Source organism: Pyrus communis, chromosome 3, assembly GCF_041283825.1.
Source record: "Pyrus communis isolate YQ-2024b chromosome 3, ASM4128382v1, whole genome shotgun sequence".
Taxonomy (NCBI): Eukaryota; Viridiplantae; Streptophyta; class Magnoliopsida; order Rosales; family Rosaceae; genus Pyrus; species Pyrus communis.
Window position 1 is genome coordinate 23,105,011 of NC_142567.1, and position 72,089 is coordinate 23,177,099.

At 36.6% G+C, this 72,089-nt stretch overlaps 2 long non-coding RNA genes and 1 pseudogene across 3 annotated transcripts; all 3 read left to right on the top strand.

The window, feature by feature from the left end:
• The first annotated feature begins 10,082 nt into the window (after positions 1-10,082).
• On the top strand, positions 10,083-58,207 carry LOC148698155 (uncharacterized). Its single transcript, XR_015960898.1, has 2 exons — positions 10,083-10,129; positions 57,879-58,207. It is a non-coding gene; the product is annotated as an uncharacterized LOC148698155 (long non-coding RNA).
• Positions 51,581-57,693, top strand: LOC137715843 (mitogen-activated protein kinase homolog NTF6-like; annotated as a pseudogene). The gene is made up of 14 exons (XR_015960897.1): positions 51,581-51,971; positions 52,373-52,502; positions 52,608-52,745; positions 53,296-53,533; positions 53,655-53,732; positions 53,915-54,009; positions 54,283-54,381; positions 54,538-54,609; positions 54,731-54,852; positions 54,959-55,037; positions 55,217-55,331; positions 55,634-55,854; positions 56,420-56,579; positions 57,487-57,693. The product of XR_015960897.1 is annotated as a mitogen-activated protein kinase homolog NTF6-like (transcript).
• Positions 58,208-65,711: 7,504 nt separating the features above from the next.
• LOC148698156 (uncharacterized) lies at positions 65,712-68,409 on the top strand. Its single transcript, XR_015960344.1, has 3 exons — positions 65,712-66,204; positions 66,891-66,949; positions 68,254-68,409. It is a non-coding gene; the product is annotated as an uncharacterized LOC148698156 (long non-coding RNA).
• The last annotated feature ends 3,680 nt before the right edge of the window (positions 68,410-72,089 follow it).

A 72,089-nucleotide genomic window follows, 5' to 3' on the forward strand; every position in this document is an offset into this window, starting at 1 on the left:
GGAAATAGAAGGAATTTGAATGAAGCATAACATGTTTGCATGATTATTTGGTGGTGGATAGCAATTCCCCTAACTCGTTTTTCTTAATTTGTGAACTACTTAAAATCTGTTTCTGTTCTGTTTTTGTTCGATTTAATTTAAATAGCAAATCAACTCCAAAAATCTCAAACATTTGTGTGAGTGTAGCTCTGTGTGTCTAGCGTCTTCATATAAAATTTCATAGACTTTAGATAAGTGTAAGTCTGTCTAATAATTATTTTTCGGTGACTGGTCAGTAGGGACAACAACACAGTTTTTGTGACATTTTAAGTAATTAGATAAAACAATCTTCTGCGGGAAAGACCCTTATTTTCATATGCTACAATTGAAAAATCTTAGTGTTAATAAGGAAAATCAATATGACATTTGTGTGCTACTTTGTAATGTGCTTTTAATCCTATCAAGTAGCATCCCATTGCCACCATCTCATTAATAAGGTTTTTACAATTTGGATTTCTCTTTTTGTTTAGAGTGTGGACCATGTCAAATAAGCCCAGTGGGCTTTTTTTGGGTCTGGATATTTTAGGCCCAATGTAAAAGTCATAATGCTTATTTATTTATTTATTTATTTATCAAACGATATATTTTGTTAGATTAGCCACCAACGAGATTCGAATCCACGCCGTTATGTAAGAGCTCAACACTTTTCTGTCACTGTGGTAAAGAGCCACTTGCAAAAAAATTGCTTTAGGTAAGATAAGTTTTTCTACGTTGTGGTTTTTAAAAATGCAAAATTCCATCGTTATACGGTAAATATATTCTTGATATTATTATTATTATTATTATTATTATTATTTTAATAAACGATAGTATCTACACTAAGAAGGAAGGCTGAAAAGTGGGCTAAACCCTACAATGGGCTTACCATAATAATGTGGTCTAACTTCGCCTTTGGCGAGAATCGAACCTAAGACCTTTTACTTATAAATGAAGAGAAATACTATTAGACCGTAGTACTAAGTGGCATTCTTGGTATTATTAATTAATATAATAAAAAAAGTTAATTTTGTGAATATAACTGTAAACATGTGGTTGATAAGATTGTTGATATTATTATTATGTCTGCAATGCAATTAAAAAAGTTTCAAGTGCAAAAGAGTGGACACAAATGTTAGCGTTAGAATAAATGTATAATACATGTCGTAAGGCAGTTTCCCAAATTTAGTAATCCTAGCCGCTGAAGTCGTTCAATTGTTGGGTGGAACTCTTTCATAACTACAAACCCTAAGTGCAATATTTGGTTTTTAAGAAACCAATGTCTATGAGTAAATGAAAATTCCACCATCAATTCTCTCATTCGTGAAGTTTTTTCATTCCTCTGTGAGAATGCTTATCTCATCTGTGAGAGTCTTCCTCTCCTCTGTGAAAGTCATTTCCTCCTCTGTGAGAGTATTCCATTAAATGCGACGATGGTCTTTTGCCAACCTACCTAGTCACCATAAACCCTCTTCCCTCTGGTTACCTTAAATCCCACACCTGTCTTCTTGGATTTTCTCTTAGCTCCTTAACTTCCCCCTAGGTTAGCCCTAATTTTTTGCTCTGGGTGTCCAGATTTCCGAGATCTTTGGCCTAACCGAGGTAACCCCTTTACCCAGCCATCTACTTCTCTGCCTAGGCCTTAATTACTGTTGTTGCTGGGGTCTGAATCCTTTCAGAATTAGGGGTCTCTCTTTAAATTAGGGGCTTCCGTCTTAGGGACCTGTGGATGCAACCTCCATTTCTTTGCTAATGGGAGCTATGATTGATTCCCACCCTTGGTTCCCTATGGCTATAGAGCAAAGAATTAAGCTTATAGCCACAATACTAGCGGATCAACAACTCAACAAGTGAGGTCTCAGAAACATCCTAAAAAGTGCTTGGAAGGAATATGGGGATATCCAGATAAACTGGGTCAAGGACAACTCTTACATTTTTGTGGTAAGGGATGAAAGTATTGCAACCCAGATCTTAGATTAAGGATCATAGGCTGTGATGAAGCAAAACCTCTCTGTTAAAAGGTAGAGTCAGGATCTAGCGATGGAAGAACTTCCGATGCAGATGGTCACAGTTTGGGTTCAAATGATAGGGATACCACCGTACCTTTGCTCTGAGGAAAATATCAATTGTCTCGTTGGCAAGATTGGAGAATTCATTAAATTGGAAGATTCAACCCGTGCTAGGAGATTTCTAAGGGTCAAGGCTAAGGTTGATACTATTAACCCCCTGACCACCGGATGTTGGTTAACCAAGCCATGCTAGTACTGAATGCTCATTGCAAGTCGATAGAGGTGATGCGGCGGAATATGGGGAATAGACTAGAACAAAAAAGATTCGGGATATCCTGGATGCTCCCAAGCCGATAACCACAAATTAGAGGTTGAGACGACAACCGGGCATGAGCAGGGAAAAGAAGACCCTGACTCAAACCAACCGGAGCATCAACACCACGCGAGGCAGGGATGGTGTAGTCGAATAGACTACTAGTCTGGGACCCACGATGAAACAGAGAGGAATGTACCTTGTTTGCAGTACGAAGAATGTTCCTTACACTCCAATGGAGGTATCAAGTACGTCCTCTATCCCTATTCACTTGACCATAATTGGGTTGTATAATGTGATGAGGGGAAATAATATTCTGAATGATTAGGGCTGGCATGTGTTTGGCCCAACTAGGATGAGAGTAAGAATTAAGGAAGTTGGGTTTGAGGACTCAATGTGTGACATTACAACTGACCCTGGCCCACAAAGGCCCAACTCATGGTTCACTTCATTAGATCACGGTAGCACTATCTAGTGTTTCGTGAGAGGTTAGCAAAGTCAATTGGCCATGACACCAGTCCAGAATATGCCAACTATACAATATGGTATTGCTACTTCACATCATGGGAACCTTGATGAGGGGCAAAACAAGGGTGATAGGTTGTTCCAAAAGTTGGAATTAAAGAAAAACGCTTTTGAGGGGGGGGAGTGACAAGGTCTAGCGATCAAACAAAAAATCCAAGAAGCAAACCGGGAACACTATTCGATCTAGGAGAGAGGGTCGCAGTAGGCAATCTTTTATGCCTAGTGGGTCCAATGGAAGTCTGGAGTATGATCGAAGCCTATTTACGGAGGATAATTTGCTGGATGTGCCGGTACGGGTGGAAAACATATGGCAGCCAAACGCAGGGCGCGAAAGACAAAGAAAAACTATAACGGTGAAGGCTGGCTCGAATCAGCCGAAAGCCAGCCATGATACACCTAGTGTGGAACTGTCGTGGTCTTTGGTCGAACACGATAGTAGTTCGAGCCTTACATGGGCTCATTAGGAGGTATAGATCCTTTGTGATTTTTCTATCCGAAACCAAAATGAAGAATCATAAAATATAAGGTATTCGAAGACGGATGTGTTATATAAGGGGTTTTGATGTCTATCATGTTGGTTCAGTAGAAGGATTGAGTTTGTGGTGGGAGGATTGGATGAAGGTTAAAGTGGTGTTCTCTACTAGAAATTTGATTAACTCGGATATGCGGATGATTGGGGATGATGCCTGGTTTCAAGCATCCTGGATATATGGCATACCTTACAGAGCTGAAAAACATTGATTTTTGGGGATGGCTGTCGGAGGTGCTTCTACCTTCTAATTCGTCATGGCTGTGCATTGGGGACCTAAACGAAATATTAACTGAGTCGGAAAAGTCGAGCATAATTCAGAGGCCGCGTTCTGGACCTCTATTTTTGCAATCATTTATGAACTGAATGGAATTCTTGGACCTTGGTTTCTCTGGACCTAATTTCACTTGGGGGGAACTCGGAATGGAGACCTAGTGCAGGAAAGGCTTGATCGTGGGATGTTAATGAGGAATGGCAGATTCGGTGGCCAAAGTTGGCCCCTGGATGCAAACCGACTTTCCGCTTTTAGGCGTTTTGGTGTAAGGAGGTCATTAAGGAAAGTTGGAAAATGAGATGTCTCGACAGGTGGATGGACAATTGGCTGCGAAAGCTGCATATCACGAAGATGAGCCTCAAAATGTGGAGCTCAGATAAATTCAAATCCGGGAAGAAAGAGATAGAAAAGCTTAATTCCCACTTAAGGGTCCTCCAAATGAATTGGGTGGAAAATAGTAGTGAAATCAATGCGGTGTTGGAAGCCATCAACCATCTTGAACAGCAGAAGGAATCCTACTAGACATTGCGATCGCGTGTCCGGTAGCTGCAGGCCAACGACTCTAACATTGCTTTTTTTTCCATCAATCTACAGTCCAAAGACGTCGACAAAACAAAATAACAAAAATTCAGGACAGTGATAGAGTTTGGAAGGAAAAGCCTAATGAGGTTAGACAGACGGTGGAAGACCATTTTGAGAACTTATTCACTTCTGATGGTTATCGCGATTGAGGTGACATTCTCACCTGCCTAGATCCGGTGTTACGGACATGAATGAGAACTTGTGTAGCCCAATTTCATATTTGGAAATAAAGGGGACGGTGTTTAATATGGGTGGGACTAAAGTGCCAAGACCAGACGAGTTCCAAGGGATATTCTTCCAATCTTTTTGGGGTATCATATATATGGAGGTGAATGGCTTAGCTGATTGCCTAATGAATGGCAGATGCCCATATACTCTCAACACTACCAGTATTATTTTAATTTTTAAAGTCCCCAACCCGGAAATGGTCAATAAAATATTTGGCCCATTAGCCTTTGCAACTACTCTTACAAAGTCCTATCTAAGATCTTAGCAAACCGAATGAAGCCATTACTCACTTCTATTATTTTGCCAAGCCAAAATGCTTTCATCCAGGGAAGACAGATACAAGACAACATTGCTTTGGCTCACCAAATTTCATTTCCTAAAACTCCGGAAAACCAAAACCAAGTTCAAGTTGGGAATTAAACTCGACATGAACAAAGCCTACGATCGTGTTGAGTGGGATTTCCTAGAGGCAGTCAGGGTGCAGCTTGGTTTTCAGCAGGTATGGGTAGACATGGTTATGTGAAGTGTTAAAACTGTTGAATTCTCTGTCCTTATCAATGGTCGATCGGGAAACCGATTTAAGCCCGCTAAGGGCCTTCAGCAAAGAGACCCCTTTTGCCTTTATATGTTCCTAATTATCAGTGAGGTCTTATTCATGGTTATTAAATGGGTTGTGGAACAAGGATATCTCGAAGGAATAAAAATCTCGGCATCAGGACCAGTGTTCTCCCACCTGCTTTTTGCCGATGACACTTTTGTTTTCCTCAATGCCACCAGGGAAAATTGCAACAATATAACCGGCCTTTTGCATGCCTATTGCCACGCTTCTGGTTAGCAAGTTAGTCTCCAGAAATCAGTTTTTTATTTTGGGCTTAATACCTTGACTCACATGGTCATGATATATTCAACATCTTAGAAATGACGAAGGTTGATGACCCGGGGAAATATCTGGTTATACTGGTAATCTAGGGAAGGTCGAAGTGTGATACCTTCGTATACGTCAATGATAGGGTCATGGTAAAGGTGGCAGGCTAGAAACATCGATTTTTCTCCTAGGCTGGGAATGAAATCTTCATCAAGGTTGTTGCTCAGGCTATACCAATGTATCCTATGAATGTCTTCTGTCTCCTGAACAAATTGTGTAATGAAATCGATGCGAAGTTGGCTCGATTCTTGTAGGTCGAATCGAACAAGCAGCGAGGGATCCACTGGATCAATTGGGCGGAGATAGGCCAGGCCAAGACGGATGAAGGTATGAGGTTTCGTAATCTCAAAGATTTCAACATAGCTTTATTAGCAAAGCATTGTTGGCGTTTGATTCATGACCCAAATTCTTTTTAGGCTTAAGTCTTGAAGGAGCATTATTTCCTAAATGTTTCGTTCTTGGAAGCTAAGAAATGTGGGAGGGCCTTATGGGCTTAGGCTAATCTGTTAAAAGGCAATGACGTTATTCTCATGGGTGTAAGATGGCAAATCATGAGTGGTAACGAGGTGCGGTTTTGGGTCGACAATTGGGTCCCGTGTATTCCTGCTGGGCACCTAACCTCACCTTTAAATAATGTTGTCAGCCAGGTGGTGCATGTAGTCGAGTTCATTGACCTTGTTTTGCAGAGGTGGAATCTTCATCGGGTTTCTGACCTTATACCGGTGGAGGAACGTAATGCCATTATTAACATTTATGTTGGTGCGCTTCAGAGATCGGACAAGCTTATGTGGCATTCGACGAAGAATGGTGACTAATCGGTTAAATCTGGGTATATTTGGCTGCACAACCTTCACCCTCCTCTTCGGTCTGGGCGTCCATCCTCATCACGGATCACTGACCCTCTGGTTTGGTATTGGATTTGGAGGTGCAAGGCCCCTTCCAAGATTCGCAATTTCCTTTGGCGTTATATTCATGGTGCAGTTGCATCCATCTCTAATCTCTTTAGACGGCGATGCACTTTATCCCATTTGTGCCCCATCTACTTCGATCATGAAGAATCTATTGAGCACATCTTCCTTCTATGCGTATGGTTACCCAGGTTTGGCACGGGGGCCCGCTTTGTCTCCGAATCAATAAGGATTCCATCACCACCATGGCTAACTGGATGTTCACCATCTCCAGCAATGCTCAAAGGAATAAGGCGGTCTGGGAGCACATCTTCTCGCAGAAGGGTTTCTCATGTTGGTTTGTTTGGCGAGCAAGGTGCGATGTCGTCTTTAATTCGATACACCCTTCCTCTTCCTTTTCCGGACTTCATGGGCCATTACTTCTGCGTTGGGCTTTTTCAAGATGGCCTCAATATCATCACGGATGCCACGTTTCTTCAGACCTAGTACCACCCTTGGCATTTCTAGGTGTACTCTGTGGTCCCCACTGTCAACTGGGTGAAGTTCAACGTGGATGCCTGTTAGAAGGTGGGTGATGAGCGTAGCTTGGTGGGGATTATTGCTCGAGATAGTGCCTCGATGTGCATTGCGGTGAGGAACATAGAGGTGTTGGCTTCCAATGCTGCTATATCCGAGGCGTTGGCTATCCTAGAGGGGTGCTTGGGAGGTGGTGATTGAGTTGGATGCGCTAGATATCATTCGGTATGTCAATTCAGCTTCTTTGAGCTATGCTTGGGAACTCTTTCCGATCCTTAGCCGCGTGCGGGAGGTTGGGATGACTTTCAAAGCCTGCTCCTGGTCTTGGGTTCCAAGATTAGCAAATCTGGCGGTGGATTTTGTCGTGAGGAACATTTCACCGGAGATGTGCGGCTTTGGTTGGGTCGAGAGGCCCTCATCTTCTCTTATGGGTATTTTGAACAAGGATGACCTCCCTAGTCCTCCGTCGTAGGGTCGTGGGGGTTTTTTTGGGCGGGCTGACGCTTGGGTCCTTGGTGACGGCGTCTTTGTGAACCTCTTTCTGTTTTGTTCCTTGTCTCCTTGTTAGCCGGTCGGCTCTCTGTTCTTGCTTTGGCCTTTGTGCCCTGGTTTTCAACGAAAAAAAAATAAACTCTTTCATAGGTGTTCCATCCAAATCAAGCTCTGGGAATTCTTCCATATTTTCTTCAACGTTTGGAAACACCTCAAAGTTTATCCCTAACTACTCCAAATAGTTTATTTTCAAGGTTAGACCTTCATAATATTAAGGGAATTTTAACAAAAAACTCTCGGTACTATTCATTGTAACGAAAAACTACATTTTTACATTAAAAAGTCAATTCTGGTACTATTCACTTTACCTTTTATTTTGTCATTATCGTTAAAACTCAAAGTTTTCAAATCCTTTTCATTAGTTTTCTTTAATATTAATGGAATAACATGTTATCCTCGCAAGAAATCAACAAATAAAAAATTGTAAGTCATTTGATTATTACTGTGATTTCATTGGTTACCAACTTTTTCGAAAATGACAAAATTAGTCAGTTCAGATATGTAGAGTACCCTTATATTATTTTACTAATTTATTAGCACTTGAGCGACCTTGTATGTATAACTTTTTAAGTGTTACCAACCAATATTCTTTATACAATATTAATCCCTACGGACCCTACCTAGACATTATGCCATACAATATACAATACTAGAAAAGAAACAAAAATTAGAAACGCATCTGATCATCTAAGATCAACCAAACCAAAAAACATGGAAAAAGTCCAACCATTTATTTTTCAAATTTTTAAATAACTTGGAATTTGGGTGAAATTGACTTATAAAAATCATATTTTTTCCTAAAAAGGTTTCCGTGCACCTCTTATGCTTCAACTTTCCTGAATTAAACATATTAAGAAGCAGATTACCAAAATGCATCGAAAAACATGTAAATGGAAACATTTGGAGCTACATGAGAAATATTATGGAAGAAAGAAGAGATTTTGATCACGTTTTCACTTTCCGCACATATCTGTTTTTTTAGATATTGGACTGAACAAATTAAATGAGATTAAGCGTTAAATTAAGAGTGAGTGTGCAGAAGATGAAAAAGGGTAAGAAAGAAAACTTCAGATGGAGTTAAGGGTTAAGGAGACTGATTTCATTGAGTGGTTTATTGTACACCATTTTTCGCACTTCTTTCCTTTAGTATGATTTTTAGATTCAATTAAAAGGAGAATCAAGGTAAACAATGAAGAAAGAAACGCAAACATCACAAGAAGAAAATTAGTGTACGGAAATCACTTTCTATGTTTAATCAAAGTACACCAAAAATAAAATACATAATCCAAATAATATTTAAACCACTTTATTATACAACAATTACGCATATAGCAAATACAAAGACAGAAAAATACCCTTTAAATGCACCAACTGCCTCTTCCAAATATGTCTCCTCTCTAAAACTCGCAGAAACAACTCTGGAAAGAGGCTTTTTTTTTTTCTCTTTTTCTTTTGCCTCCCACACGACTAAATTATAAAGAAATTGAAATACAAGATAAAAGCTTAGATGGGTTATGATCCTGAAGTACTCTCCAAAAATATGAGCTCTGCAGGAACATAATTCAACAAATGACCCATGTTTGATTTCTAAAAACCTAAAAGCCCAAAAACAGAAACGAAAAACTATATACTCAAACAACATAGCAGAAGCTTCATCGATCTGACTTGAAATAGCACAACTCCATAGCTTCATAGAGAAGTGGGAGTACGAAATGATTCGGAGCACGAACCGGAGAGGTTCAGAGATGAGTTGCATAACCCATCTTCCCATCTGGTCAGGTCTATCAGATGTCGGAATTGGCAGCAGAGTTGTAGGCGCTTGGTGGTGGGGTTGTGGAGGCAGAGCCTCCCCCACCTTCTCCTCTATTTTTCTCCTGAGCTCCAGGTTTGGAGGCCATGTTGGCCACAGCTTTGACCAAGTTTCCAAAAATCTGAAGCTTGATCTGGCCTCTCCTCGGAATCGCAGGAAAGGTTGTGGTTTTGTTCTTTTGGGTTGTCGAAGAAGTGGTTTCCATGGTTGCGCTACGCGTGTTAAGATGACAAGGAAAGCACAGAGAAGACAGAGTAAAGGGAAGTTAAGATGGAATTTGGATCACAGAGAGAGGAGATTTTATAGAAATTTAGAGAGAGAATGGAGGAGCAGAAGGAGAAATATTTTGACAAGAATTAGGAGAGAGAAATGAGATTAGAAAATCAGAAGAAGGATTTGTGAGTGGTGGAACTCAGAAGTCCTCTGTAGGGAAACAACGGAGAAGCAGAGGCTCTGCCTCTTGACAGAACTTGGGTCACAAAACCAAAGGCAAATTACAGGGAAAGAAATGGGGAAGGGAGAAGCGATATTTATAGTCCAAAACGCAAGGAAACGCTTCACTAAGTACCCCAATTTTCTAATCACGCCCCGTCAATTTTCTCCGTAAAACGCCAAGTTTACCCTTCAACAAGTGGATAATAACTGATCTCTTACTTGGTCTGCAAGTCATCCCATTCATAGCCTACTCACTGTTATTTTTCCTTTCCCAAAATTGGACAAATTTTTGTAAGGAAAATTAATGAAAATGATTTGAAAACTTTGAGTTTTAATGATACGGATAAAATAAAGAGTAAAGTGAATAGTACCATGATTGATTTTTTAGTGTAAAAATGTGATTTTTCGTTAAAATAAACAGTATCGTAGGCTTTCCGTTAAAACTTCCATTTTTGTAACATACTTGATGTGTACAAGCAAAGACTTGAGCAAGACTTGGATCACCCAGGTGCTTGGGTGGCTGCCTGCCCAATCCAAGTAGGTTAGCAGGGAGAAATATGCTTAGGGAATATGGTTTCTAAAGTCAACCAGTTCTCACTATACAAATGCATACCTGTAGATGTAGGGTAGGGGTCCTACATAATCGGTCCTCTGGGTCCTCAACCTTTCAATGCTACAACTACTCGTATGTTTGCAAGTCCCATTCCCGCCAAATGATAAACCTAGCGCGCCAAACTTTGTGTTAGTGTGGAACATGTCAAATAGGCCCGTGGGCTTTTCCGTGTCCGGATATTTTAGGCCCAATATAATAGTCATGATGCTTTAGGTAAGATAATTATTCTACGTTGTGGTCTTTGAAAATGCAGACATTTCCTCGATATGCTGTTATATATTACCGATATTGTTGATATTGCTAATAATATGTTTTGACCAAAAAAAAGTTAAGGTTATGAACATACATGTAAACATGTGGTTGATATGATTGTTGATATTATGTACGTAAGCTTGTGTTTAAAATTTCTTCGATACGATAGATATTTCCATGAAAATATCTAAAAAATTAGAGAAAGATATGGAAATAGGGGATGAAGTCTAAACTTCACCTTACATTGGATAAACTCTTAAGTTTATGCTAAAATCAACGAATATTCGATATTTTTAATAAGGTTCTAAAAAACGCTAGACGCTAGTTGAGCGGCGGACTAGCGCCTAGGCGACCTAGGCAGATTTAGGTAAATTTCTTATATATTTTATGAATTAATTAAATTTACTATATCAAATGTAAATAATTATTAACTAATATGCTATTTCTTATAGAAGAGCATACATATGTGAATGTTTTATGTACATATATGATATGCTTGCCTAGGAAAAAAAAAAACAAAATATTATCTAAATAATTTATAATTTATATAAGATTTACACACACACACAATAAATATCCCAAACTTAAAAAAAAAAAGGCCCACCCACTCAAACCGTCCACCTTACCTCTGCTCTTTCACATTACCCATCCACTTGGGTGGCTTTCATAATTAAAACCATCACCAGTCCATGGTTTTCATAATTAAAACCATTTGCTTTTGACCTTGGATTTGAAACCACCCTTACCTTTGCAGATGAGTGCAGATGGTTTCTTAATTAAAACCGTCTGAAATGTTTAAGTCTCTCCCTCTCTCTTTCTCTTCACGCTTTCTCTTATCTCATCTTCACATCCGAGCTGCAGTTCGGTGGCAGCTGCAGTTCGCTAGCAACAAGACGAGCTGCAAAAATTCACCGGCAGTCTCTCTCTCTCTCTCTTCTCACTCTCTTTTCCCTCATCTTCACAGAGACGAGCTACAAAAAATTTTTGGGGCTCTGCTGCTACATACAAGATCGGAAGTTGTAGATTCAAACCGCCTAGACTGCCTCTTAACCCGCCTATGTCCTCCCTGCCTAACTGAACGTTTTGGTCTAAATTGGGTCGGAGCTCCGCTGCCCAGCGCCTAGGCGGCCGCCTAGGCAGATTTTTAGCACATTCATTCCATAGCGGAGAAATTCTTATATTTGGTTCAAATCAATGTTTGACCATTCCTAAAGTTTCATTTTAAATTTTCATCAATTCCATCAAAAGCAACAGATATTGATATCGATATCGATATTTGATATATCCGTCGATATTTTCAAAAATTTGCATATCAATATTTTGACCGATACCAATATTTTAAACAGGTAAAGAAGTTTTGAATAAGATATGTATCATAGAGTGAACGCAAATATTGTGGTCACAATATATATAGATATATATATATATATATATAAAAACAAATGCTCACTCACTGATACGTAGTCGGGTCGTAACCTCCTAACCTTGCTTGACCTCGTATCTCCTCGGGATAGTTCTCTCCTATATATGAAACAACTATAGTAATTACCACCTCATGTTTAAGGTCTATTGCAACCTTATACAACATCTTCAAAAAATTTCACTTTTATACCTCACATACTATTTTATTTCAATATAATGCATCTGTTACATTTTACATCCATTGGTCCGTTAAGAGTTGACGTGGCTACCACATTTGTGCCACGTGGCTGCCAAAATTGTGCCACATGACAAAAAAATAATTTTTTATGCATTAAAAATATTATAATAATTTACCCTTAAAAAAAAAAAATGAAACCCATCTTCCTTCCCGACCATCTTCTCCTTCTCCTTCACTCTCTTCATCTCCCATCCCATCCAAAAAACCCACCCCACCCCCAACTCGGCTTCTTCTAAAGGGTCGGCTCGCTCCTACGATGATCAGGAACCAGCCAATTCTGGCGGCAGGTCCAGAATTGTCCAGAAGAGGACAAAGCATAAGTTTGACGATTTCGATAGAAGGAAGGGGACCGATCAATACAACAGAGATGGTGGAGGGTACAATCATAATTTGATGCACAAGTCCAAGAGCTTATCCACGTCGAGGAGGTCACCAGCAGATTTTCGAAAGGGTTTCGATTGGAGCGAGATAGGTCCAGGAGCGAAGGTAGTGGGAGTGGAGTGTTGTCGTGGTAGAGGTTTGGGAAAGAGTTCGATGAGAGAAGGTCAGGAAAAGGGTTGAAGGATGTAAGGTTGCCGAAGTGGTCGAATTCAAAGGATTCAGGGAACGAGAAATCTAGGGTTAGGTCTCCGGGGAGGTGGGGGTGGGGTGGGTTTTTGGATGGGAGGAGAGGTGAAGAGAGTGGATGAGAGGGAGGTGGGTCGGGGGGAATGGGTTTCTGGGTTTCAGTTTTTTTTTTAATTTAATTTTTTTAAGGGTAAATTATTATAATATTTTAAATGCATAAAAAATTATTTTTTTGGCACGTGGCACAAATTTGGCAACCACGTCAGCACAAATGTGGCAACCATGTCAGCTCTTAATTAATTAAAACATACACAAAAAGGCTAGGAAAATCCCCCATAGTTTGCCCAAATAGAGGGCTTAAATATACAAAAACATTTTACACGGTGTCACGGACTCGCACATGATGACCATGTGTCGCCAGCTTGTGGCCACGTGTAGGCCACACGCCTGCACGCTCTGGCAGGTCTCAGTGGAATATTCAGTCAGAATTGACGGAATATTCCGTTAAGTCTAACGGTGTTACCTTAACGGCGTCAGTAACAGCGTGAGAATATTCTGTCAACTTTAACGTAATATTCTCCTTCTTGTCCAATTTTTTGATCACCGTCGCCTCCATCTGGTTCGCCGGAATCTGGAAAAGTTGGTCGAATTTTGTAAAAACTTAAAAAAACTTCATATCTTCCTCATTTCTCAACCATTTTCGATGTACTTTATATGGAAATGAGGCTTGGGAAGAGAAGAACAAGTTTGTACCTTTGAAAGTCCAAAAAGTGGATGAAAATGGACTGAAAATGCCTCAAACATCTCGGCCCTAATTCCAACGTCCCAAAGTCCCAAAGTCGCGTATCTACACGTTGGCTTAACTTCAAACTTAGGGACCTCAGGGAGTTGAGTAGTTACTTCTAAACCTTCCAAAACCTCGTAACTTGAACGGAAAGTTGCCGGAGAACCCACACCCAAGTTGGAAGCTTAAAACTTGGTTATTTTTTAATCGGCTTGTACGAATGGACTCGTGGGGATGAGATGAGTAAGATGGTGGTGATTTAAAGTCTGATCTATAATGTTTGATGATGGTGTTTGTGTTGTAGAGAGAAGAGAGAGACATGGCGTGAGAGAGAGAGAGAGAGAGAGAGAGAGAGAGAGAGAGAGAGAGAGAGAGAGAGAGAGAGAGAGAGAGAGAGAGAGAGAGAGAGAGAGAGAGAGAGAGTTTCTGATTAGACAAGAAAGATAGGGTTTTTGATTGGGTGAGAAAAGTGAGGGAAGAAAATTGATTGGTAGGTGAGGTAAGGTCACCAATAAGGGACCGATTTTTAAAGTGGGAAAGGGTTTGATTTACACAATTTAAAACTACAAAATATCTAGCTCACCCTATCCAAAACAATCTTCACCAACACTGATTAATTCACACACATGTGTACAATTTTACATGTTGTTAACGTTCTTTAACTAAGCGTAACTTCTTCGTTACAAATCCGATTCAAGTCTAACTCGAGCTCACACATTCGTAATAACGAGTACTATTTAATCACGATAATAGGAAAAATAAATTAAAAGCTGAATAACAACGTCCACGTCAGGTTCCACTTTGCCAACAACGGTACAATCGTCATTTTACATAATCGGAAAGGAAATTACATAAAAAATTAGAGATGGGTCATAACTAAACCCTCCAATTTTCTCATCACACCCCGTCATTTTCTTTCCGTACCCTTTGACGAGTGGATAATAACAAATCTCTTACTTGGTCTCCAAGTCATCAATTTTTGGAACAGACCTGATTTGGACAAGCAAAAACTTGAGCAAGAATTGGATCACATAGTTTCCATGATGAGTTGTAACTTGTACTAGTGCAAATTGCAGGCCTTCACCTAAGTCAACGGGGCACAGGTGACAAGCTTAACAAAACAAAACTCAATATTATCGTGCACAAATTGCCTTCCCATAAGCACGTGTTTGACAAATTAGGGTTGTGATCAGCTTCCACGAACTTTCCGTTTGTCGATTTCTTGTGCTAAAAGCTTCAAGTTCAGGGAATGAACTAACAATAAACATCAAGTTCGCAAGTTACATTTTCTTTCACATGCACCTTATAACCCTCGAAAAGAGTGAGAAACGAGAATCAAACTCGAACAATTTGTAAAAAGAAAAATTATAATAACGTATTAGATCTTCGGTTTTAATGGATGAAGTTTCTAAATAATACGTTATATTAAACTTACATAAAAGAATTATAAGTTAAATGTAGGTTGGGTCACACTTTGCAGAGCCACCTAAATTATTAACGTTTTAAGATATCTTTTTCTTTATTGTCGCTTTTTTATTTAAGAAAATTAAGATACCAATCCATTATATTTATTTTGGGCGACTTTAAATCCTGATGAGTAGTGTTGTAGAAATTCCTTTGGGTCCCAGGAGCTGGGGTGGCTGCCTCCACACAGTGCCCAAACCAAGTAGGCCGGGAATGAGGATGCGGGGGTCTTTTAATTGTGTTCACTCATCGTATATCATGCGATCATAAAATATTTTAAATTTTTATGTAAAATTGAACACAAATAATACTTGACAAAAACTAACAGCACAATTTACAATGAACAAACACAATTAAACGATCCCTTGTATCCTCACAAAAAGAATCCGAGAACCTCTTTCGCTCGGGGGATATGCCCCTAAAGTCAACCAGTTCTCACTATACAAATACATACATATAGGGCACGGGTCCTATATAATCATTGCACTGGGTCCTCAACCTTTCAATACTACAACTACTCAACTGTGGTAACGTGCTTTTCTAGACATTCTGCTCCGACACCGGTTGTATACAATATTGTGTGATGTCGTGCTAAACAAGTAATAGAAGAGAGGAGAGGGAAAGTGCTAACACCGCTAATGCCGCATCCACAGGATAAGCATTCATTTACCTTTCAATACCTTTCAAGCCGCTACATTAGTGGCGCATAAATCATGTTTATCAACCAAGTTTGTTCAATGATCATAACTTAATTGATTAGCGAGAAAAACCAGGCCGGGATACTATCCAGAAAAAGGTGTTAAAAAATCAAAAAGGGTGTATTTTTTTAGGAGGACTGTAATAAGGAGGATGATCTGCTCATTGGTTGTATTTAAATTTCACTTGTGGTTTAGGTCCCGAGTGCCCTTGGGCAAAAACCATGGCTCTTGCTAATAAGAAGCAACGAAAAAAACTGGAACAAGTTAGGGCAGCACCAAAAGGTTTTGTTTCTTTTATGGTCATTCTGTCGTATACCTAACCACTGGAAGTTCTTTGTCAAATTGTCATTTCCTTCCAAACCCTAAATCGTTTTCGTTGACATGTCTCATCAAGATCCCTACACATATTTAATTAGTTTTATTTTGCAACCCCAAAAAGCGATACATAATTTATTGGCCCTTGCATGCATATTTTCAAACGTCCGGAATTTGTTAATCCTCCTGCCCTACCACTTTATGTTGTGGATTGTCAAGTGGTGACTTTATTGTAAGAAGAATAAAAGTGATCCATGTGAGGAAGTTATCCATGGTCAAAACAAAGTCACTTGTCAAAAGATTAAATAGGTGGTTATACATATAGTTGGTTGGTTAGAATATTGTTAGAGTGAATTAGTTGGTATAAGGAGGTAGTTAAAGAAGAGTACTTGTCCTGCAAGTTTGGAAAACTTCTATATAAGTGAACTGTAAATCATATGGTTTCTAATGAAGAAAAACATTCTCTATTAATACAATTCTATCTCATCTCTTCTACCTCTCTTCTTAAAACCAGATTTCAGCTATCTCAATATTTATCACTTACAAGATTCCAAGAAGTTAATTTTCTAATAATTTTTTAATAAAAGTGAGAACTTTGTGTTATTGCATGAATTTATTATTATTTATTTTTAAATTTAATTTAATTTAGGCCGATCTTCCATGATATAATTCATGGCTTCGTCAATATCTAGCAATCAACATACATGGCCAAAAGATCCCAATTTTGATAAATAAATATAAAAAAAAAAGTAAGGTATTTTAGTCAAAATTGTCCCTGAGATTAGGATAATTCTTCACTTTGGTCATTGAGATTTGAAATTGATATAAGTGGTCCTTGAGTTTATCCACCATCAATCATTTTGGTCATTCAGAGAAAAATCTTCGTTAAATAAGGACCACAATGACAAAAATACCTTCAATTTAATAAACAATGGACTAAAATGATTTGACAATTTGAGGGTATTTTTTGTCATTTTGGTTTTCTTTAACAGATTTTTTTTTTCACGAAATGATCAAAATGATTGACAATGGACAAACTCAATGACCACTTCTATGAGACAAATCTTATGAGCCAAAGTGAATAGTTATGTCAACCTCAATGATCATTTTAGCTAAAAAACCAAAGTGAATAGTTGTGTCTCTTCAAGTAGATACACGACAAAAAAGTATGTCCCCGATGCATGCAAGTTCCGCTCTTAGTTTTGATCGTGATGAACTAATTATTTAGAGACAAAAACATGTAAAAAGCAAAATATAATGTTTATAACCACTGTATCATATAACAACTACATAAACGATACAGAGCCAAAATACCATCAGAAACAACTCCTAAGAAATTGAAATACAAGATAAGGTTAAACGGATTTTGATCCTGCAAAGCTGGCCTAAAATATGAGCTATGCAGGAACATACTGTAACACATTACCAGGTTTGATTTCTGTATTTAAACTAGCAGAATTTCTTATCTTCCTGGATAAGTGGGATAGGAAACGATTCGAGGCACGAACCGGAGAAACAGTGATGAATACAGAGCCCATCTAGCAATCCTATCATTTGCAACGGATGTTGGCATCAGAGTTGTAGGCACTTGGTGGTGGTGTTACAGAGGCAGAGTCTCGACCACTTTCTTTTCTGTTGTTCCTCGGAGCTCCCAGTTTCGAGGCCATCTTGATTACTGCTTTGACTAAGATTCGAAAAATCTTGCCCTTGATCTTGCCTCTCCTCGGAGGAAGGGTTGCGGTTTTCTTCTCTTTGGGTGTCGAAGAAGCGGTTGCCATGGCTGCAGAAAGTATGAAATGTGAGAAGGAAGGTAGAGAGCAAAAGGCAGAGAGAAAGAGGAACCCTGTACAGAAACAGAGGAGGAGCAGAGCCTCCGTTTTAATGGGTCCAAAGAAACTAAGGCAGCGGAAAGAACTTGGAAAGTTTGAAGGACAAGGACTCATGTGGCATGGGAAAGGGAGGCTGATATTCTGTATTTATATATAGGTCCAAAGAAAGAATAATTATTTCTTTTGTCAGTATTTTCCGATGTATGTCGTGCACCCAACAATGAATGGTTGGATGTACTGTTAAGGATTCAAGAACAAAAATATGATGACCAAGAATTTTAACGCATAGGATAATAAATCTCCTTTCTTTGTTGTCCGATTTACATTTTTATCTGTTCTCTAATATGTAATCATGGTTTGGATTTCACACACAAATTAAAAGGGTAATACTAGAAAGATCAAAATTTTAAACCAAATTTACAAATCAAATAATGTGTCACCAATAAGATATAAGCAAGTTAACCGACACTTAATTAATAATCCAATTATCTACAATCACATTATTAATGACCTTTAAAATTTGTCATCAAGGGTTTCCTGTAGCTTTCCGGGCTGGGGCCTATGGTTTCTAGAAAGCAGAGTACGACCTACTAGTCTGCCGTCTTGGACTAGAGATTTTGCAGTGTGACTGTCACACGAGGTAGTACATCACGTGTCACTATATAAATGATGGGTTATGTGTGTTAGAAGGTTAATAACTTAAAAATTAAAAATTTCCACCACTTACAAAAAAACACGTGATATACCATCTGTATTCCAATCACAACTAAAAATTTCTTGTCTTGAACCTCGTTAAGAAAATGCACCTTTCTTCTCATTTACGAGACACATAAAAGGTCCAATTTTTTTTTTTTTTTTTTTTTTACGAAAGGTTGCTTTTTAATTAAGCACAACAACGCCAAACCAATTTTATTACTATCCCAACATTTATCTCGTGACTTGCATAACATATCAAGTGTGAAACTTTATAAAATAAAAAAAACCTCAATGCCATTTATAGTAGAATGGTTCATTCATTTTATAATATGGGACCTTTTTGACATCCTTAAACGACACCCAACATAAATTTAGTGCCCTAAGGGTGCGTTTGTTTGACTTCGTTAAGTCTCACTGGACTGGATTGGATTAAAAGCTAGTGAAGTCCCATGTTTGTTATTGGAAGGGACTAGTTTTAATAATCTTAGCTCTCACTCACTCCGACTACCAACCTCTCTAAACGGTCTTAGCTAGTCCTCCCGCAAACCATGGGATTGCTAAGACCACATCTTTTGCATCCTCGTCTTCTCTCTCGCGTCCTTCATCTCTGACTGACAACTCATATCACGTCCTCGTCATCTTCGACTCCTCAATTTGCAGAGATGGCCAACTCGATCGTCAGCCACATCAGCTACAAAACAAAAACCAAATTGCAGCTGCAGAAAGCTCCGACTGTGGTGAAAACCTTAGAGGAATATCCTACTCTGGCTGCAGTCGATTTACCTTTAAGCTCGCCCGCGCTGACGCCGATATGCACGACCCAACCTCGAGGAGGTGAAATTTTTTACTAGTCGGTCTTGGTTCACGACCCAGACTTAAGTCAGGATCGAAATCAGAGTGTCGTTGTTGGGTATACAAGGAACGCAGCTGCGATTTCAATTTCGATTGAAATTGAAATTGAATTTTTTATTGTTTGTGTTTTGGGAGCTTTATCGATTCAACTGGAGGAGAAAGATGTGGTTGCAAGTAGTGGAATTTGGACGAAGAGCTTTATCAATTGAAATGAAGGAAAAGCTGTGATTGGAATGTATGTAGTTTGGACGGAAAAAAAAGGAGAGGGAAGAGAGGTTTTAGGAGTGTTCTAGAACAGGAAAAAGAAATAGAAAAAGAAAAAAGAAGAATTATTTTTATTATCCTACTTCTTAGTCCGACACTGCATCAAACGTTTCACTAAATTAGTCTTACTTAGTCTAGTCCAAGCCAGTCCAGCTTAGTCTCTGAAGCTAGTCTAGTCCAAGATAGTCTAATGCAACAAACGCACCCTAAATGCTACCTAGGACCTATGGCACTTGAGTTTGAATTTCAGTTTGGGGTCCTAATTGACATAATCCATATTGTGGGGCCCCTGAATTTGTGGGCCCCTAGCTCAATGGACGGCAACGTCGAGATAAAACTTCTAGACTTCTTGGGTTTCGTGGGATGCAAGTTTAGTATTCACAGCGGTGAGTCAGTTTTTATCTGAAAATTGGGTGGCAAAAGTTTTAACCTCGTTTCGAGATGTGAATATGGAAGACATTGAGCAACAATAGTCAACAGCACACACAATCCTAGGTGGATTCATGGACAGAGCCAATGAAGGTTTACTGAGGACATATGTCTTCACTCAAGTAATTCGTTTGTTTAGTTGTAGATTATAATTATATAATATACATGAGTTATCTTTGAAGAATATATATATATATATATATATATATATATCTAATATCCAATATACATTCATTCTACTTATACTTCATATCAAATATTATATGAGCAATAGTGTTCTTGTTCTATCATTCAAATCGAAAAAACTCTCCCGCCTATCATGTACTTATTTATTTTCTCATTACTTTGCCACTTTCCACTACTATATTGAAATTTTTGTAACATTAGAATTGTGATACATCATCATTTGAAACCATCATTACTATCATATTGCATATAAATATACTATAATAAAATTTTCGGTTGCTCTTACTAGAAGAAGTCCCTGGATGGATTTGTTAGTGCGTTGTGCTAGAGAGTGAGAGCTTGACGACCTTTTGGGGCACATATGGTATAGGTTAAGTCCACTTCAAATGACCTAAGTGCTTACCTAATCGTTGGCATACAAAAATCGCACACTTCTCGACAGGTGTCCACTCACCTGAGTCTTTAATCTAGTTTTCCGAGCGAAAAGTACTCATGCGTGACCGCAACACCACAAGTACACAACGTGGTGTTATTAATCTAGTGTTGCATTTATATTCTAAGATATGGTATAAAAAAACCTATTTTGAAATTTTAGAACATCTTTAAACGAGATGTCAAATAGAATATGTCAAAATTTTATTTGATGGGTGATGTGGCAAATTGAATACAAGTGCTAAATTATCTTCTTTTTCAATGGATGTGTCAAATATTTATTTTATTATTTTATTGGGCTGGAGTTACATTAACTATTAAAAAATAATCAAAATTAATTGTAGTTTTTATTCTATTGGTTGTTAATTGGACCCATGTACTAAAAATTTTAATTAAATATATTTGACTCATTCTTTGTTTGCTGTCAAAAAAGACAGCTAGAAAGTAAGGAGTCAAATGACTCACATGCCACATCATATATAGTATATCCATTGGAGAACACTTAAATGTCTTTTAATCCTATTTGGCACATTTGACATTTGCTTTGGAGATGGTCTTAGAATGTAATTCTAGTAATGAGTGGTTTTACTGGAATTGTTTTTTATTAGAAATACGTTGATATATTTAAGAAGGGTAACACTAGAGAGACTAAAATTTTAAATCAAATTTGCAAGCCAAATGATGTGTCACCAATAAGAAATAAGCACATTAATCAAAACTTAAGTAATAATCCAATCATCATCAACAACCACATCATTTGGTTTAAAAAATTTGGTCTCCCTAGCATTATTCTTTTAAGAATAATGCACGTTGGTTATTCACTATCTTTTTAAGGCTCCTAATGCGGTCTCGTGGTTTCTTATGATGGATTGGAAGAATTGTCTGGTGACTTCGTCAAATGCAATTTATGTACACATATCTATAGAGAAGGAAATCAGGTTGTAGATGCTTTAGCTTCTTTTCGGGCATATATTTATGCTTATACTGGTAGTCCACAATTCTAGATTTTATAGTCTTTACTCATGCTCGTGACATTTCGTTTTGTCCGTATTACTGTTTTCGTTTATCATTTTTGTCTTTGCAGGACCTTGGCATACCCCCCCCTTCGAGCTTGTATTTTTTTTCTTCGGTTTACGTTTATTTATTATCAATAAAACTGGTGGAGAAGGGACGGCGGGGGGTTTTCTTGGTGTAATGGTCCTCACCCCTTCAGGGGAGGATAGGTGCCTCACATACGACTATTGCCGAAGAGCTAATCTCGCCTAATCTTTCTCCATTTGAAAAGAATTTTATATATATATATATATAATTTCAATGTTTTTTCTTATATCAAACACTGCCAAAAGTGTTTTTGATAATTTAAAAACGCTTTTAGCCATTCTATTTTTTCCCCATATTTTCCTTCAATCAATCACCACATTACACTAATAACTAGCTCCCCCCAAATATGTCTAACCCCACACTACATAAAACCCAAACACATGTGTTGACAATTGTGTACCATGATCACCTTCCCTGAAATTGCCCAACAATCACTACTCACCTTCCTTGGGACGCCGTAGCCTCATAGCCTCATAGCCTCATCCTCCTACTTCAATATTCAATATGAGATCTGCATCAAAACAGATAGTATTAGTTAAAATGCAGGTTGGTCGCACTTTTAAGTCACTTGGGAGCCCACCGCTGCACGGCAGTGTACCTTTTTCTTTGCCACTTCCTTTATAATGTAAGGTATCACTCAAATTTATTCAAGGCAAATTGAATGTCCTAAAAGACCCTGTGTTATAGTGCAGAATGGGTCCAGTGCAGTACTTCTTTAGGGTTACAGATCCATTGGTTTGGGGCATATGCCTTGGCCCACAGGTTCTTTGTACACCCAAATTTTGTCTCTAGATACCTGTCAATTTTGTTTAAAAGAAAACAATCTTACTCGAATATAAAATTACCGCATACAAGGAAAATAGGCATGAAAAAAAAAATGAAAAATGGGTGTACAGAAAACATAAATTCAAACAAAGTAAAAGAAGGGTATTTATGGCCCCTTAGTACTAAAGTCTAGTGATACTCCTCTTATCTTGGAAATGAGAGGTTTTAGATTCGAATCTTGTGGATGGCTCATTCGATACCAAATTAGGCTGCCAATTGTGTGGCTTAGCCGAACTCTCCCTCCTCTTAATGTAAAAATATCGATATACTAAAAAAAAAGGTATTTGTAAAGGTTTAATAAATTATTTTGAGCATCCAAAAAGTAAATTACATGTCCAAAAAAACAAAGGTGTCCAAAAACGAAACTTAAAGCGTACGTAAAAAAACCAAGGAAAATTAATGAAAATGGCTTGAAAACTGAGTTTTAACGATAAACACAAAATAAAGGGTAAAATGAATAGTACCAAGATTGACTTTTTAGTGTAAAAATGTGGTTTTTCGTTAAAGTGAATAGTACCATGAGCTTTTCGTTAAAGTTCCGTAGAATAGTTGACCTAACGGGCGTCCCCAAGGCCCGAAAGCTCCTTAAGGATGCCCGTTAGGTCAACTAGTTCTCACTTTGACGCCCACGTACTCGTATAAATTAACAGTGGGGTCATGGGTCTGTGGTCGGTGCTTTTGTAGTAGCCTTAGTTTTCGACATTGTTCATAGTGTCACTTTACCCTAGAGCCTTTTAGAGATCAACTTACATAAAACATATTTATCATCACGTAACGTTTTAATTTAATAATAAATTATCATGTTTAAGTTTGTTGTCTCATGTCAATGCATTGCATTACTAGAACAAAACAATTCGGTAATAGTGAATTCATTTTGTGTAATTGCTCTCATAATTCTGGGGCAGAGACTTTTATTGGTTTGGTTTAATTTGTAAAGTGACCAACATCGTATTCAACATGAGAGCAACTCCAGCAGAAGCTAGAGCCCGATGGACCGGTGACAGAAATGACCAAATAGCCCCAGTAATCTGCTCCAGCCTATGCGGGCAATGGGGCTCGCGGGAGGCCCAAGTGAGAGGCTTGGCTCGAATTGGTGGCCCAAGAGCCTGAGGCCACATAATGCAAGGCTGACGTTAGGATGACATCAGCCACATTATAAAATTAATAAAAAATGTAAAAAAGCAATAAAAATTAATTAAAAAAAATGTAAACAATTAATAATAAAATCCGAAAATTTTTTAAAAATAATAAAAAAATAATAATTTTTGTATAAATATCTTATCATTATCTTCCACCTTACAGCACAATTTATATTTTCTCAAATACTTTGGGTTGTAATTTCTAATTTAATAAAATGTGGTACAACGAGACCGATTAAAAATCATATCCGAAATCTGAAATAAAATTATTTTTATTATTTTATAAAATAAAAAATAATAATATTTTATTGCCTATTATCATGGCTATTCAGTTTAGGGGTGGGGATGCAAAATGTAGTTACTGTTCACCAAGGGGGATTCAATAGTGAGTTGCCTTATGGGGCCTTTGTAACGCTGGAGTTGCTCTGAAATCTTGTCAATGTACAGAGTGCAAGTGTCCCTACTTTGCTTATGTTATTTTAATAATTTTCTTGGAAATTGACTTGGAGTAAGTTATTCAGTACTTCTTTTTATTTGGTCAAAATTCAACAATTTTTTAAATACAATTTTTATATTGTGTTATTCTATTTCTATACAATCAATTAAAGTGGAAAAATTAAATTTAGGACTTCGTAGAAGTAAATGTTATTAATCATTTTAGAAATAAGTGCAAACTACCTATTTCTTTTACCTATTTTAAAGTGCAATGCTATTACCAGCTCTCTTTTGGTCTTTTTATAAAGGGTAATGCTAGGAAAATTAAATTATTAAACCAAATTTTTAATGTGTCACTAATAAGAAATAAAGACGTTAATTAACATTAAGTAATAATCCAATCATCAACATCCACATCATTTGGTTTACAAAATTTGGTTTAAAATTTTGGATCTCTCTAGCATTACTCTTTCACAAAATAAGAGCATGTAAATAGAGTAGTACTAGTTACACATCCGTTTTTGGCTCCCACACACCATTACTAAATTTTGTCACTTGATCTTCTTCAATTCTGACAGTCAAAAATTAAAAAGTGTATTTAAGAAGTAAAACTAAGTTGTTGGATATCCTTTAACCAAAATAATGCACCATGTCAACATGGTGACCCTAAAAAGGCAAACCCCCCAAAGGAAAAACTGAAATAAGCAAATAAGTCCCACTTTGTTTATGCCATTTCCTGTGCTTGATGTATAATTTGTACCATAAACTAACATTGATAATGGGAAATTAATCATTGGTGGTACTAGAAACCAAAATGAAAATCCTTTTTTTGGTAATTTTAAAGTTTTAAAACTCCCATTTGTTCCTATCAACATCAAAGTTTCAATAATCAGTTCAACAGTTCATTACTAGTTAACATTATTATTGTCTTCAACTTAATTGTGTATGCAATCTAGTAGGTGTGCGGTTTTACATAAATAAATATTAATGCAATTAATGATGAAATCGTCAATCTTTAATTGGGTTAGGTTTCCGCGTAAACATTTTTCTACTAGTCCTTGAAATGATTGATGCCTGTCAATCGTCTAACCATCAAAGTTATGCATGATATGTTATTCAGTATTACGGTCTGGTAATATTCCTCTTTACTTGGAAGTGAGAGGTCTTAGGTTCTAAATTGGGTTGCCTATTGTGGGCTTAACCGAACTCTCCCTCTTCCTAGTATAAAAATATCGATGTACTAAAAAAAAGAAGTTATGCATGATTTGTTAATGGTTGTACATATTTAAAGTTTGATTTTAAATTTTAGGGTTAATCTCAGTTTACTACCCTAAAGTGTCTTGGTTTTCAACATTTGGTACATGAAGTTTTTTTCATCCTAGAGTGATACATAAAATTATAATTTTGGGACACCTTCATACATCCGTTAAGGTTGCTGTTAAATTTGCCGTTAACTTATGATGTGACATCCATATGGACAATGACTGGGCACCACATGAATATTAAAAAATAAATATAAAAAAATTAAAATAAAACTTTTGGGCGTCTTCTCCCTCACCCCTTCCAACCCTCTCATTTCTCTCTTCTGCACCCACCCTTCCCCCTCCCTCTTCGACTCCACCCACTCCATTTCTCTCTCTCTCTCTCTCTCTCTCTCTCTCTCTCTCTCTCTCTCTCTCTCTCTCTCTCTCTCCCCCCCCCACATGGATGCAACATCGCCTACTCGATTAGTGATGGGCACGATTTGGTTTGGTGCGGTTTTGAGTGAAACCAAAACTGAAATTTTTTGCGGTTCAGTTCGGTGCGGTTTTGAAGTCAAAACCGAAATGAAACCAAACCGTTTGGTTCGGTTCGATGCGGTTTCAAACGGTTTCGGTTTGGTTTTTAAGAAAAAAATGTACAATTTGCAATTTAACATATTAATAAGCATTTCCCAATAGCAATAGGAAAAAGACTTTTGTTATGTAAACAATTAGCATGTTGCATGCAGTTGTGTTAAAACATGTTTGTGCAACAAAAGGGTGTCCCTTACACTGTTTATCATAAAACAAGTTGAATAAATTTAAATTCATTAAACGTGAGCGAAACTTTCATACTAGAATATGTGATATCATGCTTCAAATGAGTGGACTTCATTAGATCATTGTTCGACTCTTGATAACAAGATTAGTCTCGTGTGATGGTATAAAATAACAAAGGTCCTTCAAGTTAATGAACGAAAGAAAGTGATGAATGATGATATTCTAGTGTGGTTAAGTCCATACTAAGTATATAGATTCTAACAAACAACCAATTAAAACATGAAATCTAATATGGACATTTAATTAAATATTTATTAATATTTGTGGTGTGGTTCTGTTTCGGTGCGGTTTTCAAAAGCCAAAACCGAAACCAAACTATTTTCTATGTTGTGGTTCGGTTTCAAAACCGAAACCGTTTCAAAACCGCAAAACCAAACCGTTCGGTGCGGTTCGATTTAGTTCGTGTTTCGGTTCTAAGTGCCCAGCCCTATACTCGATCATCACTATCCAGAATGGCGGCAAACCAAAACAACGACAGATTAGTACCAATGCCGTGTACTGTTGGACTTGTGCTCAACACTGCCGACCTGAACATCAACAGAGAAAACATGTTCCTTGACAATCCCGATGACTCATACATCAATACCGTATAACCTTTCTCTCTAAAATCTAATTCGGGTTTTCATACAAAATACAGAGGGCTGACATTTTTAGGGTTTTTCTAATTGGGGTTTGAATTCAATTTAGGCTACTAGTGACACATTGTACACGTCGGCGATTACGTTCGAGGAGCTGAATTTGTCACCGGAGTTTATACAGGGGTTGTATAGAAAGATGGGCTTCAAGAAGCCCAATAAAATTCAGGCAATCACTTTGCCAATGATTTTGTCCCCTCCGTACAAAGACCTCATTGCTCAGGCGCACAATGGCATGGGGAAAACCACTTGTTTCGGGCTCGGGAAGGGGAGGGTGGGTGCAGAGGAGAGAGGGAGGAAGGGTCTGGGGTCTTGGGCCAAGCTTAATCGAATGGTGGTAGTTATGGAAAAGAAGAAGAAGATGAGGAATGAGGTGGTGATTAGTAAAGTGGACTTGGATAAGACCATTGATGGAGAAAGATGTGAGAGATAGAGAAAGAGATGGAATGGGTCAAGTCGAAGAGGGATGGGCAAGGGTGGGTGCAGAGGAGAGAGGAGATGGGGGTCGGAATAGGTGAGGGAGAAGACGCCCAAAAGTTTTTTTTTTAAATTTTTTTAGTTTTTATTATTTTTTTATTTTATTTTTTAACATCCACATGACGCTCAGTCATTGTCCACGTGTAATGGTGGACCCAGGAAATAATATTAGGGGGTTAGTAAGAATAACATGCGCAACACACAAATTTTTTTTTACCAGAAATAGCATGCATATTGTTATTTCATTGAATCTTGGTAGGCCTGAAGTAATTTGGAAAGGCATACTGCACACCTGTTAATGCCTCATTTTCGAGGCTAACTAACATGTTCCAAGGCTGCTCCCATATAAATTTTTAACAAAGAAACACACTTATCTTGAACACACTAACAATGTTTGATATCATTGCATCCCATTAATATGTTTGTCCAAGAATGATGATGCTTTGTTATTCACTGAGATCACTATTTCTTTCAGACATTTTATCAAACAGTTGGAGAGCATGTATGAAGTCAACTCTAATCTTCAAAAGGGTAACACCCAAGGTATCCATAGACATTCACCAAAGTTCGGAGGGTTAGCACCCAAAGTATCCATGGACGTTCACTGAAGTTCGGGGATCAGCTGACCCCTTCCCCCCCCCCCCCCCGCCCTGCCCCTTAATGCATCCAACAATGTCCACGTGGATGCCACGTCATTAGTTAACAGTAAATTTAAGAACAACCTTAACAAATGTATGAAAATGTTCTAAAATTATAACTTTATGTACCACTCTGGAATGAAAAAAACTTTATGTACCAAATGTTGAAAACCAAGAAACTTTATGGCAGTAAACTGAGATTAATCTTAAATTTTTTGTTGATGATAACGAGGGACTTAGATTAAGATAATTAGTTTTCATTTTAATTATTTTTGTTTTTATTTATTTATTTATATATCATGCATGCATGCATGGTAGATTAGTGGGACGCGCTTTTGCTTGCCCTACAAATTGACACAATTTTGCATCATCACACAATCTCTTCATCTAAACTCTTTGAAATCGAATATTTTGCATCATCTCACAATCGTCACAACCCCTCCTGCCATTGATGTAGTTTTCTCCATGTCCCAGACCAAATGAAGTGATTTGTCATTATTTACATTATTTGATTGAATTTTAAAAAAATTGCCAAATGACCCAAACCGTGTTCGCTGACATTTTTCTATCTAGTCCTCCCACACATACATTAATTTAATTTGGAATATCATATATGATATGATGTTACTAATTCTTTTTATATGGTGTGAAAGTGATAGATGAAAGCATGACTTTAGCTTTTGTATGATATGGAGCTTTTGTATGATATGGTGAGGTTAAAAAGTGTTTGGAACATGTAGAATATAAGACCCAACCAAATTATTGGTGTGGTCACCATTCTAAATAGGTATGTAACTACATCTGGATAAAAAGAAATATACAAGTAAAGAACAAATGGAAATTGGTCAAAATGATTATTATTATTTTTTAATTTCAATTGTTGGAATGATAGCTTTTTAGTATGTCGTTGGTAGTTGATCTAGCTTGATTCGATGATGGTTGTAGACTCATGGACATATCTGTTATCGAATCGCCTTTTGCGGCCAAGTATGTAATGGAGACACGTTGATTGGGTCGTGACTGATGCAAATCCGGTTGCAGAGGGGCGAGATTTGCGCGCCTTGCTTTGTTGTTGTGGAGATGAACTAACGATGGTTTTCTTCTCAGCTTAGCTGTGTTTTGTGTTTGTGTTTGTGTATGTTTGTGCTGCCTAGCGGTTTGTGTGGCCTCGCATCTTTGCGATGACTTGGTGTGTTCCTAGTTTTTGGATATGTCACTATTGATTTATTGTTGTGTGTGTTATTGCTATCGTTTCTTAAAAAAAAAAAAAACTATAGCCCTACAAAATCCCATTATACTTAAAAATTATTGATGTTCCTATTTGGGAACTAAGAAGAAATTAACTAAACCACAGTTCTCTTTACACTTCAATGCCTCCTTCATTACTACAATTATAATCCCACATTTCTTTTATGCACCTATGGACCCTTGTTGCTAAATTAAGTTCCTCCTATTTGTTATTTTGATTAATTAACAAAATCCAAGAACATTTTCTTCTGAATTAATTAGCTCTTAGTTTGTTGGAGGCTTCCCTTATACCAAACCCTAGCATATACTGTATGACGTGGGATTGGGTCAACTTTGGTGGCGGACTTCAGTTTCGATGGCTGCACTTTGAAAGGTGCATCTCTTTCCATCTGAAAAAAGGAGGCGCTTCATCACATCAACCTAGAATTGGATGACACAAATATATGCAACAAATAACTAATTGGATAACAGTGACACACAATTATTGTTGATAAGATTCATACCTTTTATATACAAAACATGTACGTAAGATTCCTACGATGTATAAGAAATAATACAAAGTGCTACCAACAATATTACGCGTCATTTGATTTAACGAATTTTTTTCTCTGCCATGTCAATGTGATGCATAATGATTATGGTATGTATCGATCTATAACTTTTTGGTAGGACTAATAACTTTATTAACTTGAAATATACAAAAACAACTTACACAAGTTTAAGTGTATATTCATCTCTTTTTCCAAATCTGATCAGTTGACGAGTTTATAAAAAAGGAGGAGTACAGTAAATTCGAGACATGAAAGTTTTTCTTACGATCAATGGATCGATTTGTTTTCATTTACTACATGTAGCTTGTTTGCAATTTTCTTGATATATCCCTCTCACCTCAACTCTAATTGGTATCCCGAACACGAATTTGTTCTTGGCCTAGACTTTCTTTTGTCATCATGTCAAAACTAAAATATACAGCAATTAATGTCAACTTATTTGGCACTCCTTGAGATGTGAGATTTTGAGCCCACAGAATCTAATCTATTGACCTCGTTTACGTTCAAATTCCTGCTTTGAGTGAGTAATGCAGGTTAAAGAGGGAGGGACGCGGTTTTCATATAGGATAATATAATATAAACAAAACGTAGCAATTTTTTTTTAGCTTTTTAGTCAAAATGATCTTTAAAATTAGCGTAATTACTAACATTAATCGCTGAGATTTGAAATCGAAAGAAATGGTCCCTGAGTTTATTTACCATCAATTATTTTGGTCATTTCGTAAAAAATTATATTAAATAAGGATAAAATGACAAAAATATCCTCAATTTAATAAACAATAGGCCAAAATGATTTGTCAAAAATTGAGTTTATTTTTATCATTTTATCCTTATTTAATGGATGTTTTTCATGGAATGACCAAAATAATTGATGGTGGACAAACTCAGGCACCTCTTCTATAGATTTCAAATCTCAAAGACTAAAGTGAGGAGTTACGTAAACCTCAGAAACCATTTTGACTGAAAAAAACCTAAATTTTTATAAAATCTCCATGATTATCCCAAATATAAATTCATTTTGCTCTTTGTGATTTAGAACCACAAGAGCTGTATGCAAAATTATGATATATATATATATATATATATTTTTTTTTTTTACAAGGGTCCCCACGCGTTTGATTGTAAATTTTCTTCTTGCCGGCCAATAAATTACTAAAATTGGTTGCTACTGCTTCTCTAAATCTCTAAAATTGCTTGTTGCATGCAACAAGTTAACAAAAAAAACAAAAACAAAAAATGAAAATAATTAAGAATATAATTGTGACATCCATCCATCTCTTTCTTTTGTAATAGATCCCAAAATTCCAATACCGCGTTTTATGACATGCTTTAGAGCCCCACACGTTTAACTTGTTTCCGATGGTTTATTTGTAGATGCTTAATGTTATTTCATAACTAATAACGAAAGAAAACGGTAAAAAGTTATGGTTCATCTGAGCTGAGTTATTGGAATCATCATTCTATGCCCTGGACCAAAAAGTGATATAGAGCTCCTTCCTTTAAAATAGCCAAAAATACTTTTTTTGAAAATATTTTCTGAATTAATATTTAGCAAAAGTATAAATGGATTTTGAAAAAACAGTTGAAGTTCATATAATTGGTATTTTTTACAGGAAGCATTTTTAAGTGCAATTGGAACTAATTATTTTTTTAAAATGCTTTTAATTATTTTAAAAGCACTTCTGAACGACCATATAACTGATTTACATGTGATTATATAAAAGTAGACTATCAACTTATTCAGTTTTACGGTGGAATATGAACAAATTCAATCTACATGTTATTATATAAATAGATATAATTATCCATGTTGCGATGTTTCAATCTAATGTCTCTTCGTCATTGACCCAAAATATTCATATGGCCATCTTTTGAGTCAATAACATTTAAGTTAAAAAATAAATAAATAATATTCTGGGTCATTATTATCCACGTGGAAAGCTTCTATACGAGATGTACCATACGATTCAATTGCACCATTATTATTGTTTCTAATTGAGAAATGATTTCTAAGCTAGAAATGCACCATGACTCCTAAATCCCATAAACTTTCCAAATCCCATCATCTTCAATTTCCTCAACCAAACACACTACAAGATCTTATTATAAATGTGCAACGTTACGTTTACAGTCTATTTATACCATCATTTGTGTCATCTCTCTAATGAAAATAGAGTCCATTAACACATGTGGATCTCATCTCTATTAGAAATATGGTACAGATAAATGATAAGAATAACAATTTTTATTTTAATTCGTTTGACATTTAGGTGACAAAATGATGTGTCGTTAGTGTGGTGCCTGGTTAAGACTCCAACAACAAAAGAGAAACGAGGTAATGAGGAAGATTTTCTATTTTTATATTTAAACGCCCAACAAATTTAATTACATAAAATATTTATCTTTGAACTAGTATTGCAAACTCAATTGGTAAAACATGCAACTTTTACAGTTTTTTATTTTTATTTTTTCAAACGATAGAATACCTTATTAAATTTAAATAAAGACGCATACATCAAATGCTAAAACATTGAACAACCAATCTAATTCGATACGACTCCATCTATGAAAGTCGCTTTTGTTACCTCATTTGTTTATTCAAATAGGCTACCAACATAAAATTAAAAATGAATATGCTCTTTACCGGTATACGAAAAATAGCATGATTGTGGGAGTTTTATTTGCGTCCTCCACAGATGCTTGTAGACGTTCTAGTTCGAGCAACGGCCACTCCAAAGTGCCACGTCTTATTGAAACACGGTAAATCTTAGTGAGCAAGCTAAGTTTTTTGGGAAAAGGATCTTCATCGAATCTATTTTTTGGGAATTCGGAAGATTCGTGATTATAATTGTTCATTGTACATCGTGCAATCAATTTTTGTTAGATATTATTTATATTTAATTTTAAATTTTAAATTTTAAATAATTTCTAACCACACGATATATGATGAACGGTTATGATAACGAGATCTCCGGATCCCTAAAAAAATGATGATCCTTTTCCAGTCTTTTGCGCCAAAAATCTAAAACCCTAAACAAAATGCAAATTGCCTATAAAACCATCACTCTAATCTCGTAACCGCTCATTATCCTCAGCGCACCCAATATCGTCTCCAAAGCACTTGCACTTTGTCACAATTCACTCTCTTTCTTTTCCGTCGAAGAAAATTCTCTATTTTCATTCCCTCTCTAGACTCTACAGAGAGAAAAAGCCTCCAACTAAACACTGTTTTCCTCTGTTCTTCTGCTCTTGTCCTCACCCTTCAAATTCATCATGTCGAATTCGAAAAAACTGGAAATCCCAGGTTCCAAGTCCAAGCACAGCCGAAATCGAAGGCTCCCTCCCAGGAGGGGACAGATCAAGATCAAGATATTCAATGAATTGGTCAAGTTCTTGGCTCCCATGGCGGGCGGGGGAGCTCGAAAGCCGAGGGAAAATGGAGGGTTCCTGAGCTCCAGCTCCCAAACCCCAGCTGAAACCCCAAGTGGGTACTGCTCCGATGCTCAGTCTGATCGCTCCTGATCCCTCATTTTCTGAAAATTGAGGTTCTTGATTAACTTTGTATAGTATAGTATTGTTCATTTTTTTTTAATTTATTTGGTCTTTTGAGTTTATGGGATGTGACCGGAGATTCTTGGGTAAGGAATTCTGTTCCGCATCACCGGTCTACATAAGACACGCGAAGAGGGACCTCACTGCATTCAGATACCAGTACCACACGGACCACTTTGGAAGACCTGAATGCAGGAATCTGTCTTAGTGTGTGTCTTGAGCATACGAGTGATGTGATACGAAATTTATATTCAGAATTTATCCGACACGATGGATTGAGGTTGGGGTTAAGAGAGAAATTTGGGGAAGTGGGTTTGCTATGTTGGTGTGTGCCCGTAGTCGATTTTGTTGCAGAAGTGATGTAGGCCTTCAGCGTTTTGATTAGTATTACAGTGATATAAAACAAGAAGTGGCTGTTTTTCAGCTTTGTAATTTTACTGTGTTTTCAACTTACCCATTTTGTTCAAATATAATACTTTACTTTCCAATTTTATTGCCAGATCTGTGTTGCTTGGTACGTTGAGAGTTAGATTTGAGCATTAATTTTGTGTTTTTTTGTCCCTCTCTTGCCATTCATTTTCTTATTCCATCTTATTAATTTCAGTGAAAGAACAGCACATTTTTTGGTACAAAGCAGCTTTTAGTAACTTTGACTAGTCTCAATGAGACATTTTCTAAGGTACATAAAATACGAGACATTACATTATTTGTTATAATATAAGCAACGATACAGTGCAAAAATATCTTATGTTACTATTTATATTATAATATGTAATCTACTAGCTTGTGTTATGGGTGATTGATGATGTTTTGATTTTCCTTACCCTAAAATTATTAAAGATATAGTTAATACACCTACCATAATAATTCTGTCTTTTTAGGCTTAAAATAGTGATTATAAATCATTTTTGGTTCTTAAATTGAAGGATTATTGTTAAATGCCCAAAACAAATGGGGGGATTAAATATAATATAGGGAAAGTGCCTTCAAGACTCAACTTTTCTTTTATTGCCCTCACTTATTTATTTTTAGTGTTAAATTGAATGATAAAGCGTTAAAACTAAACATGATATGCAGAAAGTGAAAAATGATATGCTGATATCATTTCTTTATAAATAGGGTTTGCTTGTGAAAAAATGTTTGCTTTTTTGGGGGTTTAATGCTAAAAGCCCCTTGTTTATTTAACTTTCTTAATTTTTGTTTCTTTCAAAAAAAAACCCTAACAATCTTATGTATTTTCTTTGGGCCAATACAATGAATTTAGTAAATTTTAATAAAAACGTTAAAATCTGGACCGAGAAAATAAAAAGGTGACAAAGAAAATTATTAAGTGAGCCACTTCATTACAATTGCACGTAAAGGAACTCGAAACACCCCAATTTTGATGCACATCATGCAAAGTAACTTCAATACTCACATCCATTTCCAACTCCCACTCAGCACACGGTAAGATTAGAGGAATCTAAGTCTTATGTACTTTGACTTGTTGGTATTTTGTAGTTGCTACTTCTTGTGCTCAATTTAATTTGATTTGGTTGGAACTTATTTTCCTTTTATTCTATGTACACGGGAATTTTAGCGCGTTTTAGGATAAGGTGATTAACAAAACGATTAGTATAATTTGGACACTTTCTAAGTTAATTGAGGAAATCAATGGGATCTTATTGTACACAATTATCCAACTAGTTATGTCTTGGTGGTCGCTTTCTAATCATTTCTTCCAAATTTTTTTGTAGGGAAAGTTGGTTGTAGGCACAAAAAATGTTTGTCAAATTATTAGATACTTGAAAAAGCTCAAAGCTTAGCATAGACATGTAAATTTCAGTGCTATAAATATTCATTAACACATTAAATTTCAATATTCACGACTTACGTGGCATGCATGCGCCATGTGTCTCACAAATCTCACACATGGCATATGACTCATCGAGACCGAACGAGTCATCAAGGGTGTCACCCATCACCATTTGACGGATTGTAATTAAGGAATTATCTTAGATTAAAACATTGTCTTTTTAGGCAACGATTAAGAAGAAATTGTATTCAAGTGGTTGATTAGTCAATGGAATTTCGACTAAAGAACTTGTATTCAATTCGTGATTAATTGGTGTGGGACAAAGATTGAGAAAGTATGAAGACACATTAGGCTGCTAATATAGGCAAAGCTAACATTTGAAGTCGTTTGGAAATGTTTGTTTCGGTTCACACTTCACATTAAATGCCCTCTAAATTCCAAGGGTACTTAATGATGCTTGGTGATTGATATAAATTAAGGTATATGGATAAAACTCAAGTGTTAACAATTGCTTAGATTGTTTCTTGTCTTTTTTTTTTTTCTAGGCTTATTTACCAAACAAAAAACATACATAAAACCCCTAGACGTCTGAAGCAAAAATCAAAGAAAAATTATCTGTCACCTTGTTTTGGCTTTGGAGTTGGTGGAAATCTTCTTGACAATCATTTTTGGCTCCCCTTCCATTTACTTTGCTTTGGTGTAGAATTGTCACCGTATTTGTTATAGTTGCCATGATAATCGTTGTCTTTTGGTCCACGCACATAGTAAACACAAGGATCTAGATCTAGTTATCACAACCAGTATAGGGTTGAAGCTGGAAGCCATGGAGGACTTCGGAATGTGTCGGGATTGAGTTTACCTAGTACGACACTATGGGTTTAGCCGGTTCGGTGCTATAGCTCTCGGATGTCCGGAGGATGTAGAGCGGCGACATGGTTTTATCCTTTTATTTTGTTTCTATTTAATAATATCCAGGATCTGTCTTGGAGTTTGGTTTGAATTGCTCTCTTTATGGAAGAGTTCGCTAGTTTGATTGCTCTCTATACGAGAATTGCTTCATTTTAATTTTCGTTTTGGTGTGCTACATCTCTTTTGAATCTATGTTTGAATGGTGGAGCTGTTTGATTTGCTAAATCTCCTTCACTTGGTGTTCTAAGATCGTGGTGGCTTTATTGCAATATTTTAGATCTAGTTTGCAATGACCCTTTTAGAGTTGAGTTCATCATGATATGTATTTGTAATGCCATTTTTTTTTTCAAAGAATGAAATATCTTATCTTCTTTAAGAATTTGATTGAATCAGGCAATGAATTTGGACATGATGTTGTACTGCTTGTATTTTGGGTCTTCGAGTCTCCTTCTGGAACGCCCCGCCCCAAAACATTTGTTTCGGGATATAATTTATGTGATAGGCCAAATTAAACTCTTGTCTATTTACTACCATTAATCACAATTCTTTATCTAAATTTATTAGTCACTCACAAAATCTATAACCAAAATTTAGTTACAAAAACATAAGATTTAATTTTACAATTAATCACCAAATTTCTTTTCTTAATTCAAATTCCCCAAAAAAGTTTAATCTCAATTATTTAAGGTTGCATCTAACCCCTGTTAGACTGCCTACGTACCATTAAACGAGATCAAGCCTTTCGTAGTTCATATTCAATCTTAATCCATTTCCGATTATATTCCAAATAAACGAAATATCCAACATTAGTTCTAATGATTGAAACACATCCAATGGATACCAAATTCATATTTATAATATCAAAATTTGTACAAAATGGCAGCATCGGCCCACTGGCCACGCGCCGCTGTGGGTGGCAATTTTCAGCGAATGGAAACCCCAAATTTCGACCAACTCTAAAAATTTCCAAATTTTATAGGCAAGTAGAATTCAACAAGAGAAACAACTTTTATACCTGGGCCGAAGTCTACTTTAGCTGGGAAACACCTCAAATCGCCCTCGAACCACCGGAAACCCTTGAATTGGGTGTTTTTGATTTGACTCCAAAACAGTTCCGACACCCCAACCAGTGTTTGGGCTTTGTTCTTAGGGTTAAGAGGAGTCTATTGGTGGTGGTGGTTGACGAAATTTGTTTCAGAAACAACGGAATCGATGCCGTGGCTTCGAAACACCCACTATGCCACCTTGTCGTGAAACAGGACCTCCAGATTTCAACCATCAAGTAACGGAAAGGAAATTAAAACTTATCCCACCCTTCCATTTACAGTGAATAAAATCATATGATTTTATTCAAGCTCAAAATAAATAGATAAACGAAGAATCATCATGATTTATTAACATTTTCTCAAATTCCCAACCACATTCATTGGTAAAAATACTAGAACATCTAGCCACAATCACTATAAAAAATTTGGAATTTAAAACCAATATGCAATACTGTTAACACTAAACAAAATCAAAACCTCATTCTATGATTTCCTTCATATTCGCAAATATACTAAATTACCCATAGTAAATTTAAAAGCCTTTTAAATCTTCCTTTTAATTGTCTCTCTTTTAAATTGCTTCTAAGTGCAGCCACAGATCACATAAATTAGCGACCCACACTTCGAGAACACCATTCACATTTCATTAACCAAAGAAGAGAAATTATATATATATATATATATATATATAGATATTTATATCACAACTCTATTAGTCAACAAAACTAAACCTTATTAATCACATGGCCATGAGAAAATGTGCTCTTCATTAGTTCAGTTCTCAATATCGAATCCAACAATGACAACTCATTACTATGGCAACCAAACCAATCGAATTTGTAATTACAAGCTTTCCCCATCAATTATTTTCATCAAACGTAAAACAAAACACAATTGGGAAGTCGTTTATATTAAACGAACTCAAAATTTCATTCATAATTTTATTCATGTCCACCCATAATTCAATAAATGAAGAATCTCCATGGTCTTCCCAACATTCCAATTAAAATGGACAATCATAACCTCAGTTTATGATTTCATTTCCGTTCAATAAATCATCATAACTTTCGTAAATATTAAAATTTCCAACCATAATCATCGTTGGCTATAAGATTTTAAAATTTCTAGCCATAATTGTCATTGACAAAACAATGATTTCACCACCTTTTTCTTTTATCCCAATCAGTGACTAGTAGACTGGAAAAGATCGTAATATACTCAGCAATTATACATTCCCACACACCACATTGATAACTCATTCTCACAACCCACGCAAGGAGCTTCTCCCCGGAAACACTGGGTCTTTGTGCCCATTCAACCATTCCTTCACATTTCACAGGTCATTTCGCCTAATTCGTCGTTCACGGGGCCACTTTGCCCAACCACACATCCTCATACCTTTTTGCCCAAGCAAAGGTTCCTCCCATTCCACGAGCCTTTTTCGCCCAATTTAACATTTCTCAATTGCACAGGTATAATACAACTTTCCCAACTACTTGTCACAATTAAACAATCCTCTTAACATTCAACATTTTCATAATGCATAACATCATATCAACCCAATTCAAGATTAATCCAAACTTTAAATCAAACGTTCATCTTCAAAGCTATAACATGAATACGATATTTTAAAATTTTCCTACTCTTATTCAATCCAATTCAATGCATAATGATTCACAATATATGCATTCAACATAAATTCCTTCATACTCTTATAAAATAATGCAATTCATAATTTACATCCACAACTCAATAATATCACATATTATTAGGTAGGATCATTTGCTCTGATACCATTTGTAACACCCCACCCTGAAACATTTGTTTTGGGATATAATTTTTGTGATATGCCAAATTAAACTCTTGTTTATTTACTACCATTAATTTTACAATTACTACCATTAATCACAATTCTTTATCTAAATATATTAGTCACTCACAAAATCTATAACCAAAATTTAGTTACCAAAACATAATATTTAATTTTACAATTAAAGATCTTCACATTAGAAGAGATAAAAAAAAAAATGCTCTCTAGGGTTACCTAGGTTCTAGGACTCTTTAGGAAAGCGACGACGGATTATTGCAGCGATCAACGTTGAGTTTGGATTTGCATTAGGAGGGTGTGAGTTCTAAAGGGTTGTGTTGCTCTTCGTTGGTTAGTGGATGTGGGTTCGCAGTTTGAGGATCGGTAGGGAAAAATGTTGGCTTTTCATCAAAAGTAGTGTGCAGTGGGTGCAGAGGATAATAGAGGATATGGTGGAGTCGTTTGCAACAAGGCTGACGCTAACCTCTGAGGAGCAGATGGTGGTTGTGGTTGATGATAAGGAAGGTGCTTTCCTTAGGATGACTAAGGTATTTCTAGTTGGGAGAGTGCTTTCTCCTAAACCAGTTGTTAAGGAAAGGTTTAAGAGACAAATGATACATTTATGGCGACCTAAGGCTAAAGTCACGATTGTAGATTTAGATGATCATCTGTTCTCGTTTAGTTTCGAGACTAAATGTGAAAGAGTGATGGTGTTAAAGGGAGGTTTGTGGCTTTATGATGGTGCTTTGTTGATCTTGGTAGAAGCAGATACGTTGGCACATCCCAATACGATCCCGTTTTCCTCTTAGGAATTTTGGGTTCAAATCAATGGTTTGCCTCTTATGTATATGACTAGGCACATGGGTCAATTTATTGGGAATCAATTGGGAGAACATGTTCTTACTAATTAAAGCAGGAAGGGATAGATTGAGGGAAATTTTTTGCATATCCGTATGACTTTAGATATCAAGAAACCGTTTCGACGCAGTTTGCTACTCTCTATTGAAGGTGCCATGGTGAGTGTCAATCTTCGATATGAGAAAATGCCAATAACTTGTTTTCTTTGTGGGATTGTTGGTTATTCGGAAGAACAATGTGGGTTGTTCAAAGGAAAGAATGAAGAAGATATGTCAAAATCCTACGGTCGTTGGTTCCAGAATGACATCCTTGATGCCAATTATTGTAGAACTCAGGGCACAAGGTATGGTTTAGATTATGGATGGGGGTGGTCTATGAAAGCTCCAGGCGGAGTAGAAAATGATGATGATGTTTCTGCTTTCTATGTGATTAAAGGTATGAATACCGATATGATTAGGGTGACGGCAACCAGTGGTAAGGGATCCAGGGATGGTGCTAGGGGGTCGGTGCAAGATTACATGAGTAATAATGATCGTATTGATTTGCCAGATTTGAATGAAGCCGTTAAACATGATGAGATGCTAATTGATGATTTCGAAATTATTCCTTTTAATGGGCATCCTAATGGCACGGATTTGGAGGCGGGTTTGCATGAGGAAGTCAATGCTAGATGTCTACGTCTATTTGGGGTCGACTTGAATGATTCGTCAGCTGGCAATGAGGTGTCTACACTTCATCAAGCAGTCTAGGTAATTGATGTTGCAGTTGGGGTGTCAAGTTGCTGGGTAGGGTTTCAGGTTCACTCACGTGTAGAATCGCTTCAACTAGTGTTTCAGCATAAGGCAAGTTCATCACGCAAACAAGTAACAGTTGCGGCTCGAGCTCAGGAGTTTGGCACATTCAGGTTCAGACCCTTTTAACTTGATGCCAATCATTAAGCAGCTTCAGGCAAAGCGGAGGAAGAAAGTGAAGAAAGCTAAAAGATAATAGGGCCTATCAAGGAGTAACTCCCATGACGTGGTTAGGGTGGTCACTGATTTACCATTACCAGAGTTGGGGAAGCAGGCTGAGCGGGAAGGGGAAGATGATGTGACTCCTTTAAGAGGGTGTACGTTGGAAGACTCAAGCATATGGGCAGAGGTTGACGGAGTTCAACCTCGCGGGGCACAATGAGTTACTTGAGTTGAAACTATCGGGGGCTTGGGAACCTTTGTGCAGTTTATGCGCTTCAACAGCTGATATTTAGTAAAGATCCCATTATAGTGTTTTTGTGTGAGACCAAAAGTAATGTCCGGTATATGGAACGTCTATGGGTGAAGTTTAATTATGATCATAGTTTCACAGTGGATAGTAGAGGCAATTCGGGAGGTTTGTGTGTTTTTTGGAAGGAAGAAATAGATCTAAGGTTACAGTCTTATTCTCAGCACCATATCAACTTTGATGTGAATGCGCTACGTGGTGCTTGTTGTTGGAGGTTAACGGGGTTTCATGGCTATCCTGCGATGTCTGATCGAGTGAAGTCAGGGCAACTGTTGGATAATCTTTACGGTGATGCAACCTATTCGTGGCTTTGTGTTGGTGACTTCAAAGAGGTTTTACAGGCTAATGAACATGAGGGAGGTAATCTTCGTTCTGAACGCCAGATGGAGGGTTTTCGTAACATAGTAGAGAAGTGTCAGTTGAATGATTTGGGATACTCAGGTAACATGTATACGTGGTTCATGACTAGAGAAAGGGGCATCAAGGTGTGACTCGATCGGGCTATGGGGACTCAAACTTGGATGGATCTTTTGCCGAGTTTCAGAATGCAGCACTTGAACAAAACTTCTTCTGATCATGTCCCAATTTTGTTAACTTGGGAAGGACACGGTATGAATAGGGGTAAGAAAATGTTTCAATTTAAGGAGGCCTTGAATATGCATGAGGGGTGTGTGGTTATGGTCCAGAATGGGTGGGAGCATAATGTAGGGGGGGCTCGACTAATTATCAGTTCACTGAGAAAATTAAGGCAACGAGGATGCAACTGAACAATTGGGCTCGTAGTAATGCGAGGATAGGGCCGAAGGAGATTAGGGAGGTTGAGGATAAATTAACAGCTTTGTTAGGCTAACCTTTTTACGGATTAGTCGATTGAACCAAAAAAAATACTTGTTGAACGTTTGAACCACCTGCTTAAGCAAGAAGAATTGTTCTGGAGACAAAGAGCCAAAGAAAATTGGGTAAGACTGGGGGATCAAAACACTAAATATTTCCATCAGAAAGCTAATAGGAGACAGAAGAGGAATTGGTTGCATAGACTTCTTGATGATGATGGGAATTGGTATGAGGACAAACAGGGCATGGCTAATGTGGTGGTAAACTATTTCTCCAATTTATTTATTTCCAACGGTACTACGAAAATTGGTGAAGTCCTAGGTTGTATTACACCTATGGTCACGGAGGATATAAATTGGGAACTTGGGAAGCGTATTACGGATGAGGAAGTGAGATGTGCTGTGTTTCAAATGCACCTTACAAAAGCTCCAGGACCGGATGGCATGACTCTAGGTTTTTACCAAAAACATTGGGGAATTGTTGGTTCAAATGTATGTAACGGTATCCGGGAAATGGTGATATTAGGGAAAATTTTATGGAAGATTAATTATACTCATGTCACCTTGATTCCTAAGGTGAAAGAGGCAACAAAGATGAATCAGCTGCGCCCTATTAGTCTTTTCAATGTGCTTTATAAAATTATGGCGAACGAATCGTTTAAAGCTCATCCTTCCTCGCATAATTTCTCCTACGCAGAGTGCGTTTATTCCGGGAAGGTTAATTTCAGATAATTATTTGGTGGCGGCAGAGGTCACTCATTATATGCATAAGAGAGCCTTGGGGATGCATCGGCTAATGGCTCTGAAATTAGATATTAGTAAAGTCTATGATCGGGTGGAGTGGAAGTTTCTGGAGGCAATGATGGGCCGATTGGGTTTCTCACCGAATTGGATTCATATGATCATGTTATGTGTTTCAACTTTGACTTATTCTTGTAAGCTAAATGGGGAACCGATGGGGTATGTTTAGCCCAGTAAGGGTATTCGACAAGGAGATCATTTTTCTCCATATCTATTTGTCTTGCATGCAGAGCGTCTCTCGGCTCTACTATCCACAGCTGAGACCCAAAGGGTCTTACAGGGTGTTAACGTAGGTCGTTGAGCTCCGAGCATTCACCATTTGTTATTCACAAATGATAGTTTAGGGATTGTACGTGGCAGCCTCAAGACAAGTAGTAAATCTAGACAAAAGTTGTGTATCTTTTAGCACTAATCTCACAATTTGAGAAACAACTCCTTGCAAATTGTCTAGGTATGTGAAGAGTTGAATTTCACGATAAATACCTAAGGTTACCGATGTTAATCAGACAATTGAAGAAAGAAACATTTAGGTATGTGAAGGACCGGTTGTGGAAGAAGCTACAAAGTTGGAGGGGTGGTTTTATTAAGTTATGTGGGCAGAGAATTGCTAGTGAAGACTGTGGCATAAGCCTTGCCCATGTATTCTATGCAGTGCTTCTTCTTGCCCAATTCCTTTTATGAAGAACTAAATACCATGATTGCAAAGTTCTGGTGGAGTGGCGATCCGGGCAAGCGGAAGATTCACTGGCTTAACTGGCGCCATTTGTGTAAACCGAAGCATGAGGGAGGATTAGGGTTAAGAGATCTTTTTGCATTCAACCTTGCTTTGTTGGCAAAGCAAGCATGGCGCTTTCTTCATCAACCTGGTTCCTTGGTGTGGCCCGTGTTCAAAGCTCATTATTTTCCTACTACCAAGTTCCTCAGTGCTTGAGTTACAACGAACAGTTCGTATGTTTGGATAAGCATTGTAGTGGCTAGACCTGTATTAATGAAAGGGTGTAGGTGGCAAGTAAAGGATGGGAAATCCATTAAAATTTGGCAAGATAATTGGCTACCAAAGGGAGTCATTTTTTCGAGTGTTGAGCCCACCCCAAAAGGGTAAGATGTGGAGTGTACGGTTGATAAGCTGCTTATGGTAGGTTCGCAATACTAGAATGTGGGGTTGTTACATGACTTGTTCTCTTAAGAGGAAGTTGAACTAATGTTGAGTATTCTTTTGAGTATACAAATGGTAGTGGATCGAAGAATTTGGCATTTCGAATGTGATGGGAAGTTTTATGTTAGAAGTGCCTATCATATGGAAATGTTTATTGGTTTTGCTGTAGGTGATGAGGTTAGCGGATCTGCTTCATAACCTGATGACAGACGAACGAAGTTGTTGAGGAAGGTATTGAATGTGTGCATCCCGGGGAAGGTTAAAATATTTGTCAGGTGTGCATGCTTAGATGCACTGCCCACGAAAAGTAATATTTCCAAATGGAGAGTGAAGGTGGTCAATTGTTGTAGCCTATGTGGGTGTAGTGGTGAATCAACATAACATGTCTTAAGGGATTGTAATATGGCTAAGGCAGTCTGGTTTGGTGGCTTGGGGATTAGGGTAGAGAGTGATACTCAATAGTTCGTATTTTGGTTATCAAATATTGCCAAGCACTCTTCTGTTTTGGTGTTCTAATTATCATTGATGGTCATCTGGATGATATGGAAGAATAGGAACGATGGGCCTTGAAGTGGGAATTGACTGTTACCTCAGGACTTGTTGATTACAGCGGAAGGTTGGTTACAGGAGTACCATAAGTGGCACAAGTTAGGAGCGAAAAAATCCATGAAGGTTCAGCAGAAGTGGCGGAGACCTGGGGTTAATTGGGTCAAGTGTAATTTTGATGGGGTGTGGATACAACAAGGTTCCAAGGGAGGTTTTGGAGCTGTACAGCGTGACCATATAGGTGAGTTTGCTGCTGCAGCAACGGGGCTTTTGGGGTGGACAGGTCCTGCTTTTCATGCAAAACTTTGTGCTGCACAACAAGCATTGCTGTTGGCCCAGGCATATTGCCCAGCTGGTAAAATGATAAGTTTTGAAGGTGATTCCAGTCTTTGATGGCTGCCATGAAGGGCAAGGAGGATGATTGTTCTCCATTAAGGAATATAATAAATGACTTGCGTTTTTTGCTCCAATCTTTTCCTGATTCAGAGGTAAGTTTGGTGTAGCGAGGTTGTAACTCGGCTGCACATAGGCTTGCACATATGAGGCTAGGCAGTACCCATCAGCTTAGGTGGTTTGAAGATCCCCTGATTTGCTTAGGGATATTTTATTTGAAGAAAATTTGTAAGGGTTATGATTTTATGTATTGTCATTTAAGGATAGCTCTCTTTGTTGTGCGGGACACTCTTTTCCCTTCGACCAGAAGCCCCTGCAAGGTTTTATCGAGGCCCATTACGCACGCGATCTTCAGTTTGTACGTGTTTTATTTCATTGCGAATAATGTACTTTTCCTTAAAAACTTTTACAATTAATCAACAAATTTCTTTTCTTAATTCAAATTCCCAAAAAAAGATTAATCTCAATTATTTAAGGTTGTATCTAACCCCTGTTAGATTGTCTACGTACTTTTGAACGGGATTAAGCCTTTCGTAGTTCATGTTCAATCTTAATCCATTTCCGATTATATTCCAAATAAACGAAATATCCAACATTAGTTCTAATGATTGAAACACATCCAATGGATACCAAATTCATATTTAGAATATCAAAATTTGTACAAATGGATGCATTGGCCCATTGGCCATTCACCGCCGTGGGTGACGGTTTTTGATGAACGGAAACCCCAAATTTTGACTAACTCTAAAAATTTCCAAATTTTACAAGCAAGTAGAGTTCAATGAGAGAAACAACTTTCATACCTAGGCCGAAGTCCAATTCGCCTCGGAAACACCTCAATCGCCCTCGAACCACTGGAAACCCTTAAATTGGGTGTTCTTGATTTGACTCCAAAATAATTCTGACACCACAACCAGTGTTTGGGCTTTGTTCTTAGGGTTGAGGGGATTCTATTGGTGGTAGTGGTTGATGAAATTTGTTTCAGAAACAGCAGAACCGACGTCGTGGCTTTGGAACACCCACGACGCCACCTCGTCGTGAAACATGACCAAATCAGGTCGATTTTGGGTGGAAAATTGAAGAGGGAGCAACGACATGATGATTGGTGGTGGTAGATCATGTCAATTTGTCGAAAAATCAACGAATTTCATCGAAAAATATATCGGGTTCGATGGGGTATACTGGTCGGCCCTCTTTCTCCCTTTGTCTCCCTCTCTCATTTCCCCTATTTTCCCCCTTCTAATTGGGCAGTTTCCCACCCCTTCATCTCATTTCTCTTCTCTATTTTTCATCTCAGCTGTTCATCTCTCTCATTTCTCTTCCTTTCCTTTCATCCCAGCCACACACATGGCATCACCCATTGCTCCAGATTTTCTGGAGCCTTCTAAAATGAAGTGAAATTACCAAAATGTCCCTAACTAAAAAATCTTAATAACTCATTCGTTATAACTCCATTTCATGAACGGTTTACGCCTATGCACTCGTGAGATTGAGCTTTATTCAAGCATAAAAATTGTGACCTCGAAAGGTCTACGGATTTTAGATAATTAATTTCCGAACTTCAAACTTCGTAACTAGTTTAATTTAAAACTAAATTCAAATAAATTAATATAAATTCTTGAAAAATAATATAAAATCTTAATAATACAAATACAAAAATTATAATAATTTCCGGTAACAAAATTTTAAAATTCCTCAATTAAATTTTCATAACCATAAATCAATTTATTTTCGATTTTCTGCACATATTCATAATTATGAATATTCTATTTCATATATTTAAATTTTCAGGGTATTACACCTTCGATGTGTACTTTCTAAATCCTTATGCGAATTTCTTAATGAAGAATTTGTCTTAACACCAAGGCTTTAGGGCTCGTTTGGATGTACTTTTAAAATGACTAAAAGTGTTTTTGGTGAAAATATTTTTGGAACCATTCCTTAATAAAAATGCAAGTAAATCTTGGAAGAAGCACATAACTGGTACTTCTTGCAGAAAGCACTTCAAGTGCTTTTGGAACCCAAAAACATTTCCTCTAAAAGCGCTTTTAGTCATTTTAAAAGCACATCCAAACGAGCCTTTAGTTTGTAATATGGTTGAAATTTAATTGAATTTTGAAGGGTCGTCCTCTTGATTAAATAAGCTATTCAAATGACTTATTAGCTAATGCTAACCATCAGATTAGAATAAGCAACTCTCTCTTTAATTATTTGTCACTTTCATTATCCTTCTGGAAGAAAATTAGGGAATGATCGATGCTTATGTGTCGCATATGTCACGCAGTGAGCCACTACACTAGTATTGGTTTGTTGCATCTATCGTTTTTGAGACAAATGTGTATTGGTACATCTTGCTTGTGGTAGTCTTGTAGGCAGGGACGGAGTTAGAAATTTCTTCTAGTGGGGGCAATAAGAAAACCTTATTATAGTATGACTTATACCTAATATGATAATAGGGATGATTTCAAATGATGATGCATCACAATTCCAATGTTACAAAAATTTCAGTGTAGTAGTGGAAAGTGGCAAAGTGATAAGAAAAATATTAATACATGATTACCTGAGAGAGGTTTTTCGGTTTGAATGACAGAACAAGAGCACTTTTGCTCATACAATATTTAATATGGAGTATATGCAGCATGAAAATATGTTGGATATTAGATACATATATTTTCTTCAAAGATAACACATGTGTATTATATAATTGTAATCTACAACTTAACAAACGAATCACTTGAGTGGGGGCATATGCCCCCAGTGAGCCTTCATTGGCTCCGTCCATGCTTGTAGGGGTTTTAATTAATCGCTTGTTTGTGCAAATTCACTCCATATCAATGTATTGGTCATTGGAGCAATGTACCCAATTAACACCCTTGTATTTGTTTGTGATGATCGATGAAATACCGCTATCATTTCTTATAAAAGAAAAAAAAAACATCACGGAGAGAAGGGATCACAATATGCTTGCATCACATGAAGTTGAATAGGGATCCCATTCTTCCATATATTAGGGAGTTATGGGATCTAGCCATGTTGTTTTGCTTGTAACGACAATCGATCATGAGCGTGTTAACGACAACTAATTACTTTGTGAATGAGCGACAATCAATCATGTGACACAATACAAGTCAAAATTAGACGGCCAATTGTTATTGTTCCCAAACAAATTAATCTCCCTCTAAAAGGACTTGTGTACATGGAACATGCACGTTGCGGTATATGTAGCAGTAGAAAATAATGATGTGGGAGGAAGAAATTCAATTAAAGTCCAAACGTTATTGTTATCCGAAATTCAATTAAAGTCCAAATCCCATGTGTGGTATTGACATTTGTTTTATCACAAGTCTCGTACATTTTTGTTTTCTTTAAAAAGGAGGACAACTGGTAACAAGTCATGGTTATCCACCCCTTATGGGGGCCGGGAAGACTCATAGATGCATTTCAACCTCTCCTTGGCCACAAGTCTGACTTCCACACCAACAACGGGTTTCGAACCCGAGATCTCCATTTTTTAGTTTTAAGGAAGCCTCGTAATCCGCTCTTTACCACTGGCCATAAGTCTCGTACATTGACAAAAGATATTTATCCAACCAAATATATAACGTCAAAAGAATTATATAAAGAATGCTACTTGACTACTAAAAAATGAGTAGGAACTCTTACTCAAAATTCTTGGTGTTTTAATCACAGAGCTTTGTGCTTATGATCAGAACCATTCATATTATGAATCACACTGTAAAGATCATCTTTGCAAAAAATAAATTAAAACTAAGGTTGTTTAGTCAATCTATTGTAGTAAATATATAGACAATTCGTAACGCTTTTACCAATACCATTTATTGGTTTTTTAACAGTTTGATGACTAAACGACCTTAGTTTTAATTGATTCTTTTACGGAGGTGATCTTTATATGGTGATTTATAATATGAACGATTCTGATTATAAACACGAAGTTCTATAAATTGGCAACGAACAATTTTGAGAAATTTTGAGTAGAAGTTCCCACTTATTTTTGAGTAGCCAAGATTTGCCTTATATTTTAATGGAAGAGAACGAGTCTTGGCGCAACAGAAAGGTTGCTCCTTTGTGATCGAAAGGTCATGGATTTGAGTCGTGGAAACAATCTCTTTGCAAATTAAGGGTACCGATGCGCATAATAGACGTTCCCTCTCCCATTCGGGACCCTTGCAAAGCAGGAAGCCTTATTGGTTTAGAATCACCCTTATACATATATATATATATATATATATTGATGGAAAAAATTCAAATAATCTTCACTAGTTTTCACTTAAATCAAACCAAACTATGTATTATCTAATAAGTTGTTCAATTGCAGTTAATTTGAAAGTGAAACTGGTCAAAACTATATTGTATATGTTGTTAAGTTACGTATCTACATAGTTAATGTGAAGGGAAAATACCTATTTATTTTCTTCTACGTCACATATATTGAACTTTTTGATTGATTGCGGTATGACACTGAGTTGAATGGAGAGATGGATAGACATCAAGAACAATTCCTCAAACGCGGGACTTTACTCTTTTCGAGTGGTCTAGGCTTACAGACGTTGGACATCAACAACTGCGGCCAGGATAGAAAAATCGGACGGAAAAGGAATAAAATATTCACCTTCGAATCTTTAATTCAATCCGTACGGACGCTTTACCACGTGTTGCAAGACTAGGTGCTTTATGAGCCATTTTTTCTATATGATATATAAACCCTAAGTTTCTTTTCCACCAAGCAAAAGTAGTAAGTTTGATGCTTGTTCATTCAACTGATTGACGATATGATGCTTGTTCATTCAACTATTTGACGATACTAACTTCCAACGACAACAATAATTTCTTAATACAACTTTCTAACTTGTTCTTTTGTTTTGATTCAAGATAAGGAAAGAAAGCTCACGACTTGTAGGGATTTCGTGATTAGTACGATACAGATGATGCAGACCGATGAATCTCATCGATTGATACACATTCAACAGTCAAAATCTCTTTTCCTTCCTCTCCTCCCCTTAACTCTTCTCTTTATCCCTCACTTCAAAGCTCTCAACCTTGAACCACCAATCATCTAAATTCCAAGTCAAGTTCAACCTCACCTCAAAAATCAACCCTAGCACTGCCACAACACACCCAACCCACAACCCCCAATTGTAGGCTCTCACTTTACCCTCTCCAAAATGAGCCCTAGAACCGCCGCATCCCTCAATTGCTAGTCCCTTGACCCTAAAATCTCAATCGATATTAACGAAATGACAAAGAGATAGGCGTGTAAAACAATGACTTTGGGTTGCAAAGATCATTTTCATAATTATAGAAGAATTATAGAGAGAGAAACAAAGGCCTACAATTAGATTTGGGGTTTGTTAATAGCGGTAGGTGTGGTGGTGGGGGAGAAAGGAGTTGATGTGAAAGGGAGGAAGGGGAAGACGTTTTGGCCGTCGGATTTCTATCAACGGATGAGAACAATTGGTGTTGAGGATTCCTATAAAACTAATCCGGAGAGGATCTAAATTGAAACTATTTTTTTATTGAAAAAATATAAATGAAATTAAATAATAATACCATAAGTGCCACTAAACTCCAGTACATAAGTGAAGTCATGATGTTTTGTATAAATATATTTAAATGCAAAAACACAACAAAAATTAAAGCCTAGCGTGATAGGTGGGACACTTATCCTTAATTGGTAAGGGCAGCAATGAGTTCGGAACCTGTAGTTTATTTTATAAGCCAAAGTACCCCCTTCTAATTGTATTTATGTGTTTTTTTACTGCATTTTTATATAACTATTTTTATTTCTGTGATAGAAAAATAGAGTTAATTAGTTTCAAATTTTATTGGGAGCTTTTAGTCACACCAAACAAATAGGATAATAATTTCATTCACCGTGAGGGAATGCACATGTCGCACCATTGGTGAAATAATTATAATTATTTAATTTCTTAATCTTCATTTAAAAATTATACGTACAAAAAAACATTTGAATCAAAGTGAGTACCAAATAACATATTCATAATGAACCATTCATTTATTTGATACATTTAGATGACTAAACAATTTTCACTTTGATTTATTTGTACGGATGATCTTGAAATAAGATTAAAAAAATAAAACAGCTTCAATTACAAAATTAAAACAAATAAGTTATCACAAGAGGGAGGACGTGCATCCCCCATGGGGATGCAAGTAAGTATTATCCAACAAATATATCGTCACACTTTACCTCTTGAATGCATCATATTTATTGGATGACTTATTTATTGATATGCCTCTTGAAACTCAAATCTCGTCTCACTTTATTTATCTATTGAAAACTTGAAACTGAAAAGAAAAAACAAATAGAGAAGAATACATTTTGTTGTTAGAGCGTTTGAAGGCCCACTCCTTGTTTGTAATTTCTTGTGCAACCCAACCCATAAGGCAGCTCCATCCAAGCTGCACCCTTATGGGCCTTCTCATAGTTTGGCCCCACGAAGACTAATTTTCAAGTTTCAAAAGAAAGAAAATTGGATTTGTTTGACCCAAGAAAAGAAAAGACCAAAAATTGACTTATGATTTCTTGACTCGCTGACATTTCCTTTTCGGAAGATGATCATTTCCGAAATCTTTTTACTTAATATTTTTCATCTAATAATTTGAGTTTTTAAAATTTAATTCGATAGTTAAAAATACGGATTTATTTTAAAAATTATAATAATTTTAACTATTTAATCATATTTTAATAATCTGATTTGATAATGAGAATTAGGTGGAAATGATTAGGAAACGACGTATTTCCTTCCTTTTCCACATTCAAATTTGGAAGTTGAAAAGTTGAAAACCAAAAGAAACAAAAAAGCAGAAGAGCTTGGTGGCTGTCAGGCAGAGGTGGTGCCAAATAGCCCCTCCATAGCTTTCACTCACCATTTTCAGGCGGTCGGTCACTCGACCTTTTCCCTTTCCATATCTCTCTCTGACTCTCCTGTGTTTGTCGGTGTGAGAACTCCGCAGGGCTTTCTTTTTTCTTGTTTTTATTCCTTTCTCTAGGAGAATTAGGAGGAAAGAAAGAAAGAGATGGAGTCTGAGAACATTGAAGCTAATCAAGCAAACAAAGAAGGGATTTCTCTGTACGGAGGCAAGTATGTACAGTACAACATTCTGGGTAATCTCTCTGAAGTCTCCGCCAAATATGCCCCTCCTATTCATCCAATCGGTCGCGGTGCATACGGCATCGTCTGGTACCTATCTGTCTCTTTACACTTTTTTTGGTTTCTGTTTCGACATTGGTTTTTGGCTTAGAACTGGTATCTGTTTGGATTCTGGGAAAAGCAGGGTTGAACTTTTGAGCTTGGATTTGAAAAGTTTGGCTCCAAAATTGAACTGGGTAGGCTTTAGCTTTGTGGGATTTTCCTTTTCTTGGGTCCCAAAAGAATAGGTTTTGGATTCAGATTCAATGACCCAGTATTCGATTTTTATCGTTTTGATTTCGGTTGCTTTTGTATTTGAACTGGACATATTGTTACTTTAGTTGTTTGATAAATTTGAGAGATTTTATGGTGAATATATGTTATTGTGTATCTTGATTTTTACCCAATGAGAGCACTCAGCGTAGAGGTGGTTAATGTTTCCCTTATGGCAGCTGTGCAACAAACTCTGAGACAAAAGAAGAGGTTGCAATCAAGAAAATTGGGAATGTATTTGACAATAGGATCGATGCGAAGAGGACGCTTTGAGAGATAAAGCTCCTTTGCCATATGGATCATGACAATGTAAAACCTCATCTGCTGTTACTTCCTTTTGCAAAGTTGGAAATACCCAAATGTAGCTAAATTAAACATACCCAAATAAGGAATAATTGCATTGTTGTTTTGCAGGTTATCAAAATTAAGGACATCATAAAGCCAGCAGATAGGGAAAAGTTCAATGATGTTTACATTGTATATGAATTGATGGTTACTGACTTGAATCAGATAATACACTCCAGCCAGGCTTTGACAGATGATTACTGTCTGGTAAGTTGAGCATTCTCATATTGTGATAATTGTTTTGAAGGAATGTCGATGGATCAAAATTTCAATGGTAAAACTATTAGGTTTATGATGTTGATGAATCAAGTGCTTTGTTGTCAAAAACAGCTACTAATCTCTTGAATAGAGTGAATGTCGCTATTAATTATAATTGGTATCTTTACAATTTGCATGTACGTTTGCTCAATAAGGTAAGAGGCCATGTACGGCACTGTGTCACAGGCCTTTTAATATGACCTAAAAGTCTGATATGCAAATTGGTACCAGGTAAGCCAGACATAAACATTGGACACAGGGGCAGGCAGAAAGAATATTTGATCTGTAATTTGTATTTTTGCTGCAATTCTGAAATTTCATGCTTCTGTTTGGTTATCTCTCCATCTCTCTCTCTCGTGGTAATATGTAGACTATGTATTGGTCATGTTGCATTAGCAACAGGTATATACTCAAAAGTGTAGTAAATTACCTAATAAGTTCTGTTGAAATCAAAGTTTAGATCACTTAGATTTTAAGCAGCATGTAATTTTTCTTGCAGTATTTCCTGTATCAACTACTTCGGGATTGAAGTACTTACACTCTGCAAATGTTTTGCATCGCGACCTGAAACCGAGTAACCTGCTTCTCAATGCAAATTGTGACCTTAAGATTTGTAACTTTGGGCTTGCAAGAACTACATCAGAGACAGATTTCATGACAGAATATGTTGTAACTCGTTGGTATCGAGCCCCAGAGTTACTATTCAACTGTTCAGAATACACTGCAGCAATTGATTGGTTTTTATCCATTTGAACTTGGATTAATGGAATTTCCTGATCAATTTTAAACTACTTTTCCTCGTGTCCAATTTTTCCTTCACTGTCCTAATATCTTGGAATATGTGGGCTAATGCTTCAGGTCACGGTTTCAAAAGATGACACTATAATTCTTGATGGTGCTGGTGGCAAGAAGGCCATTGATGAAAGATCTGAACAGGTTTGTGTTACTCCCTTGGGATTAGTTTTAGTCCAATTTTGGAACTGTTGACATAAATGGTTTGCATTTTAGTTATGTAACAAAAGATGTAGATAATCCTTTTTGCATTTTTGAATGGAGTCATCTACAACTATGGTTCCAGATATGTACTTAACCTTCATTCCCTTCTATTTCGGTGACAGATTAGGTCGGCAATTGAATTAAGCACTTCTGACTATGACAAGGAAAAGTTACAGGAAGACTCGCAAAGCTTTCTGGTGGTGTTGCCGTTTTGAAGGTATGTGTTTAGTAATCTTCATAAACTCGTCTGTATTTCTTCATCCCTCTAGGGTTGTAGCCATCAATTTTTAAGTGTTTCTTATAATTTCTTCCGCATTTTACCCCATTGTAAATTAATTATAATTATTGTAATACTAACAATCATAATAACGATAAAAGTGAATCAACAAACATCTGTGGCTGAGTTTCCTTGTATTAGTTGTAAGTGTTAGTAAATGATACTGTAGATAAAATCGGTAGTAAATAGTAGTGAGATTTGCTTATATTGCAGATTGGAGGAGCTAGTGAAGCGGAAGTTAGTGAGAAGAAGGATAGGGTTACCGATGCCTTAATGCCACTAAGGCAGCCGTTGAAGAGGGTATAGTACCAGGTAAATTATTTTGTCATTTTGGCCACTTTTGTTTGATGTTGCCTATTTGTCTATTCATTTCCTCCTGAATTATCTGGTTGGATCAAAATAAGTCGACAATATTATAACTATCTTCCTTTTATGCGTGGTGGTGTTGCTATTCTTTATGCATCTAAGGAGTTGGAAAAGCTCCGAACTGTTAATTTTGATCAGAAAATTGGAGTTCGATTTATTCAGAATGCTCTAAAGGTTTGTATATTCTGCTAGTTTTTAAAGTTTGGCCTCGATGATCGCCATCTTATTAAGTAATGGAATTTAGTTTTTGAGTTCTACTTAAAACCCATTGCTGCATTTTGTTCATTGTTTCAAGTCGTGTTGATTATATATGCACCTGTTCATACAATTGCTTCTAACGCGGGAGTTGAGGGAGCTGTTGTTTTTGGAAAGCTATTGGACCAAGATCACGCTGATCTTGCTATGATGCAGCCAAAGGTAAGAAATCCTTCGAGAATACTTTTCCGCCAATCAATTGCAGAAACTATTTTATCTTCACTGTTACTCATTTTGGTTGGTTTTGCTTTTCCCATTGCTTAACCAGGTGAATATGTTGATATGATTAAAGCTGGAATAATTGATCCAATGAAAGTAATTATAACCGCTTTAGTGGATGCTGCAAGGTAAAGCCCTAGTAGACCTGTGTTTAATCTTATTAGCTTGGCTACGATTCCTCATCCATTGATTTTTGTTGCCTTTTGTGCGCAGTGTGTCGTCTTTGCTCACGACTACTGAAGCTGTTGTGAGCATTAAATTGGATTGTATTGCACTTGGTTTGATGTTTTTTTGGTTGACAATGCAGGGATAGGAGAAACAAAGAGGATGACACTTATAACTGCCCCTCCCCATCGACCGTCTTCAAATTTGGATCACAAGAAGAGAGCAACATAGGTGTTGTCCTTCTTCATTTATATATGGTTAGTGTAAATAATTGGACAAAAGAGCCAAACAAACCCTTTTCTCTCAAATGGAGGCGATGATGTGGTCAACGGCCACCAGCCCCAACTCAAGAGTTTGGCCTTCAGATAATTGGAGTATAGTATAATTTTATTTTGGTTCATTTCTTTTTTCTTTATATAAGTGCAATATGAAAGGATGGCATATCATGTTGCTGACTTAATTGTTTATGTTTGTCATATTTGCGAATGGTGTTATGATCAATTAGGTGATTGCAAAACTAGAACTTGAAAACTAACACATGCGTATAATTTTTGTGAAGGAACTGCGATCCAGTGGCTGGATAGAAGAAAAGGACAATGCATGCTCTCTATCTCTCTCTCTCTCTCTCACAGTGGCTCTATGTTCCTCTCCCGCCAAACCTAATGGCTTTGGCTTTGATCTGATCAAACCCACCTCCAAAACCCTTCCTTGATCACCATCTTCAGCAACCCAATTCGGAGCGTGCTCGGATCGGGACCTCTTGGAGATTCGGAGCTCCAGGTGAGATAATTTTCCCCAAATTGTATTCAATTTATGTTGCTCTGTTTCATTTTCCATTTTAATTTGGAATTGGTTGATATTTTAGGTGAGTATCGTATGTATAACCAGAACAATTTTTTGTGTTGGATTGGGGACAAATTGTCCAGCATTATTAGCTATTTGGTCCCTGTGTATTTGTGATCTGAATAATATGAATTAGGGTTTTTCTATTAGTGTCGGATTAGTGAAGAAAGATAAGCCTCTTTGCCTTTTTTTTCTTTCTGGTTTTCAAGTTTGGGATTTTACTGGGATTTATCATCTGGGTATCCTTTAAATTTGTTGGGTTTTTGAGAAAATTAGTGGGTTTTGTTGGTTAAATGGTTTACTTGGTTATAGTTCTAAATTGGTTCGAATTAGGGTTTTCGAAGTTTGTTGCTTGCTTGGTTGGTTGTATGGAAAATGGAGACACTGACTTTTGTTTTATTGCATTTATGGGATACAAGGAAAATTTCTGGGTTATGTTCATCAAAGGTCATTTGAATTTTATACTTCCCATTTTTTTCTTTTTTTGTTTGCTTTTTTTTAGGCAAGCAGAATGATGTAGATCCATGGCGATTTACAGTGGCTTTGAAGGGGTGGACTTGCTCTTATAAAGTTCTGGAAGACAAACTGCTTTGGAGCCTGCAGCACTCAGCGGCCAGAGCAGCGGCGTCTCTCTTCCTCATCGCAAAATGGGTGTTTTCAGGGTGAGCTGCAATGCTCTTAATTTCAAGTAATGGGTTTGTGTTACTGTGCAGATCTGCCTAACTTTGCATTTAGTTTCTTGGAATTGTATTTTTTTTTTTTTTTTTTTTTTTTTTTTTGCAATTATATATTTTTAATGCTTTTATGTTTGTCGTTCCGTGCTGGGAAATTGGAAAGCTCTGGAAATGATATAGTTCTTGAGCTAATGTGAAGATTTTTTGTTGAATATTTTGATTCCTTTTTTCTATTTGCACTTGGAAAAACAGAGGATTGTGGTTAATTTTTGTGCTATGAAGCTTCTATTTTTTTCTTTTTATGCCCAAGATTGAATTTGTTCTCTCTGCTGTTGAAAAGTAGAACTCTCTCTATCTCTAAAAAATATGATCCAGTGTGAAGTTTGGCTGTCTCTCTCTCCAGAAACTTATATTCCATATTGCATCCATCAACTCTGATCATTCCTTGATCCAGTGTAATTTTTACCATATGTTTAAGCTTTAGACTTCTTTTCATGCCTGTCCTCCCTCTAAATCAACTGAGGATTCAAATCCAGCGGGTCCAGCGGGTCCAACTCTTAAAAAGGTATAATTTGTTAATCCCCTTTCCTTGGAGTTAATTTTTAGTGATGTGTTTTTAACAGAATTGCAGATTTGATTAGTGAGTTTTTTCAACGGTGTTATTTAATACTATTTGTAAAATTTAGTCAGAATTGTTTTGAACAACTATAATATTGTTTGATTTCAATTTGTAATTACTTCTTTCGTTAAATTTAAGCTTAATCATGTTAGTAAATCTTTATACCTTACGTCCAAATATGTATACAATATAGTATATGATACATATACAGTAGTGTATATTTATAGTTTTTATAATGTTACTGAGCATTTTCAATGTATGCTATTTTGTGTGTAGGGGGTGAAAAGTGCATTCTTCACAAAGGTAAAATAGAGAAGAGATTATACTTCATATGAAAAGAAGAGGTTAGTTTGCTCTGCCTCTTGACAGAACTTGGGTCACAAAACCAAAAGCAAATTACAATGAAATAAAGGGGAAGGGAGAAGGGATACTTATAGTCCAAACACACAAGGAAACCCTTCACTAAGTACCCCAATTTTCTAATCACGCCTCGTTGATTTTCTCCGTAAAACGCCAAGTGGATAATAACGGACCTCTTACTTGGTCTGCAAGTCATCCCATTCATAGCCTACTCACTGTTATTTTTCCTTTACAAAAATTGGACAAATTTTTGTAACAGACTTGATGTGGACAAGCAAAAAGACTTGAGCAAGACTTGGATCATCCAGGTGCTTGGGTGGCTGCATCAACTCTGTGCCCAATCCAATTAGGCCAGCAGGGAGTATATGCTTTCTACAGTCAACCAGTTCTCACTATACAAATGCATACCTGTAGATGTAGGGTAGGGGTCCTATATAATCGGTCCTCTGGGTCCTCAACCTTTCAATACTTCAACTACTCATATGTATGCAAGTCCCATTCCCGCCAAATGATAAACCTAACGCGCCAAACTTTGTGTTAAGAGTGTGGAACATGTCAAATATGCCCAGTGGGCTTTTCCGAGTCCGGATATTTTAGGCCCAATGTAAGTCATAATGCTTTGGGCAAGGTAAGTTTTTCTACTTTGTGGTCTTTAAAATTGCAGACATTCCCATGATATGCTGTTATATATCATCGATATCGTTGATATTGCTAATAATATGTTTTGACTAAAAAAAAGTTTATTGTGAACATACATGTAAAACATGTGGTTTATATGATTGTTGATATTATGTCCGTAAGTTAGAGTTCGATATGGTCGATATTTCTATGGAAATATAAAAAAAAATCAGAAAAAGATATGGAAATAGGGGGTGAAGTCTAAATTTCACCTCGATAAACTCTTAAGTTTAGGTTAAAATCAATAAATATCGTCGATATTTTTAGCACATCTGTTACATATTGGAGGAATTCTTATATTTGGTTCAAACCAATGTTTGACAATCCCTAAAGTTTCATTTTAAATTTCCTCATTTCCATTGAAAGCAACTGATATTAGTATCGATATCGATATTCGATATGTCTATTGATATTTTCAAAAGGGTTTTTATCATAAATGGTCTTTGAAATTGACTCTCACCATTAAGATGGTCTTTGAAATTGAAAATCAATCAATGTGGTTCCTGAAAATAGGTGTCTCAAATCAATGTGATACTTCCGTCATAAAATTGCCGACATTCCCTCGATATGCCGTTATATATAATCGATATTGTTGATATTGCTAATAATATGTTTTGACCAAAAAAAAGTTAATATTGTGAACATACATGTAAAACATGTGGTTGATATGATTGTTGATATTAAGTTCATAAGTTAGAGTTCGATAAGGTCGATATTTCTATGGAAATATAAATATAAAAAAATATCAGAAAACGATATGGAAATAGGGGGTGAAGTCTAAATTTTATCTCGATAAACTCTTAAGTTTAGGTTAAAATCAACAAATATCGTCGATATTTTTAGCACATCTGTTACATATTGGAGAAATTCTTATATTTGGTTCAAACCAATGTTTGACAATCCCTAAAGTTTCATTTTAAATTTCCATCATTTCCATTGAAAGCAACAGATATCGGTATCGATATCAATATTTGATGTCTATCGATATTTTCAAAAGGGTTTTTATCACAAATGGTCCATCAAGATGGTCTTTGAAATTGAAAATCAATCAATGAGGTCTCTAAAAATAGGTGTCTCAAATCAATGTGATACTTCAGTCATAATTCTGTTAATAATTTCGTTAAGTGCTGATGTGGCACAAGTTATCATGTGAAGGACAGAGTAAAATTGTAGACTTTATTTGGACATTAAACTAACTCAAAGAGTTGTTAATTACTAACAAGCGTGTCTTAGAGACTTATATCATTTCATCAAATAAACGAGTCCCCGTCTACTCAGATTGATTCTCAAAATATTGGTACCTAAATTCATCTATATCTCCAATAGCAAGACCATCCACAATCATGTTTTTTTCTTCTGGTATGCATGAATCAATCCACAGTCCTCTATACATCACATACACTGTCTACATGCACTGAGACAATATGAGGAATATGGTATATTATACGTGGTCATGATTTTGAACAGACTTGATTTGGACAAGCGAAGACTTGAGCAAGAATTGGATCACATAGTTGCCATGATGAGTTGTACCTTGTACTAGTGCAAATTGCGGGCCTTCACCAAAGTCAATGGAGCACAAGTGATAAGCTTAACAAAACAAAACCTCAAAATTATCGTGCACAAATTGCCTTCCCATAAGCACATGTTTGACAAATTAGGGTTGTGATTAGCTTCCATGAAATTTCAGCGTAATCGCTAGCTACCTTCTTCGTCAATTTCTTCTCTAAAAGCTTTAAGTTTAGCGAATGAACTAACAATAAACATCAAGTTCGCAAGTTAGATTTTCTTTCACGTGCACCTTGTAACCCTAGAAAAGGGTGGGGAACAAGAATCAAACTCGAACAATTTAAAAAAAAAAAACTATGATACCGTATTAGATCTTCGGTTTTGATGGATGAAGTTTCTAAAAAATATGTCAATAATATATACAAACTTACAGTTAAATGTAGGTTGGGTCACACTTTGCAGAGCCACCTAAATTATTAAGGTTTTTTTAGATATCTTTTTCTTTATTGTCGCTTTTTTATTTAAGAAAATTAAGATACCAATCCATTATATTTATTTCAGGCCGCTTTAAATCCTGATGAGTAGTGTTGGGGAAATTCCATTGGGTTCCAGGTCCTTGGGTGGCTGCATCCACACAGCGCCCAAACCAAGTAGGTCAGCAGGGACTATATGCTCGGGGGATATGCCCCTACAGTCAACCAGTTCCCACAACACAGATACATACCTGTAGATGTAGGGTAGGGGTCCTATATAATTGGTTATCTGGGTCCTCAACCTTTCAATACTACAACAACTACTCAATTGTCGTAACGTGCTTTTGTTATCTGGTGCTCCGACACCAGTTGTATACAATATTGTCTGATGTCGTGCTCACCGGTTGTATTTAAATTTCACTCGTGTTTTAGGTCCCGAGTGCCATTGGGTAAGAACCATGGCTCTTGCTCAATAAGGTAGGGCAGCACCAAAAGGCTTTGTTTCTTTCATTGACATTCTGTCATCTATCTAACTACTGGAACTTCTTTGTCATTCCTATATTATCAAACCCTAAATCGTTTTCGTTGACATATCTGATCAAGATTCCACGCATGTTTAATTAGTATTATTTTGTGACCCCAAAAGCGATACGTAATTTTTTGGCCTTGCATGCATATTTTCAAACGTCTGGAATTTGTTAAGCCTCCTGCCCTACCACTTTATGTTGTGGATTGTCGATTGGTGACTTTATCATTTACAAGATTCCAACAAGTTAATTTTCTAATAATTTTTTATTAAAAAATTAGAACTTTGTGTCATTGGATGAGTTTATTTTGATTATTTTTATTTTTATTTTTATTTCGGCCGATCTCCCATGATATGATTCACGGCTTCGTCAATGTCTAGCAATCAACGGTACATGGCCAAAACATCCCACTTTTCATTAAAAAAAAAAAAAAAAAAAAAGACATTTTAGCCAAAATGATATTTGAAACTGGCATAACTCCTCACTTCGGTTCTTATGATTTGAAATTATTAGAAATGGTCCTTGCGTTTGTCCACCATCAATCATTTTGATCATTCAGGGAACAATCTCAATTAAATAAAGATCAAAATGACAAAAATACCCACAAATTTTGTCAACAATCTCAATTAAATAAAGATCAAAAATAAAGATCAAAATGATAAAAATACCCACAAATTTTGTCAACAATCTCAATTAAATAAAGATCAAAATGATAAAAATACCCTTAATTTAATAAACAATGGGCCAAAATAATTTGACAAAATTTGTGGGTATTTTTGACATTTTGGTCTTATTTAACGGATATTTTTCACGGAATGATCAAAATGATTGACAATGAATAAATTCATGGACCACTTCTATCAATTCTAAATCTCAAGGGCCAAAGTAAAGAGTTTTGCCAATTTCAATAACAATTTTGGCTAAAAAGACAAAAAGTAATATTTGCATGCGTCGAGTATTTTATCCTAATTTTTCTCTTCAAGTAGATACGGAGAAAAGAAATATGTACCCGACGCATGCAAGTTCTGCTCTTAGTTTTGATCATGATGAACTAATTATTCAGAGAGAAAAACATGTGAAAGGCAAAATATAATGTTTATAACCACTAATCACATAACAACTACAGATAAAAGCAATAAACGATACAAAGCCAAAGTACCCTCAGAAACAACTCTAAGAAATTTAAATACAAGATAAGACTAAGCGGATTTTGATCCTGCAAAACTGGCCTAAAATATGAGCCATGCAGGAAGATAATGTAACACATGATCAGGTTTGATTTCTGCATTTAAACCAGCCGATTTTCTTTTCTTCATGGATAAGTTGGATGGAAAAAGATTCGAGGCACGAACCGGAGAAACAGTGATGAATACAGAGCCCATCTAGCCATCTGATCATTTGCATCAGATGCCAGAATTGGCATCAGAGTGGTGGTGGTGTTACCGAGGCAGAGTCTCGACCACCTTCTTCTTTGTGTTTTCTCCGAGCTCCCAGTTTTGAGGCCATCTTGACCACCTTCTTCTCTATTTTTTAGCCAAAATATCCTTGAAATTTGTATCATACATCACTTTAGTTCATGAGATTTGAAATCAATATATAGAAGTGGTTCCTTAGATTGTCCACCATTAATCATTTTAATCATTCCGTGCAAAATTATGTTAAATAAGGATTAAAATAACAAATATACCCTCAATTTAATAAATAATGGACCAAAATGATTTGATAAAAATTAAGGGTATTTCAGTCATTATATTCTTATTTAATGGAGATTTTTCAAGGAATGACCAATATGATTGATGGCGGACCAATTCTATGTATTTCAAATCTCAAGAACCATTTTGATTAAAAAAAACCTTAAAAGAAAGAAAAATGGGTGTACAAAAAAAATTAATTCAAACAAAGCAAAAGAAGGGTATTGGTGGTCACTCAACATTACGGTCTGGTGGTATTCCTTTTCATTTGAAAGTGAAAGGTCTTAGGTTCAAATTTTGTAGATGGCAAATTCGATACCAAATTAGGCTGCCCATTATTTGGTTTAGCCGAACTCCTCATTCCTTTAATATAAAAATACCGATGTACTAAACAAAATATTTGTAAAAGTTTCAAAAATTATTTTGAAAATTCAAAAAGTAAATTACATGTCCATATAAACAAAGATGTGCAAAAATGAAACTTAAAGCGTACGTAGAACAACTACTAGAAAAAAAATGAGATTTTGATTGGTTTGGGGCCTTGGAGATGCCCGTTAGGTCAACTAGTTCTCATTTCGGCGCCCACATACTCGTATAAATTAACAGTGGGGTCATGGGTCTAAGGTCGGTGCTCTCGTGGTAGCCTTCGTTTTCAACATTGTTTCATAGTGTCACTTTACCCGAGAGCTATTTTAAAGATCAACTTACATAAAACAAATTTGTCGTCATTATTTTAAAGATCAACTTACATAAAACAGATTTATCGTTGTGTGAAGTTTTAGTTTAGGGAGTTTTAACGAAAAACTCACGGTACTGTTCACTTTAACGAAAAACCACATTTTTACACTAAAAAGTCAATCCTGGTATTATTCACTTTACCCTTTATTTTATTTTTATCATTAAAATTCAAAGTTTTCATATTATTTTTATTAGTTTTTTTTTTTAGTTTAATAATAAATTATCATAATTAAGTCTGTTGACTCATGTCAATGCATTGCATTACCGGATTCGGTAATAATGAACTCATTTCTCATAATTATGGGGCAATGACTTTAATTGGTTTGGTTTAATTTGTAAAGTGACCCAATATTGTATTCAACATAAGTCTTGTCAATGTACGGAGTGCCCCTATTTTGCTTATGTTATTTTAATATTTTTCTTGGAAATTGACACTTGGAGGAAGTTATTCAGCACTTTTTTTTTTATTTGGTCAAAATTCAGCAATTTTTGAAATACAATTTTATATTGTGCTACTCTTTTCTATACAATCGATTAAAGTGGAAGAATTAAATTTAGGAGCTAAATGTTATTAATCATTTTAGAAAGAAGTGCAGAGTACCTATTTCTTTTACCTATTTTAAAGTGCAATGCTATTACCAGTATTTTTTTTGTTTTTTTACAATGCTAAGAAGATCAAATTGTTAAACTAAATTTTCAAACTAAATAATATGTCACTAATAAAAAATAAAAACGTTAATTAACGTTAAGTAATAATCTAATCATCAAAAACATCATATGGTTTACAAAATTTAATTTATAAATTTGATCTCTCTAATATTACTCTTTAAATATGAGCATGTAAATAGAGTAGTGCTATTTACACATCTTTTTTTGGCTCTCACACATCATTACTAAATTTTGTCCATTGATCTTCTTCAATTCATTTGATTTGACAATTGAAAATTAAAAAGTGTATGTGAAAAGTAAAAATAAGTGGTCGGATAGCACGAGTGAGGATCTTCGCTGGATCTTCTTTGTAAGGATTTCAGGGATCCTCAAATCACATCCGTTCATCGTACATCGTGTGGTCAGAAATTATTGTAATTTTTTATTTAAAATTAAATATAAATAGTACCTGACGAAAACTGACTGTACGATGTACGATGAACGAATGTAATTAGAGGATCTCTGGAATCCTCACAAAGAAGATCCGATGAGGAACCTCTCTCGGATAATGACCCTATAAATAACCAAAACAGTGCACCATGTCAAGATGGTGGCCCTAAAAAGGAAAACCCCCCAAAGGAAAAACTGAAATAAGCAAATAAGCCCCACTTTGTGTAAGCAATTTCCTGTGCTTGATGTATAATTTGTACCATAAACTAACATTGACAATGGGAAAATTAATCATTGGTGGTACTATAAACCAAATTGAAAATCTTTTTGTTTTTTTTTGCAATTTTAAACTTTTTTAAACTCTCATTTGTTCTTGTTGAAAACAAAATTTTAGTACTCGGTATAACAGTTCATTACGTTTAACATTATTATTGTCTTCAACTTAATTGTGTATGCAATGTAGTAGGTGTGCGGTTTTGAATAAAAAATATTAATGAAATGAATGGTGAAATCATCGATCTTTAATTGAGTTAGGTTTCCGCGTAAACATTCTTCTGTTAGTGCTTGAAATTATTGTTGTCTGCCAATCGTCTAACAATCAAAGTTATGCATAATTTACTATCCAGTACTATGATTTTGTGATATTCCTCTTCACTTCAAATGAGAGGTCTTAGTTCAAATCTTGTAGATGACAAATTCAATATCAAATTAGATTTCTCTTAATGTAAAAATATCAATATACTAAAAAAAAAGAAGAAGTTATGCATGATTTGTTAATGGTTGTACGTGTTTAAAGTTTGCTTTTAAATGTTGATGATAACGAGGGACTTAGATTAAGATAATTAGTTTTCATTTTACTTATTTTTGTTTTTATTTATTTATTTATTTATTTATCATGCATGCATGCATGGTAGATTAGTGGGACGCGCTTTTGCTTGCCCTACAAATTGACACAATTTTGCATCATCACACAATTTCTTGTGCCAAACTCTTTGAAATCGAATATTTTGCGTCATCTCACAATCGTCTCACAACCCCTCCTGCCATTGATGTAGTTTTCTCTGTCTTAGACCAAATGAAGTGATTTGTCATTGTTTACATTATTTGATAGAATTTTTCAAAAAAATGCCAAATGACCCAAACAGTGTTCGCTGACATTTTTCTATCTAGTTGTGACAACCCGTTCCAAATTTTACGTTCTTATTTTATTTAAAAAGCGTGAATTTACGAAATTGCCCTAGAGGCAAGGACTTTGACTTCTGTTAACCATCGTCTAGAGAGATGTATGACTTATTCTTTTAACATATTCTCGTAATACTCGTGGATGTGAACGCATAGGCGAAAGCCGTTTGCGAGTCCAGATTATAACGGTATAGTTACGGACGTTCGAAATTGGTTATTCAAGGTTTAGTGTTGATTAAATTAAATCCCCAATCAGAAATTGGTTATTTAAGGTGAAGCCCAATCAGAAAAAGGAAAGAAAAAAAAAAAAAAAAAAAATCCCAGCTTTCCCGTGGGTTTTTCCCACTCGCGACCACCCACTTTCCAAGGCCGATTCCGGCCAACTCCGGTGGATTTTTTTGATGCCACCACCACCATCTTGAAGCTCTCATTCCCCTCTACAAAACCCACCCAAGAACCACCTTGATTAACCATGGTATGAGGCGGTTTAAGGCCACGAAAGTTGACGAAAATCAATGGTGCTCCGGCCACCTTTCTCGATTTTCCGGCAAATCGGCAAAGCAATGGCCGATGCCACCACTTGGGCTTTGTAGCCCATCATCCCAGGAGAAAAACCCAACCAAAATTGACCCCGTTGGACCACCGTAGACGACGAATCGATGTCGGGAAGTTTTAGGCACCCGCCGGCTTCGTGGGCAAAATTGACCATCTTCCGTCCACTTTTGGACTTCGTGGCAGGTATGAAAGTTGCTACACTCACTGAGATATTCATTTCTGTGAAGTTTGAGAATTTTTGGAAATAGTTGAATTTTCTGGCGAGTCGGGGCGGCCGACCGCCACCCGCTGCGGCGCGTGGCTAGTGGGCCGCCAATGCTATTTTAAGGCTATGTCAAATGTCTTGAATTTAGTTTTGTCATTTGAATGACATAGGTTGATAGTTAGAACCTAAATTCGTTACGATACGTTACTTGATAAAATGTGAATCGATGATCCGACCGTTAGATTGTCACCAAAATTGGATACATTATAATACGTAATATTTAAAGATTATAGGAATTTACGGATCGGGAATCCGACTTACGGATCTTCCTGAATTGGATTTGTAAGTTAGTAAAATAAATGTTCACGGCCACTTGTTTTAGGCAATTGGCGGAGATCTGACCGTTGGATCGTAATGAAATTTTAATATGTTATTCTAGAAACATATTGTGGATCGTTGGGATTTGCGGATTGGAAATCTGATATGCGGATCTTCCGGGTCAAGTTATACAGGGTTGTAAACCCTACCGTCGATCTTTGATCGACGGTTGACTTGTGGTCAATGGGTATCAAACTATTTTAGAATGTCGTTGAGGTTGTGTTTTATGTGAATTACATATTCTACGGATAAGAGTTCTGAGATGTGATTTGATAATTGGTCACAGGGACCAATCATTCAGGACGCCTCGATGCGTGCGCTAGAGAATCATAGCGTGGACTCCAGGTGAGTGCATCTTTTCCTTTTTATCGTACATATTATTGAGAGTTCTATTGACACTTTTAAATTGATTAGACATATTACTTTCATACATATTTATGTGAATGCTTGAAGTACTATATGAACTACGAATGGCTTGATCCCTGTCTAGGGTACGTAGGCAGTCTAACGAGACGTTAGATGCAGCCATAAAATATTTGAGACAAAAGCCTTGTTTGGGAAATTGAGTAATGCGAAGGAAATTTGTAAAGGCAAGTTTTAGTTTTGTGAATTAGTTAGTTAAATTAGAGTTAATTGGGTTGTCATGGATAATTATCCCTGAAAATAAGTAGTTTGGGAGTAGGGCGTTACTGATTGTACACTTCACACCATATTGTTTATAATTGAAAATGCTATGACATGGTTAAGTAGTAGATTGCATCATGATATATCCATATGTATATTACTTGCATATAATTATTGGGAATGCTTTCAAGTGCAAAGGTGAACTTAGGACACCCAGGTAAGTTCAGGTGAGTTTTTGGTAATAGTTGAATCGATTGCATTATAGCATGACTACAGTTATGAGTTAGGCAACTTCGATACTGTCGTACTAGTTGCCATGAGTTGCACATGTTATATTGAGATGCATTGAGAGCTCATAAACCTGCACCCCGGTGTTAGTGCTCCCGCCCGTGGCCAGGGCACAGTCCTTCACGTGATGTTCACCTCCCGCACCTTACGCTCACTTTAGGTGGTTCCGACTCGTAGGTGACCCGCGATTATTCGCCCAGTCTTCACGTGATCGTAGCACTTGAGCATATTTATTTACACCCAGTCCTGTCGTACAGACCATTTTAGGTGGTTCCAACTCGTGTGCAGGTATACTTATTGAGCTATTGGCTAGCCAGGATTGATGAGATATGGATAAGTCGTACAGGTCACTATAGGTGACTCTGACTTATATGCTAGTCATGATTGATGAGATATGGATAAGTCGTACAGGTCACCATAGGTGACTCCGACTTATATGCTAGCCATGATTGATGAGATATGGATAAGATGTACAAGTCATTTTAGATGACTCTGACTGATATATCACTTTGTATTGATTTAGTTCATTTGGCCTACTTATTAATGTATGGTGGAGTTGATGGCAAACCGCGGTTTTGGTCATTTCTGAGTATGGTTTGGATATATGTATATATGTTGTACTGTCTTATGGAAAACGATACGGGTTTTACATTTAGGGGCATTACTTTTTTAGAGGTAGTAACTTTGGGAAGCTTGGTTTTATTGCTTACTCACACCTTCTGTTTGGTGCCCTCCAGGTTTTAACTGCTGAGTTTGTATCGACAAGAATCTGTGGCGAATCTTAGTATTGATGGATATTTTTGAGGGTATGATTCTTACCCACACTACTGTACCTTACTGATGCTCTGACATCGTGTGTGAAATGGGTTCGCTCCCACTCATAGCGCACTCTGGTATTTAGACACTTTTAAATTCAAATTCATTCACTTTTTATACACTATCACATTTTATGGCTTCGTCACCTTCTAGGTGTCGGCCAGCACAGCTCGATTCAGGGTCCAAGTGGACTTTCTGGGTCGGGGTGTGTCACTAGTCCTCCCACACATTCATTAATTTAATTTGGAAATGTTACAAATCCTTTTTATACGTCTCCGATCTTTCCCCTCTCCCATCTTCCACCTCCATGGTTTTCTTCCTTCCTCTTCCTGCCCTTTGAATTTGGCTCTGGTTTTCTTCAACCCCATATATTTTTGTATCTGTAACCACAATCTATCAATGCGTTTCGACGCGATTCCCTTGAGAAGTGCGTAGAGCTTCGGCTTGGGTTTTCACACCACCACCTCCCATGGATTTTTCTTCGGTGGCTCTGTTGTCTTCGATGGATTTGATGCTAATGGGTCATTCTCACTAGCTTCCTTTGGTTTGTGGTTGTGGTTCCAATTTGCATGCTGCTTTTTTGAGGATGTTGGAGTGATCTCTTTCATCAATTATGCGAAGTTGGAAGGCTGGACCTATGGAGTCTGTGCGGAGATACGGTTTCCAGCAGGATCTCAGAGATACTTCAGCGGCATCTGTTCTTGCAGGACTAGGGTTCGCTGTTTGGTTTGTCTGTTTCTGGGCTCAAAACCTTTGTTTGGGCTTTGTTTTGGGGGGTCCATATCTTATTTCGTATTTCTCTTGTAATTGGCCCTCTTTCTTTGTAACTTTGGTGTGTTGTTGGTAATGTTATTACCTTTCTTCCTTAAAAAAAAAAAAAAAAAAAAAAAAAACAAAATTTGATAGATGAAAGCATGACTTTAGCTTTTGTATGATATGGTGAGGTTAAAAAGTATTTGGAACATGTAGAATATAAGACCCAGCCAAATTATTGGTGTGGTCACCATTCTAAATAGGAATGCATCTACATCTGGATAAAAAGAAATATATAAATAAAGAACAAATGGAAATTGATCAAAATGATTATTATTATTTCTTTTTAATTTCAATTGTTGAAATGATAGTTTTTTTAGTATGTCTTTGGTAGCTGATCTAGCTTGATTCGATGATGGTTGTGGACTCATGGACATATTTGTTATTGAATCGTCTTTCACGGTCAAGTATGTAATGGAGACATCTTGATTGGGTTGTGACTGATGCAAATTCGGTTGCAGAGGGGCGAGATTTGTGCACCTTGCTTTGTCGTTGTGGAGATGAACTGACGATGGTTTTCTTCTCAACTTAGTTGTGTTTTGTGTTTGTGTATGTTTGTGCCACCTAGCGGTTTGCGTGGCCTCACATCTTTGCGATGACTTTGTGTGTTCCTAGGTTTTGGATATGTCACCATTGATTTATCATGTTGTGCATGTTAGCGCTATTTTTCTTAAAAGAAAAAGCTATAGCCTCCCATAATACTTAAAAAATTATTGGTGTTCCTTTTTGTGAACTAAGAAGAAATTAACTAAACCACACTTCTCTTTACACTTTAATGTCTCCTTCATTACTACAATTATAATCCCACATTTCTTTTATGCACCTACGGACCCTTGTCGCTAAATTAAGTTCCTCCCTATTTGTTATTTTGATTAATTAACAAAATCCAAGAACTTTTTTTTTCTGAATTAATTAGCTCTTAGTTTGTTTGAGGCTTCCCTTAAACCAAACCCTAGCATATACTATATGATGTGGGATTGGGTCAACTTTGGTGGCGGACTTCAGTTTCGATGGTTGCACTTTGAAAGGTGCATCTCTTTCTATCTGAAAAAAGAGGCATTTCATCTCATCAACCTAGCTAATTGGATAACACAAATATATGCAACAAATAACTAATTGGATAACACACAATTATTATTGATAAGATTCGTACTTTTTATATGCAAAACATGTACGTAAGATTCCTACGATAAATAAGAAATAAAACGAAGTGCTACCAACAATATTCCGCGTCATTTGATTTAACGATTTTTTTTATGCCATGTCGATGTAGTGCATAATGATTATGGTATGTATCGATGATAGGACTTAGTTAGCTTGTTTTCTTGTATTTATATAGTTAGTTTCTATTTATTATAGTGATTTAAGCTATCTTCATGTGTTTGTAGGTTTAAATGGCAAAAGAGGCAAGAAAGTGCATTTTCGAGCTATTTGGAGCAATTTTAGGCTTGGAATGGATAGCTTGCATATGGAGCAAGGTGGATGAACGAATTTGAAGTTAAAAGAGGCTAGGAACATGCTACAAATCTGGAGAAACAAGTTCAAGACAAAGAAGATAAGGAAAGAGCAAGAAACATGGAACATTATCCAAACAACCTTATCTTATTCAAACCTTATCCAACATTATCTTATCTTATCATAACCTAATCTTGTTCCACCTTAATTCCAGCTGCAAAGAGGACTTAATTTCATATTAATTCACCTAAATATCAGGTTCTAGAAGCTCTATCCTTCTCCTACATTGGTGCTACACCCTTAGCCCTTGTTCTTCTAGAAACATGCCATAATACCCTTTCTAGAAGCCCTATTCCTGATCCTAATTGTATGCCGCACCCTCTCCCTATCCCCCTTGGTTTCTACCAAACCATAACCTTTTTCCCTTAGGATTGAGCAATCATTTTCCCTTCAGAAATTGTGCAAAACCCTAGCATATAAATACATGTTTCTGCCGCAGAAAATGATCCATCCATTAACTCATTCAAGCATTCATTCATTCAACCATCTCACACCACAATTCACACCACATACACCTAAATCTCTCTAGTGTCGCATCAAGGAAGGAAGGAGAAGAAGAGTGTCGTGCCTGCCACCATCCAAGGGAGTGTCGTAAGCCTACTTTGGAGTGTTGGAGCGTTTCTGGGTTCTTTCTATCCTTAGTTTTAGTTTGATGTTTATTTTAATTTGGTTTTCAATTATGATGAACATGAGGAACTAATTTCTTTATAGTTGGAGGTGAATTCGAAGCCATGATTATATGTTTTATATGAATTGATTACGTCCAGTTATTGTTTCTTGAGTCTTGAATGTGATTTGCTTATCTGAGTTATCAAAACTTGTTTATGTATGTTAATTGAGGGTCAACACTTAATTTGCATGCATGAATTTGATGCTAGAGTATAAGGAAGTTTCACCTAATCGTTATGAACTTATATTCACAAGTAGTGGAAGTCACTAGTCATGATTGTGTTAAGTAAATTCTTGGCATGAGTATCATGCTTTTCATAGTTACGAATGCCTCGTCAATGCTTATGGTTTTCAAAGAACTTAGTGACCTTTGATATGTCTTTCTATCATGCTTTTCGTAGTTAGGGAACTTGATAAGGATAATTTGGTTGCGATGTGTATTCCATCCAATTCAATGAGTTAAGGAAAATCTGATGGTTAATTTGTGCTATCACGGTTAACTTGGGGTGTTGTCATTCATAGTCTAAAGGAATAATAACTGGAAATTGGTTTGTATGCATATGTTATGTGTGGAGAAGGACCCTCTAACTAGCCTTTCACCCTTTTCAATGCACCAAATTCGTTTTTATAAAGTGTTTTATGCAAAGTTTCTGTTTTAAGTTTTAAATTCGTCAAAAACAATCCCCCTTGATTGAGTCTTGTTATTTGAGTCAAAATCTGTTTTCTTTTAGTCTCTTGAGTCAAATTAAGTCTTATTTTT